General features: G+C 46.4%; 1 protein-coding gene across 1 annotated transcript; it reads left to right on the forward strand.

Moving 5' to 3' along the window:
• Positions 1–11,800: 11,800 nt before the first annotated feature.
• PKP1 (plakophilin 1) lies at positions 11,801–53,715 on the forward strand. The gene is made up of 13 exons (XM_049832417.1): positions 11,801–12,002; positions 19,189–19,289; positions 28,728–29,152; positions 37,760–37,904; positions 39,490–39,697; positions 40,436–40,613; positions 42,749–42,863; positions 44,063–44,218; positions 44,321–44,497; positions 46,535–46,688; positions 47,193–47,379; positions 52,265–52,349; positions 53,644–53,715. Exons 1-13 carry the CDS (start codon positions 11,801–11,803, stop codon positions 53,713–53,715), a joined length of 2,205 nt encoding a protein of 734 aa, XP_049688374.1.
• The last annotated feature ends 18,096 nt before the right edge of the window (positions 53,716–71,811 follow it).

The raw sequence follows: 71,811 nt of genomic DNA on the forward strand, positions 1-71,811 counted from the left end.
CACGTGTTTGGGAGCAAGGAGCTGATAGTTGGCTTTTGAAAACTTGTCCAGCAAGGCAAATCACAGCTTCAGGAGCCTAGGTCCAAAGTGCAGCAAGGCTGCAGGAGAGTGCCTGTGCACATACCTAAACAAGGCTGCACCACCTCTCCTTTCCACCCTTCTAGAAAACTGGCCCAGAAAGGAGCTCATTGTCTTTAATACAATCAAATATGTCTGAAATCTCTGGGCAGCTGGAATTCTGTGCCGGCACACCCCGCAGGGATGCATGCTAACTGCACAGTTACCTCCAGCCACCAGGAAAGCCTGGCTGTGGGTCGGACACGTGGCAGCCTTCGCTCAATCAGGCAGACAGCAATGACCAGCCGCTGCAGCAGCCCTCTTCTGCTGAGCAAGCTATGTGCTGCTGCAGGTGCAGTGCAGAGCCCTGGGCAGCATGCAAGGAGCGTGTGCCGGCGTGGACCACACACCCTGGGAGCACGGCTTGCCTCTTCCAAGCTGGTCATATGGCAGATGCCCAGAGCATCCCTGCCACTGCTTGTCTCTGCTGTGAGATGCCACTGTCCTGGCTGCTGGCCCTCTGTGGTGGAGGGAGTCTCATGGTGCTCGAGGAAGGGCAGGATTTTAATGTTGCAGGGTGGGAAGGAAGCTCAAAAAGTCTCCTGGTCCTTCCCCTGCTCCAGTGCAGGACAGTGCGAATGACCCTTGCTCAAAAGGGGTGTCTGTCTTCTCCTTAAAGACTTCCAGTGCTGTAGGCTCCATGCGTTACTGGGTACAAGGCACTTGCCCCAGATCACTAGCAGCTGCTTTTTTTCCCCTCAAGACCCCTTTTTCAGTCTGCTGGTAGGAAGAGTCCAGCAACTACCCTCCGCATCAACTGCCCCAGCAGCCAGGATAGGTGAGAGTTTGGGTGCAGCCTCCTGTCCCCTGGAGTAATGTCAGCTGTGAAACCCTGGGACAATGCTGAACTTTTAGGACACCTGTGTTTCTTGTGTGGGAAGGACCAGGTACTGAGGAAAGATGCTGTGATGCTGCAGAAGCTGTTTCAACAGCTGTGTTGGGGTTATTGAGCTTTTTGGGTTGCTGGGGGCCTTAGAGAAATCTGGACCACACATGGATCTTCTGCTGGTGTCTCATATGTGTTTGTGTCCCAACATGGAGACACAGTGACCTATCTGCCTAGGTATACGTGTGCTACCAAGGAGGGGGATCCAGGGAGCAGCTCCAGTCCTGACCCAAGTTCCTCCATCATCAGCTCGCTCTTCAGCTTTGTTTTGAGTTATTCCACCCAGCTCTCTCCAGGATAAAGCCTGGGTTTCATGCTATAAAAACCCTACCCCACCACTGCCCTCCAATTATTTCTGACATTTGAGCCAGACAGAAAAAAACCCCTCTGAGAATAATAATTACGTTGTAGGCCACCACGTGCTCCAAAGAGCATGATCTGTAGGTGCAGCCTGCTCTGAAGAGGGACGTCCCAAAGCAGGGTGGCTAGGAGCCTGTCTCTGGGGATTAGTCTCTATCCCTCTTGAATTAGCTGTGATGACACCACCAATGTTGCTAAGCAGGGAAGACCTTCAGGGCATCCATGGGGTGGGTGGGAATCCACACATACTTCTGTGTCCTAGCCATTGGGACAGGACTTTTTGTACTGCCCAAAGCCGAAAAAGTGTCCTAGTTGCAAATTTGTCCTCTTCTCCTTCCCACAGCCAGTTTAAATGCTTTGAATGCCATGTGCTGTGCCAAGGACAAGTAGTTTCCCTTCCCAAGGAGGTCCCCCTCCTTCAAAAGCTCCTGCTCTGCTGCTGCAAGGTGCTCTTTCCTCTCCCATTCAGTTACCCATAAGGGCAAAAAATTTCCAGGACATGAAACCTCAAATAGAATATGGAGTAGAGATGTCTAGAAAATTTGTGTTAAAATACATTTCTGCACAGAATGTTCTTAATTTTATTGTATTTTGTCAAATCAACTTAAATCAGAGATTAAAAATTGTTTCGGGCAGCTGCCACTTAATAACTAGTGAAACATCCTTTCTGGTTTTCTAGATCAGACATTTGTACAAAATGTCAGACTGTTTTTATTACAAGAGGAAGACGAGGCACTTTGGTCTACAGAAGCAAGGTAAGATATTTTTTTTCAGTCATTCCTAAGCAGTAGAGCAGTCCTTAACGATTTAATTTTAATGAAATTATATATGTATTTCAACCTCAGCAGTTACTGTGTCTTTAAAGAAAAGAGAAATTGCTTTCTGGTTTGACAGAAGTAGTGAACCTACTCTGCAACCACAGCATCTTCTCACTGCAAATCATTAGCCTTGAGTTTTGCAGAAATGGCAAACAAACTTGGTAGACCCAGTGTTAGCCACGGTTTAGCTGCCAGACTGCTCATTCCTACCTTTTCAAAGGGATGCTTGCAGTCCCCCAGATGTTATGAATGACTTTGTAGTTAAAAATGACTATATTTGGCCAGTTTGGTTGCACAGTGACCATCCCTAGTCTGTGCACTGAAACAAGTCCGTGAAGTTGCTGGTCAGCTTGCTTAAAACCCCATTTTTCCCTTGTCAGAGAAGACAGTGGGGCCAGAGCACACCACGTATGGGGAGGCTGAAGGAGGTGGTGCCTTCAGCCAGGAGAAGCAGAGGTTACCCAGCAGCCTTCCTCCACCACGGGAGGAAGGGCCAGGTCCTTCTCCAAGGTGCACTGAGAAAGGACAAGTGACACCATGCAGAAGCTGCAACAGGGACGATTTCAACTGTGCATAAGGAAAAAGCTTTTTCCCACGAGAGACATGCAGCCCTTGAATGGGATATTTTATTGAGGATATTCAAAACAAAACTGGGCAAGGACTGGAGCACCCTAAGCTGCCTTTGCAGTGAGCCCTACTTTGAACATGACGTTAGACTCGGGACCTTTCAAAGTCCCTTCCAACCTAAACCTTTCTATGATTTTCAGGGCAGTGACACACACACACATGCTTATTGCATCCTACAGAAGACTTGAAAAAGGGAGATGACCCTTGACAATGACATATCTCACGCGGGCTTTGGCAGCTTAGAAAATGGTACGAGGAACTGGCGCAAAAACCACAGCCTGCTTTCTCTGCACCAGGGCATGTCATGTGTAGGACATTGCTGCACAGATGACTTGGTTAGTCGTTTCCATTATAAAACAGGGGTGGGTGGGTGCTGTCCTCCAGCAGCATGGCAGGAGGTGAGGGATGCACTCTGGAGGATGAGCCTCCTGTTGTCCTCCTTGATTTTGTCATGGTCAAGACACCAGAATCCAGCTGAGGGCCAAGCACCGTTTCTGCCCCCAACTTCATTTTGGACTTGCCAGCCAGCGTTGCCAAGTCCCTCCATGGTGCCTGGGGCTGCCGGGATGCAGAGCAGGAGCCCAGCCAACTAGCCAGGAGGCGGAATAAATTGCATCCTTAAACCAAGGCTGAGGGGAGGTGCACACCTCCTCTGCCCTGAGCTCTTTGAGCTTGGGCGTCGGAGCCAGGTCAGGCTGTCCCGGTGGAGGGGTAGCTGTGCTTGCTCCCCAGTGCATGGTGCCACAGGGAGAGGGGCTGGGCAGGCAACACCATGCTTCCTGGAGCAGACCAGCTTCCCCCCTGCACATATAGATAGGACTGCAAAAATTTAGCCTGGCACTTCAGCATAATTCCAATGGAGAGGGGATTTTGCAAGGAGCCCTGGCAAAAGGGACTCGGAGGCCATGCAAGGATCAGCACTGAGTGTGCAGGTATGACCTGGATGGTTGGACATCCTCTTGGATGTCAGGGAAGCTCTTTGCCTCATCTCGAGCACTGTTACCTGAAGATGGTTCATGTGCCCAGCCATAAATCAGCTTTGAAAATCTGTTTTTCCCTGTTTAATCTGAAAGTGAACATGTGAATACTTGTCCGTCTTGAAAATCCAACTCAGGATGGACTCTTTCTGGAAAGCAGACACGAGTGAAACAGATAACCCCTGTATGACATGCAGATTAGCCTAAAATATTATCTCTACTCGCCAGTGTTAGATTTCACTATCAAAATAAACAATATCCTTCAGAAATAATGTTAGCAGCATGACTCATGTAAATCTATTGATTGTTTCATAGTAGTTTTTAACAGTGTTTCATAATTTATTTAGAAAAGAGAATGAGCTTCTAGGTATTCTGGTTCATCCTTTATGACTGGGATTATTATTATCATCAAAGTCCCTCCCCACACCTCACAGTGGATGCCAGATAAGTAAATAATGTCCTGAGAGGACTGCCTCTGCCCCATGCTGGATGTCCATGTACCCTCTTCATCCTCCCATGCCACTTTGTCTCCTTGTGCTTGACCCTGGCACCACAGGGCCTCTGGGCCCTTGGGATGGGGTGGGATGGAGGACAAGTCCCCATGGGTCAGCCCTGCTCCACGTGTCTCCCACCTGGTGAGCATCCCCAGCATGGAGCAGAGATGTGCTACCACAGTGCATGGCATCCCAGAGCCTTTCCTGATGGAAGCCTGGTGCCATTCACTTGGTCTTGGGAGTAACTTGGGAGTCTGTGTCCTCTTCTCAATCATCTTCTCTTTTCCTCCTTGGCCAGGGCTCCTTGCAGCAACTGAGGCTCCTCAAAGGACAGCAGGGGGGATGCCACCACCCTGCATGTAGGTGGAGGAAGGTCTCCATCAGCAAGGACCAGGGCATCTCATACCAGGGAGGAATTAGGTGCTGTGCAAGCACCAGAGCCTTCCCAAATGCAAAACAGCAAGAAGGATGGGGAGACAAAGTCCTCTAGCAGCTGCTTTTCCAAAGGAGGGGATGCGAACAGCTTCAATATGACTGATGAAGGACATCGTTACCCACCACAAATCCCAGTGGGCAGCAGTGCCAAGTGGTGCTGGTGTCAGATACTGATGGGATTAATGCTGCAGGACACTGGACCCACCTACACTGGCAGTTGCACACAAACTCTCTTGGAGTTTGGGTAGGCAAGAGGCCAGGCCTGGAGGACCAGTAGTGAGATGGCATCACCACAAACTGATGATCCAAGTGCTCTGGCTGCTCTGATCCTCCCTGTGAGAGGGCAGCCATGTCAATGTCAAGCAGTATGTTTGTGCATAAGCTAGGATGACACTCTGATGGGACTCCCTATCGCAGGGTGTGGGGAGAAATAAAACCCTGTTCCAAAGCCCTGCACTGGAATGATGCTCTGGAGGGAAGGGAAAAGGCTCTGCTGATGCCACGAGCATCTGCACCTCCCTGCAGAGCACATGATGATGGAGCGGTGGTGCTGCCAGATGGGGTGCGGGCATGAGGCCATGCGTAACCCAGTGGAGTGCCTGGTGTTTGCCACGGCATGGTTCACAGGCCACGGGGCGCTCACAGCCCTCCTACGCTCCTGGTCACACCCCATGTTCCCCATCTGTCCCAGGGGACTATGGCATGATCATGTCCCTCTCCCCACTCCCATCACCAGAGGCTGCTTTAACGAGTCAGGTCACACTAGGATGTGTTGCTAAATCATTACATAAGCTGGTCCATGAGGTTTCCTCCCCCACCAGCCATGCGTGGGATTTCACAACGCCATGGAATCAAGGGCATCCTCATGCCATTTACACGCTTACTCCCTTTCTAAATTTTGTCCTGTCACCTCTGTACCTTTCACGGTGGGAACAAGCTTCCCTGCAGCAGTTTCTGAGCTGGTCCAGATTGCCACAGGCACAGGGAGGTGAGGAGTCCAGGTACCGTACCGGTGGAGGTGTTTGTCTACCTACACTTCTCCACCTGGGTCCCAGCTGGGGCAGACTGTTTACATGTCTTTGGTTGCAGTCACCTCCCTGAACTGTGACTTGACTTATGGTGGGCATGGGCTTAAGTCCTCTCCTTGACTTTTTGCACAGTGCATTCATATGCCCCTGGGCCTGGCAGCATCACCTCTGGAGATGGTGCCCCACACCCCTGCCCTCCCTCCAACTGCTCCTGGAAGCAGCAGATGCACCTGGCAGGACCTGACTTGACTCTATTTACAGGACACCACCCAGGTAATGCTCATGCACCCCACAGCACCTCCAAAACACACTTAGGTTGTCTCTAGGGCTTTTCGTGGCAGTGTGAGCTCTTCTCCCCCATGATTGTGGTTATTCCAACCCCAGCCATTCTCAACCACTGCCTCCATTGACAACCAGCTTCCTCTGGACTTGCTGGACATGGGATAGCATGGAGAAGGGGGACCCTTCAACCCTTTAAACATATAGAAACAAAAGAGACACTAGTCAGGTCCTTGGGTGGTCCTCAAGACCTAGAGAAACGGAGCAGGTAGATGAAGCTAGGGAGATGGTGTCTACCACAGAGGCCTGTCAGGTCTTCTGGGCATGGTCAAGCAGGATTGTCTGTCACGTGGCAGCCTGTAGCAGGAACACAACCTTGCTGAAGGGCTGGCACGTCCTCACAGGCAGCCACAAGAGCCCAGCCTCTTGCACACGGCTGGACATGGTGGGCAGCAGCATGACACAGACATGTACACCAAGGTCCCATCTCAAGAGCATTGCCCACTTTCAAGGGAAGCCTCTTGCAGCAACCCCAGGTAATTGCTCCCCGAGAACAGGCTGCAACACCACCAAAGTTAAATGCCATGAGCACAAGGAGTCCCTCCCACATGTTTGCTCCTGCCGATGTAACAACCTGCTACTGAGGTGCAGCAGCACCAGGGAAGTTCTTGGGACAGGGCCAACCCCAGAGAACCTGAGCTGGGATCTTCATGCAGCCTCCTGGGACTCTGTCTGCAAAGGAGTTCATTATCCCAGACTCACTCAAACGCTGTTGCAAGTTTTGCCCTTGGGCTGCTAGGCAAGGACTGGAGCAAGGAGGGGCTTTGCCAGCAGGGTCCCACATGGTAAGACTTGGTGTGAAGCATCTCCCCCACAGTGCATCTCCTTCACAGAGATGGGTGAAGAGACAGCTACAGGCTGAGGTCACCCTGAACTGGACGTTGCCCTGGCAGAGAGTACTGGGTAGATATGGGAGGAGATCAGCAGCTCCTTGACTGATTTTGTAGAGGCTCCTCAAATGAGATGGGGACGCAAGGAGATGAAAACTGGGAGGACTGGCCAACTTGATGGTCTTCTCCTGGAAGGGAAGCAGCGTTCCTTCCTTCTCCATCACCATCCTCCCCTCCCAGGGCACCTCTCTGGTGCCTGCCCTTCCCTGGCAGCTGTGTGGCCTCTCCTGGTGCTTGTTTCCAGAGTGACCTGCTGACCAAGGCATGTCCCTTTTTAGCTGCTGACAAGCCTGCACAGCCCTCTGAACTGTAAGCAGTTCTGAGTTGTAATGTCATTGCTCATCAAAGGTGGGACCTGGGTTGTGACTGTTTGGCAGGGGATGTCTGAGTGTAGGGAAGGGCAGAGGGGACAACCCGTTTCCTCAGCCTTGATAGTGCTGACTCTGGACCTGCTGTCATGCACCTGCAGGTTCCTGCACAGGGCTTTAAGGGTGGTCTCCAGCCCACAGACTTCCTGCCCTGCTTTGTGTCCCCTTGTGTGCATTACACGCGCCATCTGCCACAGACAGGGGCAGCCAAAGCAGGGAACCAGGAACATGAGCCCATGGAGGCCCAGCTGGCAAGGGCAAGGGCTTGGCCTGGTCTTCAGCCTCAACATGGTCAGGAGTGGAGCACAGGACACACAAGGAAAGGCTGGGAGAGCTGGGTTGGTTCAGATTGGAGAAGGGAAAGTTTGGAGGGATCTTACAGCTCTCTGCAGCTCATTAACTGGAGGATGCAGAGAAGATGGAGCCAGATCTTCTGAGGTGCATGAGGAGAGGAAGAAGGGCAACTGGAACAAGCTGGAACATGGGAAATTCCTCTTAGATACCTGGAAAGAAAATTCACCATGAGGGCAGAGAGGCTGTGGGATCTCCATCAAACCTCAACTGGACAAGGTCCGCAGCAGCTGTGTCCTGACCTGATTCAGCAAATCTGGCCCTGGTTTGGGCAGAGGGTCAGTCCCTTCCCATCTAAGTTACTCCATGTTTCTGTTAGGGCACACCTTAATGATGCATTAACATTGTTCCCAGGTACTTTATCTACATTATGCAAGGCTTTCATCTTGCTGCATGTAGCCTTGCAGCGGCTCTACGTGAGCCATCCTTCCTTTTCATGAAGAAATCAGGAATTTCCTTACTTTCCTCACCTAGGCTCCCATCCACAACGGGGGATCTCTGGGGCTTGGTGAAGTCTACCTGCTTTGCCAAAGGCCAGCCCATGATCTGCCCAGCGCTGTTGCCTTCTCATCCTCCCACAGCACCACCCCAAAAACATCTCAATGCCACACATTTGCGAGGAGTGGAGGGAAGGTTTTGCTCAAGAACAACCTGTCCACATGTCTCAGCAGGCTTCTGCGTGGCTTTCCTCAACTTGGCAGCTCCATGCTTACTTTCAGCTGGATCCTGATTACCCTGTTGGGTCTGAGGTCTCCCTCTGGCCTGTTCCTGTAGTGCTTTCTGGTCCCACAGAAGAAAGAGAGCCTTTCATGAGAGGCAGAGCAAAACTAAGGCTTTGCAAATCTTAAAAGCAGGCTTCCTCCTGGAGAAAACTTACCAGGCTCTGGGAACTTTTAGCTGTGCTGGGACGAGGCTGAGTCACTGCTCAGAAAATGGCATTATCCTGGGAAATACAAGAAATTCCCAGCACTCCTACCTCTGACACTCCTGTTGACCACCTGCCCTGAAGAAGTAGTAACCCAAGGTGATAAAAAAACAACCACAGCAGGACTCCCTGTCACCAATTTTGGGGACCAACTATTTTTCCCCGGCAGATTTTGCAGCGATCCGTAGACACTTTCAGCTCAGGAGCGCCTGACAAGTTTGAACAGCAAACCCTGCACCACTCTGGGAGCAGTATTGGGCCAGCGAGCCCTTTGATTGCAATCAGTGAGTTGGCAGGAATCCCAGGAACTCATACAAAAATGCTTTGAAGAGGCCAGATGCACAAGGCGTGTCCCTGTGTGGGGTGTGGAGTGGTGATTCACAGCATCGCCATGCGATGCTTGCTGTGCGCACATGCAGCCGTTGGACCACAGTGAAGGCCCTCGTCTCCCTCAAATCACCGGTTGCCTATTTATTTTCATTTTTTTTTTAAGCTTCCAATCTTTTGCTGATTGTACCCCAAATTCGGCAGTGGTTTTGTTTCCCTTTCAGCCTTTCCCCGCTGCTGCCTGTGAGCTCCAGACAGAAAGGCAGACAGGGAATTTGCTTGAGGCGCTGGTAGGTGCAACCTCTGCTGCTGCGCCGGTGCTGTGCCGGGCTTGCTGGGGATGACACTCACCATGCCCTGCTAAGTAAGCATCCCGAGCCCATGATTCAGAGCAGAAACAGCAGTTTGCATAGAGGTGCAATAAACTCCTTTATTTAAGTACCTTCTGCTCTTTTAGAGCTGGATTTGGAGCCTGTTGCAAAAAAACCGGGAGATTCCCTCCCTTGGGCTAGACCATGCAAACTCGCCTGAAGAAACTGTTGTTTCTTGAAAGCCTCTGTAAGCTCCCTGTCCCCAGCTCCGCAGCCCAGCTCAGCATTTTGGGCGAGTTATGAAACAGGGCAGATGCCAGAGTGTAACATTTGTATTATCCGCCAGCAAATGACGGGATGTGATAAACACTTGGCTCTCCCGTGCGGGGACAGGGTGAGGGCTGTTCCTTGCCGTGGGGCAAATGACATTACAGGTTTGCAAGAGCTGGGCACTTTGTTGTGCAGAAGCCATCTGACGCTGACAGCCTGTCATTGATTTGCGAAAACATCATTTGGCATCGATAACAAGCTTTCAGAAGAAACAAGTAGGACAGAGCAAAACAACACCCAGGTATTGCTTTGCTGTTCACTACCCGGACTAGAAGTCCCCACTCTGTGAATGCACAGGAGCAACAGAAAATCCTCCTCCATCTCACTGGGCATCATCCACCTGGTCTTGGACAGCACTCATCCCTCATCCTGGCTGGCCTTTCTTGGGCATGGTTTAAATGTCCAGTCTGGTTGAGTGGTGGAGCAGAGTGAAGCCACTGCATCCCCTGGGTGAGGTGTCAGGAAGTGGGGGGAGGGGGGACCAAAGGTAATTACCCTCTAGTTGCTCTAGTCCTGTGCCTCCTTGACAAAGCTTGGGTTTCTGCTGTTGGGTTTCACTGGCGGAGAATCCTGGAGCACCAGAAGAGGAAGGTGCACAACATTCATCTTCCCCAGCAGCATGCTCTGTGCTTTCTGATACTGCTCTTATTCCTACGAAATACAAAATATGGCACCTGCATGCTCACAAGCCACCGTGGAAACATGAAACCTGATGAATGGGAATGAAATAAAGTGCTTTCCTGCTGCTTTCAAGGAGGTACCGAGCATCTGTGAGCTGAAAGCACCAGGCCTGTGGGCAGCCAGACCCTGGGCACATATGATTCCCGCCAGAGAGAAACCCCACAAGTCCTCTCCACTACAGCACCCTTCATCTAGCAGTGTGGAGGAGCTTGCTCCTCCTGGCCCTTCTCCGGGCTGTGTGCTGACACAAGCACCCAGGACCTAGTCCTGGGGGTCTCAGGAAGCCTCTGCCCTGGGCACCCTCCTCTTGGCCTCCCACCTGATGGGTTTGTGCCTCTTCTCCTGTATCAGCCTCTTGTGGCTTGGCAGCTTTGTCAGTGCTTGCTGTGACCTGAAACTGGTCACACCAGCACCAAGGTGTTCCGTTCTCTGCAAACGAGTTGCTGCAGTGTGGCTTGGCAGAGAGAAAATTCTTTGCTCAAATGCATAACCTGGCATGTCATTTCTTGTACAGCCATTTTATCTTCTATTCTGCTTTCTAAAAGTCCTATTTTTCTCCATGTTACCCCAAGTTACTTGCAAAGATTGCCCCAACTCTTTGCCTGGTGGCTGCCCTGATTTCTCCATAGGGTTGTCCCTGCAAAAAGTGGGACCCCCTTTGGGAAGTGTTCTCACCCCTATGGACACACCAGCACCCTGCAGTCAGCAGGACCCTCCATGACCCCTACTTTAGGTGCTCTGCAGGCGCCCTGCAGTCCTGGGCTCAGCAGGGTGGTTCTGCAACTTGTGCAGGCAGAGGAAGTTTTTGCAAATGGGGATCTGGACACATTGACCCAGGAGCATCTCAGCAGGATGGAGGCTGGACACCCAAGTAGGAATGGGCACTGTGGGCAGTGTTGCTCCTCTGACCTATGGTGTATGCAATACTAGCAGGGGTGTCCCCAGGCTCTTGGAACTGAGACACAATTTTGATCCAGTTTTGACTAAGGGGAATAATAAAATACAAGATGAGCAGGCTGTGTGTGAGATCCTCCAGCCTCCAGCTGCTGAAGAGCACCGTTTCCTACCCAGACCACAAAGCCTCAGCCATGAGCCCTTCACAGTGAAGGGGACAGTGATGTCCATCCCCAACCTTCACGCCTCAAGCTTTGCTCACTCCCCATTAGTACCCACACACCCCCTCGACCCACCCGTTTCTCCACAGGCTGGGGGAGGCAGGTTTGGGGTGAGGGCAGCAGGGAGCCACGTGCCCTGCAGCGGCGGCGCGGGGGCTGCGAGCGAGCCGCGGCGGGGAGCGCGTGGGTGTGTGCAGGCAGGGCTGTATATCCAGTCTGGCAGAGGGTGTGCCTGCTCACACGCCGGGGAGCTGAGCCAGGAGCAGGAGCCCTGAGACACCCTCGGCTGGGGGACGTATGGCAAGGAGGGGTTCGGGAGATTAACCCCAGCACGAGACACGTTTGCTGTCGCCTTGTGTTGTGTGCAGTCAGGTGAAGTGCAGCCCCCTCTCCCCCGCAGCCCCACGGTCTGCTTGCAGCCATGATTCTCTTTCCACTGAAAACAGCGTTGGCGCATGAGTGTTTCCAAGACCAGGCCAGCTCCACTCTGGCTCTGCCCTCGGACCACAAGCTGAAAACTAAGGGCACAGGAAAACAGCGGGTCCAAGAGCAAGTGATGATGACGGTGAAGCGGCAGAAGCAAAAGTCGTCTGTGTCGTCGAGCGTGGGCCACTCCAACCGAGGTAAAATCCCACCATGCTCTGGACAGCAAGGGGGTCCCCGCTGGGGACAGAGCAGATGCTATGGGGTGCTTTTGTGGGGTTTTGTTTATGGGGGACAGACCAGTTCGCATCTTTCACGGGTTACCCCGGGCAGGGGACGCTGAGGTCTCTTGCACTGGATGGAAGAGTTAGGACAAGACGTGGAGCTGGATGCATCGACCCCCTCCCTGGAGCTGATCTCCTGGGAGTGCTGTACTGCTCCACATCCCTAAGGCACTTGGACATTGCAGTGTGGTGCTATTAACCATTTGTTCCCTGGCTCTAAAGCTGGGGTAGCTGCCTAACCTTTGCAAATCCTTCCTCTGTGAGTGCCCCTATGGTTGGAATCCTCCAGACCCATGCCCTCCTGTGGATGGCCAAAGCTAATACCATTGCTCTTCCACCGTGCCATGGGGCTGGGAGCTGGCCACAAGCTGAGGCTCGGCTGTCTCCTGAGCATTGTGGAAGGTGGAGAGCAGGCAGCTCTGCCTACACAGGACACAAATCTGAGCTCGGGATTCACCTCTAAAGCTCCCAACACGTCTCCCATTTGCAGACTGAGAAGTGTGGGAGCCTCCAGGACACCCCGTTGTGAGAGGTAGGAAGGAGATGAGTTAGGAGGAGAGATGTCCTTTTCTCACCACAGTGGCTTGCATTGGTTCAGTGGCGATGCTTTGCAGCCCCCTCCATTTTGCAGATGGGTAGAAAGGGGTGTAGGGGTCCAGGCAGCCGGTCCACCTCCATGCACTGAGTCTGTGCTACAGAAAGCAAGCAGTCAGCTGAGTCCTGGAGCCAGGTTTCCTACTGGAATATCTTCCTCTTTGGGTCAAGGCTTGGCATATGGTTTTCTTCACCGTCCTTGCATCTGGAGAAGGCTGATTTGAAGGTAAAACCCAGCTTTCCCCAGCTGGGAACTGCAAACGCAGAGGGCTGCGACAGCCACAGTGCAAAACCTCCTGGCTCTCAGAGGTGTTTTTACCAGCAGCTGCAGTGAGCTCACTGGCCTGGCTGAGTTCACCGGGAAGAGGAAAGCCCGAGGCTTTTGGGGAGAAGGGGGTGCCAGGGCTGGGACTGAACCGTTCAGCCACGTCCAGAGTGAGCAGCATTTAGAGGGGTGTTTGCTGGAAAGCTGATGAGCTGGGCCAGTCTCTGCCACCTCTTTCAGGGACTATGGCTTGCCTGGCAGCTTTTCCAAGTTGGATCATGAGGCTGAATCCAGCACTGGTGAGGTGTCATGGTCCAGACACACGTTTTGGGATGGTTTACCAAGAGAATGCAGGTGGCACTAGGCTGCTGGGTGGAAAGTGGAGGTGGTGCTCCTGTAGGCGCCATCCTGGCTGTATGCGTTGCAGCTGCTGCGATGGAGGGAATAGAGCAGCTTCACGGTGGATGCCATGTGTACAGTGACCCGTGATGGGCACCGCCAGGAACAAATCTCTGCTTTCTCTTTTTTTGTGTGTTTGTGGACATAGAGTCCAAGGGGTGGGTGGGGGATGGGGCAAGGAGAGATTTCTTCTGCCACCAAAATGGAAGATGCAAATCTCCTACCTCAGGAGGGTTTATTGCTTAAGGTGCCAGACCTGACAAAATAAAATACAAACCAGGATGACACAAGAGGCTCTGGATGGGGACTGGGACACTGCCAGCCTCCCTTTCCAATGGATGGGTATTTCAAGGGGAAGCAGGCAGAGAGATATCTCCCACTGCTTCCCATAGGCAGGAAAAAAGGGAGGCAGAGAGGGATTATTCCACTTCGAGAGAAGCCCAGGTGAAACCTCTGGGAAAGGAAAAAAAAAAAAAACCAAATTCCCAAGCTGCCTGTCTCTGCTCGACAGGCTGAAGCTAAACCCCTCCTCCAGACACTTTTGGAAATGTCTAGGAATGGGAATTGCGTGGAAATGTGCAGCTCTGGTTTCTGTGTCCCAGGGAAGCTGAGTCACGTCCAGCTCCCAGGAGCTGCCTCCAAACACAGGGCTGAGGCCGTCCCGTTCCCACTGCGGGGAGGTTGGCCAGCACAAAGGTCCTGATGGCTGATTCACCCTGGCAGCTGCTCTCTCAGTGCATTTCTGGACAGAATCCCAGAACGGCAAGAAGTTGCCATTTGTTCTTGGGGTTTTCTCCTGGGCTGAAGCCTGAGAGGGTCAGGCAAAAATTTCAAATATTGATTTTCACTGATGTAGGTCCAAAGGTTAGCTAAGCAGACCTAATGAGAAGCATTAATGTTTCCTACAAACAGACTGCATGGGTCTATGAGGGGTGGATGTCTGCCTGTTCAAATGCTCCTCCAACATCAGCTACCTGCATCCCCCCATGATTTCTCAGAGATGCTTCTCAAAGGCAGCACAAGCTGCGAAATTCACATAGCCCCTTGATAAATTTTCGAGTGCTTTGTTCCTTCTGCACCCAGACAGTTTCCTGCGTGCTTCTGGTTAGGTGTTGGTCCGGGTCCAGCCATCTGTTGTTGCATTTTCATCTGTGGTTTGAGCAGGAGCTGAAGCGCGGTGCAGAGCTTCCCCCAGCTTCAGCAACACACACGCCTGTGTATGTAGGATGGAGAGCATCCACATGGACCCCTCTTGCATGTAGCAGGGATGAGCGTTGTTGTATCCCATAACTGGAGTTTCTTTAGAGGGTCAACAGATGTTCCCTCAATGTCCTGCTAATTGATGAATACATAAAATTATTTGGTTATTTTGTGTCCAGCAGATCAAGGCATTGTGGCCACTCTCTGAAGATCTGGTGTCATCCAATATGTGCACAAGCCACAGCAGGGCAAGATGATCCATCTGGGCTCACACTGCTGTGCATTAGCGTAGGGCAGTGAGCGGAAACCAGTTGCTAGCAGCATAATACTGCACCCACAGTAGTGCATTTTCTCAGCACAGAAGCTATGGGTATTTCCAAGGACGGCTGCAGAGTTTTGGGTCTGTGGAGTCTGCCCTCCTTGGGTTTTGGGTCTGTGGGGTCTGCCCTAGGGCATATCTGCCCTTCTCACCATGGGACTAGCTAACTGGATGGCTCCCTCTGAATTTGCGAGTAATGCATATTTCCAGGGAAAATGAATTTCAGTGGCATAGCAGGAGAAAAGGCCAAACTGAACCAGCTCCTCGTAGCCAACAGTGCTAGTCTGCAAAGTCCTCTGGCTAAAGAAAAGGTTTGCCAGACAGTCATCACTGGCTGGCAGGCTATAGCAGGAAGCAAAGATCTGAGGAAACCCAATTGAGGAGTGTCATATTCAACTGCCTGTGATTTAGAGGTTTGCTATGCTGGCTGTGGCTGAGAAGGCAGAAATCCCACCTAGCTCTAATGGGGTTCATTACTCTGATGTGAAGGAAAGAGGAGATTTTGGAGATAGTAAGTCTTTTGAAGACTTCTGTAACCTTCCCCCAGCATGAGATGATTCAGTGAAAGCCATCCACTCTTCCACAAACCTTAGATTATTGGTATAGAAAAAAATGCCAAAACTCTTTAGCTCACAGAACAGAAGGCAGAAATGAAGTTTGTTCATTCCTGCAAGAATCTCAACTTCTGGGATTTCACTAACACTTCTCTCCTAGGAGGCATCCAGGCTTTGCTTTGTGCCTCCCACAGGCCCTCTTCTCTTACTACATTTTTCCTATGTTTAATCATCCTTCTTGTTTTAAAGCCATGCATAGTTTATTATTTAACTTGTCTAGCCTGCACTACCAGTGACTGGTTCTTGTCTTGCCTTTCCCTTCCACAGATTAATATTTATTAACACACATCCATTTCCACAATGGTCCCTGTTAGCTTTATGTGTCTGGCTGAAGTCTTTCACTGTCGTGCTTGAAAAATGGCACTTTTAACACAATTATTCTCCTTGCCATCAGTCTCTTAGCTTCAAGGGGTGTAAAGTTGCCTTTGAACAATGTAACTCATTAAGCACAGGTGTATTGGGTTAGATGGAAATCTTAGTTTGCTCTGCAATGATTGATAACAGCTGATATAGAGTGGAGAATGCAAGGTGAGCATGTAGTGGGTCTCCCAGCGATTAAGTGCAAGATCTTGCCATTCTTACCTGTTGTAGTTAGTTTTTACCCTCATGAACTGTCTACTGAAGTTAAATGAGATTTTAGATTGACCAGGTTTTGAAGGAAATGACTTGGGGGAATGACAATTTGGGAGTGGGAGAGAGGGGTCCCTATGACAGCCCAGTCAGCACCTGAGAGCCCTCAGGGGTATTTTCTGCCCACAGCCACCGTTGCTGGGAGGCTGTGCTTCATCTTAGTGATTCTCATCCATGTCTTTTCTGTCTCTATGCCATCTGTTATCTACTACTAATACAGTAGCTCTTTGTTTGTCCAAGTGCAAGTGGGCACTTCAGAGACCTAAACAGCTGCTTGAATGACAACAAATGGGACCCAGGCTTATGGACATAGCTATAAAAAAGCACCAGGGAGGCGTCTTCCCCAAAGAGCATTTCCACCCCCTGCCAAAATGTTTTTTTTCAGGAGGTAGTCTGTTTTTATCCCAGATTGTCAGGATCTGTGACCAGCTTGTATGGTCTTTACCCTTGAGGTGGATGAAAAGAGGAATGTCCTTCCTCTCCCTGAGGGCTGGTGATACACCTCCAAGCTGGCTCTCAAGATGAACCAGGCAGAGAAGCGTCTAAACTTGCAGGACTAAACAAAGTTGATGCTTGCTTTAGCCACCTCCATCAGAAAATCCCCAGGTTTTCCTGGCCTTCAGACTGAGCTCTCCAAGCAATAAATCACAGTTGTGTGGTGGCAGGAGAAGCACCTTCTCCAACCAGCAAGGCAGCTTCAAAATGCCTTGAACATTTGAGGTAATATATAATTATATATTTATAAGCGCTTATATACACGTTCTTGGAGGTGAAGGCAACTCTTCAATGACTGAAGAACATAAAGTTGCATAAACTGCCTGGTCTTTTGAATTTGGCCATGTAACGGTGAATTTATACAAGAAAATTAGAGATGTGACTAAACTGGCTTATTTTTGGTGTCTCCTTGCTCAACCCTGAAGTCTTTAGTGCAGTGCATGGCAAGAATGGATCCTGAAAGGAAAAGCATGGTCCCAGGGAGGACTGGTCAGATTAACCTGTGAGTCATGTCCAGAAACCCTTTTTTCCAACTACTCACTTGGTATCAGAAAATGCTCCCAGGTGTTCCTGTCTGCAGTTACATGATGTTTGCCCAGAACAAGAGGTTGATTGTAAGAAGGAATTCCCAAGAAACTGTTACCATGGGATTGTTTTATCTTTGTGCTCAGAGCTGTTGTTATTAGCTAACTCTGTCCCTTGGTGAATGACCTGGTCCAAACTTATCATTTCAAGCCCTGCCTTGCTTCTGCTGAAGCCCAACACTAATGTCCTGATCTGGAGTTTCAGGCCAGGGTGGAGAGGGAGGGAAGCACACGGTGAAGGGCACAGCTGAATTGTATCTCCCATTGCATGTTGATGGCCATTTCCTTGCCTTATCAGAAAGTTCTGTGCAACTTAATATATATGACGCAAACAGGGCTGGAGACATATTAATAGGGAACAATGGCCACCAAGGCTCTAGACTGGAAAATGAGATCCTGTGGTTTTCTGCAGAAGTGCATGTCTGTGAAACTATTTTGCTGTTGCTTATTCTGCATTCAGTGATGTTCTTCAGATGCTGCCATCCATGCAGTCTTGCTCCTCTCTTGTTGACAATAGAAAGCAAATCTTATTATTTATACCACATCTATGGGAATCATCTTCCTGAGAAAATGCAAGAATTTTTAGCCACAAACCAAATCACCATAACAGGTTCTGGATGCCTCAGGCAAGGCAATAAACTAGATTTATTCCAAGGATCAGTGGCTGTAGAAGAGCTGAGTGGCTTCAGGGCCTTTGTGGTTGAGCTTATCCAGTTTATCTAAGAGATGAGTCTTATCAAACAATCAGAGAGATTAGGATATTTCTGACATTACCCACCAGTTTAGGTGCATAACTTAAAACAGGTAAGTCCAGATTTTGTAGTTCGTTAGACATTCAGAGCTTCCCCTGTAAGTTAATTGGAGTGTAGAGTTTGCACTTCCTCATAACGGGACTTGGGATGCCACAATTATTGAGCACTTTTGAAAATGAAACTTAAATGACCTTAAACTTTTTTGGACTGTCTGAAGGGAGTTAAGGGAATTCCAGCATGGAAAGAGAATTACTCATTTTGTTTTTTCTTGTAGTGATGAATGTAGAATTGAGTAAAATACTTTTAGGAGGGATCCAAAGATTGCACTGCCAAGGGCTACTGGTGAGGGACAGCTGGAAGAGCTTTTAATAGGGCTGATATAGGTAAACACAAACACTCTGAATAAAGCCCTGAGAAATAGAAATGGCTGATGGGTTCCTCCCGGTCCAAGATATTTGCATCTTTACAAAATGTATCTGAGACCTAGTCTCACATATCTCCCCAGAGTCCCCAAAATAATGATAGACCTTAATCCATTTTCAGCAAAAGAAAGTACAAATATACAGAGTGATCTTTTAGAGACTGGAAATCAAAATTTAAGGCAGTACAATTAGGTTTTTTTAGTGTTTGACTATTTCAGATCCCCGGTTGTTAAAAAGACTTGACCATCATTTATCCATCATGTTTGTTATTTACTATTTATTGAATTTAGCAAGCCTTCCTCAGGCTGCTTGTGTTGATGTAATTGTTAGAATTCAGATCAGGAATGCCAGACTGACAAAAGGGTCGGGGTTGGGTTTTGCTGTCAGAGAAGAGGCAAATTTTGTTTACCTCCAAGTCAGAATAAAAGAATTATGTTCCAGGTTCAGACCTTCCAGGATGTGTAGCACAAAATATCATCCAGTTCCCCTCATATAGCAAATACCTAAGACATTGGCCCGGTGTCTGACCCTGCCTGCTCTTGTCCCCTGCAGATTTTATGGCACTTGGTCTTTTGTGCTGAAAACCTTAGGCTGTTGCTTGTGGTCTGAGGGCTGGAGTTTCCAAGAGCTCTTCTGCAATGAACATGTTCTATGAGTTGCCTGCAATGGGAAGGGCTCAACTTACTGCTTGTCTTTCCTATGTTGCTGTTAATGTTTCTAACTGTTATTCTTTGGTAACTAAACTCACTAGAAAAAAGAGCGCTATGCTCTGAAAGGGTGCCTGCTGGGACCACTTTCTCCTGCTGACCATGCTTTTTCCATTTACAGGGTCCATGTATGATGGTTTAGCTGATGGTTATGGCTATGGAACATCCCGGGGCAGCTATTATGCCAAAACCCAAACGGGAAACAGCAGCTGGGGATATCCGGTAAGATACTCTTTTATCTGGGAACCGTGGCGTACTCTTGAGGTAACCTGTGCAGAAAGCACCCTCTACCCGGAGCAGTCATGTAGCAAGGTCATAGCACTTCAGAAGCTTGCCCAAGAGAGATTATGCATGGCTATGGCTATCTTAGAAAGTAATTCAATGCAATGGAAAAGGATGATTGAGGACCCTATATCTATGTTGTATGTGGTTGGGGATTTTAGCGTGGACAAAATTTAGTTTGGTTTGGTGGATTAATATCCACACAGCACAAGAGATTTGAAGCTGTCTGTAGGATCAGTCATGGGTTCAGACTCTTACAAGTCAGTTCAAGTCTGGAGCACGTCCATTGCTAACCTGGAACAGTTTCCATTTTTGTTTCCATGTACAAAACTTCTCTGTGAACAACATTAATGTGGTTGAGTGGTGATAATCAGAGGATTTGTATTATAACTGTGTTGCTATTCCCAATCTCAGCGCTAGCGCAGACCCTTTTCAGAGATTCTCTGAGTTTGGAAAAGAGGTGGTCCACTTCTCCCATAGTGGTTATTAGAGAAAATATTACAGATTGCCAGAAAAAGGACAGGTGAGATGATAGTACTTGTCTTTGTACTTTGAGTTTATACATCCCACAGAGGTCCTGGTCTTGTCCTTGGTGGCAGACTCTTGGTACACTGCATCGTCTACTGGGACAACTTGTGCTCATGTTGCCCCTCCACCTCAGACCTGTATTCTGTTCTTCCTTGGTTTTCATGAGCTATAAAGTAGAAAGGAGTAATTCACAGATCTGGGATTTGAATATGGGGAAAAGAAAGGGCTCATTTAAACAACTCTGGGACTGTAAAACAGCTCCCTGTCAACCATCAAAGGGTTGAACCAGGAAAGGTGCTTATGTTGGCTTCAAGCACACAGACAGAAAGTTGAAGATTTTCCTGGTGGTTGCCAGATCCTCTGCCTGTTCGTAACATCAGCATTCCTCAGTTTCAGGAAGATTTATCTGTTGACTTTCTTAAGGGCCTTGGTGTAGCACACTTGCTTCAAGGCAGAGGTGTCACTTGCTAGGTTTGCATCATGGGATTTGCTGCCTACTGCATGTTCAGTTGGAAGGACTGGGACCACTGGCATGTATTTGAAATTTTTATTTACAGACTGTCTGTTGACTTGTTTCAATGTCCTTTGCTGAGCTGGTTAAATCCCAGCCAGTGGTGTTTCTGCCTGGTCTGAGACCAAAAGGGTGACTATGATGGATCAGAGCAGAGGTCCATCCAGCTAAGTGTCCTGTCTCCATCATTAAGGCAGTGATGGGCCCCTGCAGAAGGGTCTAAGCATAGTAAGCAGTCAGTGATGCATCCCAGTGTGTTTTTGTTGCCACCAGAAATTTGCAGCTGAGGGACCTCCTGAGCCAGAGATGGAATCTCTGAGCTTCATAAGTCAAATGATTGTGAAGTTTTGTTCCGATGATATATTGTTGTTTGTCTGTCATGATTCCTAAATGGAGTTTGTCATGTTTTGTCTAAGCAAAACTGCTCTGTTCCAGCCATTCCAGTAGTTTCTATCTGATTTTTGTGTTAAAGAGAGAGGAAGCTAAGCCCCAGCTCTGCAGTTGCCCCTCCAGCTCATGCTTATGTTGGCAAGGTGGTACTGCTGAGTAGTTAGCAATGACAATGGCTGCTGGGGATTTCAGTCTAGTAATGGTGGTCTTCTGGTTCACCATGGACTTATGCAGCTAATGGCTTTTCTCTGAAGGGCTCTTTTGCATTAACTGATGCGGGAAGGTCTTTCTCCAAACCTAAGTGTCTTACAAGCCTTTAATTCTAGAAATTTTTGACCTGGGCTATGTAAAAGGGACTGGGACTTGTGAAGGATTCACAGTAAAGTTTGTCTAACCTAACTGTCTATCATCTGAAAATCAGCCATTTAGTCTTAACAAGTCATCTAGACTCCTCCCATAGCCAACAAAGAGAGAGGTATGAGGAGGTGATTCATCTCCTCTATCTTAGAGATCTGTCAGGTCAGGATGAATCAGCCCCTCTGGATGCCTATCTCCTTCCACTGGTAGCTGGATCAGAGCAGTCACCTAACAGGTAGGTGACTGCAGTTAGGGGCGATGAGTCCCAAGTGCCATTGGCACATTGGAACGTATAACCTCAAGCCTAAATCTGCTTAACAAGCTTAACAGATATCATATTCCCCAACCACACCAAGGAACTTTCTCCATTTTACTTCTTCCAGAAAAGTATTAAAGGTTTACACACAACCAGCCTCCAGCTTGGGTTAGCTTTAACTTTTGTCTACAGACCTGTTTGAAGTTTGTGCAGGTTCTAGACATTCTAAAAAAATGTTTCTTATTTGTAATTCCTGGGCTGTAAGACATGAAAACAAATATAAAGCAAATCCTTTTTTTAAGGCAAAAATTGCTGGACTTCTTTCCAGCTGGAGCTGGTGCTGTGAAAGTTTCTGAGAAGTTACAAAGTCCCTTGAGATACACAGGCAAATTCAGGTATTTCAGGGAAATGACCACATATAGTGTTCAGGAAAATGAATTAACTCTTAATACTTCTGGAGTTAAAAAGGTGTAACAGGCAATCCATGTCCATGTTGCTTCTCCACAGCACCTGCAACTTAGGCACTGCTTTTAGATTGCCTTAGCTGGTGACTCTAAACCACAGGAGGTATCCTGTCTCACCCACAGCTCTTAAAAACTATTATTCCTGACTTCTTCCTTCTGTCTTGTTTTGTGTCTTCTTGGAAATCTCAAGCTTTTTGGTTCTGAGTTTTCTTCCCAACTTTATGATACTGATGTTCAAATATTAGAGCAAAAGAAATGATAGATCTGAAGGAAGAGCTCTCTTTGGCTCAGTCAACACTTCTGACTAAAACCTTTGATTTACCCATTACTAAAAACTATTTTCTGTTTATTCCTCTTGTGGAGTGCCTTGTTTGTAGCATCATGGTAACTAGCGTTGCAATGAGTACCTACTCATTATCAGTGTAGGTTACACTGAAATCAGTGGGAGCACTCCAGAAACAGCCACTGTGAGGGCAGCAGGTTTGCACTTGGCTGCAGCGTTTCCTTGGCTCATGTGTCAGGGGTTGGCTCAGCCTTCAGGGATGAAGTCCCCAGTCCCATTTGCACAGTGGCCACGGTGGGATGCAGTGATGGGTGCATTAATGACTGCAAACTTCTCTGTGTTAGGTGATCTTCACTCCAAGTGCTGTTGAGCCCAGAAGACCCTTAGAGACATTTGTCATGCTACTGACAATATGTAAGTTATGAGTGGCTACCAGTTCCCAAAGCAATCTGACTGGCAGACCTGGCTATGCCCTGTCCTGATGTAAGGCCTGAATAGTGCCTGAGGTCCCTCAGAAGGTACAGTGGTGGCCACAATTTACACAGACAAACCTGAGGGAGGTTTAAGTAAGCTCAACCAGACACCTAGAGCAGTGCAGTCACGGCAGGAGAAGTCTCAGCATGAGCTGCACCCTTGAGTCTGACACCTCAATACCACCTCAAAAATGGGATCTGTTCAGCACTGGGCTCAAAGCCACTGTCACAGTCCAGTGGCCCGTAGGTTGCAGGGAGTGTGCTGCTCACCCCAACTGCAGGCACAGCTTTGGAGATGCACAGCCAAATCCTGAACACCAAGGGAAGTCAGTATGTGGAGCCAGGATGCATGCCATCAGCAAAGACCCTCTGAGGCTTAATTCCCACCTGCAGCAATGCTGCTCTTGCCTGGGTCTGCTGGGTTGGCAGGTCCATCCCTGCTAGAGAGTCGAGGGGGTTCCCAGGCCCCATGTCTGTTTTGGCACTGTCAAGATGATGCGTTATCAAGACAAGGTGGAGAAGCACGCCCAACCTCCCTGTGCTGCTGCTTCCACGAGAAGGAAATACACGAGCATGATGTGGGTGTAAGATGCAGCAATTTCCCCCCCAGCACTGCCCTGAGTGAGGGGCAAACAAGCCCCTGGTGCATTGGGTAGGGAAGGAGACGCATCTCAGACATTAGGGTGCTCTGCCTCCAGCAGGGTGATCAGATCATCACCCCCCCCAGAGCTGGCCTCAGCCTGGGGCTTTTAGTGAGTAACGTTTCTGAGAGCAGCCCTGCCCCCAGACCAAAGAAGATTTGGCGTGTCTGCTGCTGCTTTGATTAAAGAAGTTAACTGAGTTGGATCCTGGCACATAACAGCTGGGGACCAGTGGCTACCAGGCCATTAGCGCTCACCACTGCTTTCCTCAGGCACCACTGCTGGGGTCTCGGGCTCTGTGCTGCACTGGCTCACCCAGCTTGGTTGCTCTGGCAATTATGTCCGTTATGGCACTAAGGAAAATCATGCACTTTAGTGATCCCTCTGCACTAGAGACTGTATGTAGATTCTTAAACAAATGTTCTCTGTGGGAGAAACTTGCAGAGCTTTCTCTCCCAAATGCATTATCTGCATGAAAGGCGTTCGCCACGAGATGGGAACACTCCCTGCTATCCCTGGCTGGCTTTGCCTCTGTGGACAAAAATCTCTCGTTGCCAGTGGAGCTTTGTTCCATAAGGATTTCAGGACAAAATGTGTCATTTGCTGTGATGACACATTCAAGTTTAAAAAAACCTCTAAAAATAGAGTGGTTTGGGCAATCTTATCAAAGAAAACAAAGATTTATAGCTGTTGCACATCATTGCTCAGTCAGACCCTCGTCTCCCTGTGAGGTTTTGCAAGAGGCTTTATGCTTTGGAGTAGCAAGTTGGACATTACCTTCCCTGGCTAGAATGAACTGAACCATCAAGACCTAAATCTCAGCTGCATGACAAACCAGATGAAAAAGCATACCAAAAGGCAGCAACCAGGCAAGGTGGGAAATAGCATTTCAGAAATAGATAAATAATATATTTGCTGGTTTTGCAATTTTTCTCCCTACAATGGAGTGTGTAGCAGGCAGCAGCTAAAGCATTTCGCAAGTAACATCAAGAGTTTTCCCCACCCATCACTTAGGGTGGGACGCTGTCATGTTGCATTGCCTGTGCTTTGCCCTCCAGCCTGGGAGAAACCTGCTCCTGACGTGTTTATACGGAGTCCTTTACTTCTCTCTGTCTGCTGCTCTAGAAACAAACAAATTGCAAGGGAAAAATTAGAGCCAGGTAATGAACTGATCGCGTCCTTAGATGCAGAAGTCAGAAACACCCAGTTATCTGGGAGGGCCTCTGACATGGAAAGGCAGTGCTGAGATGGGAGTGAGATTCCCAGAGCTGGTGTGCCTTGCTCTGTGCTTCTGCTTCTCTGGAAAGCAGGAGGAGGAGACGAACTTTTCCTGCTAAACAAAAGGGTTTATGGAAGAAAAAGACAGAAAAGGACTCATGGTCAATGATTGGGATAATGCCATTTTGACTTTAGCACCATTTTTATTCCAGTTGAAATAAGAGATTAAAAATCATTATTTACCTGTCTTGTGCGACTGTTGGATATTCCAACTGATGTTCCTAAAACGCTCCCACAGTGCAGGCTGAGAACTGGTGATCCACAAATCCTCATTAATTTGAGGCAGGTCTTTGCTGTGCCGGTGAAGGAAAGCCCTTACTGTCTGATAAGAGCACCTGCATGCTATCAGTCAGTGCTCATCTTTGCAGCCTTTCCTCCCCGTACCTCCCTTCCTTGTTTTAATATGAATGAACGGCTCCCAAGGCTTGGCCTCAAACCTACAGGCTCATTTCACAGCAGGGAGAAGTTCAGGCTAAAATTCAGGATGTCAGCATTGCCTGGCTGCGCATGAACATCGTCCTGCATGAGGATGGGGTGCAGGGGACTGCTAGTGCATGATGGTGTCTGGCTGAAAGGAGAGACATACCAAGCTGCCCCAACTTCTCAGGTGTCATGGGGAGAAGTCTTGGTGACAGCCTGTGCTCTTCTAAAATGGTTTCCAGATCTTGCAGTGCAGAGGGAATCACTGTCTCCACCCCGCTTTGAGGGACTTCATTGTCTTTTCCAGCATATCTCCGCACTCCTAAAGGAAAGAGGTGTGGCCCTGGCCCACCTCCCCCATGCAAACACCCACAAGCAGTGGGCAGATACAATTCAGGGTGTTAGGAAATCTGGGTGGTTTATGAGGTTTGAAGGCAAGAGATTGATTATTTCCTTTCACTAATGCTGTTCTGCATAGGGAGAGCTCACTCTATACACATAATGGCATCAGCAAAAGTTACGAGATTGTTGTCAGGTGGCTCTTTAAACCACAGACTATGTAATAGCATCACCTTCACCTTCAGAGATGTCATCTCTTCTCCAGACGGCAGAGTGCCTCACTTCTACCTTGTTGTGCATCCTATCTCACTGATCACTACATGCAGCGAAGAGATAACAACATGGGGAACTCCATTCCCTTGGCCACGTTTGCTCCAGTATTAGAAGTGAAGGTCTCTGACTTAGCTTGATGAACATCTGAAATGGGGACATAGGTTTTAGTCTGAGAAAGCTGCTCTTAAGGCACAGACATGGCACTTTGCTGAGATCAAGAAGCGATCAGGTCAGCTATGTCTGTGCAAGGATTCATAGAGACTATTTGGCAAGCAGGTCTGAAATCCACTGAAGCTGGCAGGAGACTTCTCATCGATTTGGAGGCTTTGGATCAGGCTCCTGCTGCAAAGAGGAATTCTAAGATACCAATTAGGTCCGTGCCACTTGAAAGAGATTAAAATGGGCTCAGCCAAGCATCTGGTAGAATCAGCAATAAAAGTCATGCACTGACTTTGGTAATGAGCTTCACATCACACGGGAACTATTTTCCCATGAGTTTGCAAAAGGCTTCCCCACCCTGCCAGGACCTGCACTGACTTGCTGCTCCAGGCTCCCTGTGTTGCAGAAAGGTGTCTTTCCAAACAGGCAGTCGCTTTGCTTCACCCGTCTCAGGGCTGGCAAGAAAGAAGACAATGCTATATGCCACTATAAAACACAGCAGGAAATACAGAATTGATAGTTCTATATCTATAAACACAGACATAATCACAACTTCCCTCGCCCGTTCTGCTGGCAGAGAGCCCATGTGCATATACTGGAGAGCAAACAATAGCTTTAGATAAATAATAAGTTAGCTCTTCCATGGTTAGCTGAATTGGTTTCAGCAAATGCCCAGCGGCTCCACGGCTCTGCCAAGCTTCTGACAGCGCTACAAAATAATCCCATCTTATACTGACTCATAAAGAAAAACAACAGGGCTCAGATCTAACAAGCTGCTGCTCTGTCCTCCAGCCAGACACTGCCAGCAGCAAGCCCTGGGACTGGGTTCCCTACTCCACTGAGCAGCAAAGTCCACCCTGCACCTTCCTGCCACAGCCCTGTCCCATCCTTCACTGTCCTGAGGGTTTCTGAATCCAGGAAAATGAAGAAAAATTGAGGATGATATCATCTGTAGAAGATTATACTCATCCCCAGTGGGGTAGATCATGATTTCATGAAAGGTCATTTTGCCTTTGCTGCATGCATGCTGCATCCAAAGCAAAACCAGGACGGAGAGAACTTCCGGGCATGGCCACCCTGGAAATTTCAGTGGGCTTGCCCCACTGGCAGGGAAGCCCCTGAGACTTATTGCACTTACCCATGTGCCTTGTCCTTGCTTTTCTTATGGCATGCAAATTTTTCTTCCAAATCCCTGGGAGCCCTGCAGTATGCACCAAACCAGTTACCTGCCATGCTGCAGTACTAACAGGTTTTTTCTGTATCCTCTGGAGTAAATGCAAAGAGAATTTGCTCCCCTTTTCTCCCCTTCCAGCAATTCACCTGTTTAAATGCAAACCTGCAGAATGAAGTATGAAAACTACTTCAGACTGGTGCTCAAATGACAGAGCAATCTAGGTATTGGCATAGCTGGACTAAAGCTTTTCTTCTTATCCAGATGGCATGCCTGCTAGGTAACCCCTTTTAAAAGTTTTCAGCCGTTACATGTGCAACTCTCTGGGATGCGGCAGAGAGGATTCACTACATTCCTGAAGATCAGTTTGTTAATGGAAGTATTTGGCTTAATTAATTAACATAATGACAATTCTGCAGAGTCTTGGAGACGGGAATGATGCTGAGCGTGTTCAGGGCTGGGATGAAGTTGGAGCAGAGCAGCGGGACTCAGGGTGAGCCTGCAGAGGATACCAATTTCTTTGTCACGTGGTGTTTCTAGGTTAGGATTTTTTTTCAGTGACATGAACTATTGCACCAGGCACAGACTTTTCACACCTTGTGCCTTGGACCTCCATGGAAATAATAAGGTTGACTTTTCTCTCCCAGCCCAAGAGATCTTTTGGTGGCTTTTGCAGAAAGAGGCATCCAAAGTACCACTGCTTCAAGTTAGGTGACAAAAAAAACCTTGCCCAACAAGAGATCACAGATGAGCTTGCCCAAGATAAACCGAAGGGGGATGAGGCAGGCAGTTTTATTCTTTAGTTCTTTTTGTGCCTGTTTGCTGTATGTCTTGGAGATCTGCTTGCCAGCATGCTGAGTGGGAAGCAGTGGAAAAACTCAATATCATGGGGCAAACAGCACTAAAAGAGCTTTATTTATTTTCCTTTCTGGAGTATACACCTTAGTGACTTGTCTTGCACTTGGATACAACTCTGCAGACTTCCAGGTGCCAGCATTGACATCCAGAAGGTTTAATATTGCAAAAGAATATTGGATTCAATCCTGGTGTACTTGGGGCAAATCTGGAGGACTTTTGGTAAAATGGTGAAGACATTTTGAACTGACAGCAGGCCAGCTAAAGCCATTTTTTCGTTTGATGAATTGCAGTTGGTTTTTTACTGTCTTTTATTCTTTTTTTTTCTTCCTGGCTTAGTCATCTCAATTCCTATTGCATATCCCTCAATGTTCTCAAAACATCCCATTTTATGAGCTGATACTACACACCTCGTAACTCATAAGAAGATCTTCATTGTCTCCACTTGTTTCTTGGCACAATGAGATTCAAGAATCCCTTCTTACTCATTTTTCGCTCTCTTTACTCCCTTCCTAAGGAACTTATAGATAGAAGTGCAACAAAATAGCATAAGAAATTAAATAGCAAAAGAAATTAAAAATAAATGCAGGCAGTGCTAGAAGGTCAGAATGGGGCATCATTCTCTGTGATGGCAAGAGATGTGATGTGAACTCCTCTAATTACAGGTTGGGTTAGACCCCATGTATTGGAAATAAGGCATTTTCTCTAATGCCAGCATCATATTTGAGCTTTCAGTTCTGCTTTCAGGTTCCTGGATGCCATATCCTGATCACTAAGTGTCCCCAGGTTTCAAGGGAGGCTTTGGTACCTTTGTAAGGGCTGCAGGTGGGCTAACCTCCCATAAATCCAGGGCCACAAAAATGCCTAAGAGGTATAGGAATTTGGTAGCTGTGACATCTGCACAGGAGTAGGCTTGGCAATGTCGATCTTCAGCTCAACTCTTTCCTAATTTTTTTGTGTCCTGTTTTCTCATTGACCAGCTGTACAATGGGACCCTGAAGCGGGACGTGGAGAACAGGCGCTACAGCTCCTACAGCCAGATGGAGGGCTGGGGCAGCAAGCACTACAGTAAGGCTGTCTGCAGCCCCACCAGGGCCGGCAGCGACTACTGCTTTGTGCAGAACATCAAGAGCAGCCGGAGCGAGCCCGACCTCTACTGCGAACCACCCCGGGGCACGCTGAGGAAGAGTCAGGTGGGGGGCCGGGCAGAGCACAAGGCAACCTTGAACCGCCAGAGCATCTACAGCAGCTGTAGCACCCAGCAAGGAACTACCAGGACAAGTAAAAAAATGCCGGCACGAGCCCTCTCCTGTCCCTCAAGCAACAAGCCTGATGTGGTCTATGCCCAGCCCATGATGAGCTGCAAGCAAGATGTGGTTTATGGACAGGCTCAGTCCAGCTCCAAGTAAGTCTGCTGCAATGGGCTGAGTCTGAGTAAATGTAGACATCTTCTGTGGAGGTCTGCCATCAGAGCTAGTCACCTGAGCTGTTTTATACCACTGGAGATCTGCTCACCAGTACACACTGTGCTTAATCGCATCCTGCAGTAGAGCCTAAAGTGGGTCAGATGAGTCACACTCTTAAAGGGCTTATTTCTTTTCATGAGCTATGGAGGGAAACCAATATGACTGGCTCAGTGTATATATCTCTGCTGTAGCTGTGTGACGTTGGGCAAGATGATCTCCCAGTCTCTGTGGTGGTATTAACCGACAGCTCCTTTGCAAGAGGGAGGTGAAGGAGGTGGGGAGGTGAAGAGGTCTTGAGGGTCTGACTCAGAACAGAGCTGAGAATCTGCTGAGTGGTCATATTTACCCCTCTGTCTTTCTACCCAGCCCGTGCTTCATTCACCCAAAGGTCTGATTCGGGTTCCAGAAAAAAAATGGAGTCAGAAATGGAAATAAATAGCCTAATTGGAATAATTTACCTAGCCAGAAAAGAGGAGGGAATGGAAGCTGTTCAATTCTTTCCTATCTAGGGCATCCAGTCCCACTGGGGTTAGGAATTATGCAAGGGTGGAGAATGGTCCTTCATGTGTCAGCATCAGGTCCCTTCTTGTAAATGTTGCCTACAACAATAGGGCATGTAAAACATACCAGTAAGCTCAGACACTCCCAAGCTGCTATATCTGTGCAATGCAGCAGAGCTCTCACTAAAAAAAACTAGTGGAGTTTTGATGGCATTACAGTGATGTTGATTAAAAGCTGCCCTGATGCTGATGGCTATGCTGCCTCTGGCTCTGAAGCACCAACCACAGCCTTGGAAGAGATTTGGTCTGCACAAACTATAGTCTTGGAAGACTATGGTTTGCAAGTTTTGAACTCCAAAACATTGCAGTTCAAGGTTGCAGTGTTTTACTGGGCTGGAGGGTCTGCATCTTCCACAAGCATTCCCAGGGGCTACTGCACTACTGTTGCTGCATCACTGTCATATACAGCCAGCCCTGCACCAACACAGAAGTTGTCACAACTCCCAGACAGATGTGGCAGCTTGTCACACAAATCCTAGGAGCTCCTGAGCTCATTCCTGGTGGTCCCTGGTCCAAAAGAGAATTTGCACACTGCAGCATAAGCTTGAGACTAATTAACAGGGCTCATAGCCTTTGTCATAACTCACACCAAAGGCCTGAGATTGTTGAGCCGTTGACCCAAGATGTGATGTAGATATTAAGAAATGCTCCCCCACCCCCAGTCAGCCGTGTGAGCCAAATCATGCCCTTTTTCACATCTGAATGTTGATTTCCATATTTCTCTGCTCAGCCTCCCTCATTTTGTATTGAGTAGGAGAAGTATGTCCCAGAGTGTGTATGCCAAGAAATGTCACTCACCTGTTAGCATGCTGTCATGAAAACTTAACATCCCATGTGCCAGTTATTTCACGTTTAACACATGCAAAATTAGCCCTGGCCAACCTGGAGCACCAGTGACATTGGCTTGCTACTTTCAGAAGCTTAGTAATTCCTCTGGAATAGGAAACAGAGAAGTTACATAAACTGCAAGTAACTTGTTCTAGGGAATTTCTGACTAAAGAGCATAAAAGTGTAGTGGGAGGGATGGCAGAATGATTAAATATGGGACTACAGCCAGCTTCTGCCTAGGGAAAATACTGCTTTTGAGAAGTTAGTCCCAGGCAGGCAGGCTCTCTCCAAAGCAAGACCTGCTCTGCACTGAACTGCGCTCACAGTTATAGACTTGGTCATTTCTTTGGAAAGGTCACTTGAAGAATAATGGCATTTTCTGAAGAGAAGGAGAACTGCTGTTGTGAGAGGAATACTTTCCAGCACTGGATGCCCTTTGGTTAGGGAGTGGTTCCATTTATACACTTCTCCTGGCTTGGGGCATAGCTCATCTGGCAGAACTGGTTCTGATGTGGAAACGTCGGGCTTCAAGTCGTAGGCTCAGCTGGGGCTGTGTCCCCTGAGTAAATCTGATTTGGCTGGCTGCTTCGCATGAAACTGACTGCAAAACTAGATTAGTTTGGTGGGCAGTTTGTACAAGCGCTTCTGCTCTTGACTCAAAGGAGATGAGGTTGTCAGCAGTTGTCCTTAAAGTTTTGGAAACATACTAAGGAGTTGTTGTCTTTGAAAAAATTACTTATTTGGAAGGCCTTTAGCCCTTATAAAGTGTCTGGCAGGTCACTGTTAGCCTTGGTCTGTAGTGTGCTTTTGTTGGGAAGAGGCTTTCAGAGATGGGTTAGGACCATATCTGGGCTCTCTTTGCTGCGTAGGACTGTTTCTGGTTGGAGGATTCCACACTTGGAGAGCTTGATCTTCATTTGAGTAGCCTGATCTTTGAGCAGGGAGAGGTTTGCTTGTAGGCATCCCATTATTAACCTCTGCATGCAGGAAGAGGACTTAGCTGGGTAATAGCTGCTGGTAGTTCCCTGTTTGGGGCTCTGCTCTTCCTCTTTTAGTAGTTCTTCAGGTAGAGTTTTTGCCTTTATAACAAGGATAATTTTGTGTTCAGTTTTCATGCTGTAAATCTCCTGTGTGGGTGGCTATCTTGTCTGCAGGTTAGCAAACTGTCTCTATGAGCAAGGGAAGGGCTAAATAGTTTCCAGGCTTTCAGAGGTGATCCAGTGGGGTGATTTCCATTGCTGTGAGAGTGATTACAGTGGGACCTATGATCCCCGAGTCTGTCTGTGATACAAAATTGCTCTGTAATTCAGTGACTGAGGACAGTGTCAGTATTGGTCCAAAAGTGGTGCTTCTCAGGTGTCCTGTGCTACAGGTCTGATCTCCTTGGATGGTGTAAGATGAAAAAGGGGTTGTTGGATGTTCTCAGGTAGTGAGAGTATCAAAATGCAAGAACTGTCAAACTGTCTGTACTGAACAGTTCTTCTGCATTTGGTCACAAAGTTATTTAATTTCTGGAATTATTCTTGTTTGTGTGATTGTTTCCATTTATTGAGCTGTCTTTGGCTGTGTAAGACTTAGAAGAGCTGTCTCTTTAATAACTATCTGTCAGAAGAGTACTTCCTCTTACAGAAGCAACTCTAGTTGATGAAAGCACCTTTCCTCCAGTTAGCTGATGAGTAGTTTAACACCTAAATGGTTTTTTTGGAAAAAACATTCTATGATTCTATGAAAAACTAAACTGTGATGTAGGGTTTTACTCACCCCATAGCATTCGTTCTGGTAATGAAATCTGAGGTTTTCACTGTTTGTTCAGATCAGGAGGTGAAACAGTACTGACTTGCTTTGAGAAACCTCCTCCTGAACTATATTGTCTTCCACCACCCCTGTCGTTATGATCCTGCCTCATTGGATGTCCCTTCCAGACATACTTCTCTATAACCACTCAGGAGCTTAAGCCTTTGTAAACATTATGTCATATCTGGAACAACATTTCCAAGCTCGCTATATCTCTCCTGGGCTCAGAATTTCATGGGTTATTCTGGTGGCTCCTGCCCAAAAGCAGTTCTCAATGAGCAGCACTCACATTTTGCCACAATACAGCTCTCTGGAGTGAGTCCTTCTACCTGATAGAGCTGGAGGGAGTCTTTTGGGTGTCCAAGAGTCCCTATTCTCCCTGGAATCCTTCTCCTTTTTGGGCTTTCATGACATCCTGCAGATCTGCAGCCTTTCATCCTGGAAACTGGCAGCAATAGTGGTTTCAGCAGCTGGTGAAGACTATGCATATTTGCCTGCTTGTAACCATTTCCTCTGATGGGTGGTACTTGGAACATGCTCCAAGTGATGGTGTGCCATCTTAGGCTAGCCAGCTTTCAGCTAAATAACATGTGCCAATTCAGCCCAGTCAGGAAAAAAGTTTCTACATCCTCCTTGGTCATCAGGCAGTGATAACGAGAAGAGGTAATAAAGGATGTGATGTTTAATGCATCCTAGAAAACTTTGAGTCTTTTTCCCCCACAGCTGAAACTTGAGGTACAAGAAAACTGTGGCTACCACTGGCTGACACTGTATTAGTGCTGCTTGCAGACGTATTGCATGTAGTGCCTCAGATACCACATGCACATGGGACTGACAGCCCAGGGCCAGACTAGATTCGTGATACGTGGTGGTTGTGGCTCTACAATAGTCTGTGCAGTAGTCAGCTGGTTAAGTACATATCACTTCTTTAGGAGATGCCTGCATCTGAGCTGGATGCTCCTATTGCCCTTGCACAGATGCAGTCAGTGGCCAATGGGGCCAAAATCTGAGGTAGGTCAGTGAGTTACCTCCTAACAAAGTCAGTGCCTCCTGGTTGACTTCAGGGAAAACCCCGGTGTCTGAGCTGGAGACATTACTGAGAGGCCAGGTTAATCTCACCCCTTGTGAAGATTTAGGGTGTTCTCATTTGTGAAGATGAAGAGGTGAGCTGGGGTGTCTGCAGACATTCCCCAGCTTGAGGGTTGCTGATATGGATCAGGAGCCATTAATGGACACCTACAGTATGTGTTGTCTTCCATAATACCACATGCACCTTTGGCATCATTTTAAGATGTGGATGCATTTCCCTTTGGTGTTCTCTGTATATAGGAGAAAGAGACTAAAACACCTTATTAGAGATCATGTGAAAGCAAGTGTCTCTCAAGGCACCTGGAAATACATAATATCTTAGTGCTACTCTGTTAAAGGCCTTGAATACCCTGGCTGGCAGCTATGGAGAAGGCAGTAAAGGCGGGGGCAACCCTGTGGATTTTCCATATGGTCATATTCCTCTATGGTGATGCTGACTTGGCCCCAGCCGAGCTGCAGCAGCCTCTGTGAACTGTGGCTAAATTTCAGGGGTAGTAAATGTGTGTCTCATAACCATTCCTTCCCAGGCAGGAGCTCAGTCTCTCTGGAAATAGTATAAACAGTGAAAACACACAAAAGTTATTGAAAGAGTCAGAAGAGGTACTGAGAGTGTTTTCCTCTCTTTTTGGGATAAATAAAGGTGATCAGTATCAAAACATAAATTCTCCAGAGCTATGCCATGCAATGAAAGCAGAACCAAGTATGATGATAAGCACCTTCATTTTGCTTTGTTCTTATTTGGGGTAAACTGCCTCTAAAAATTACTATTTCACATTGCTGGCTTCTTGTGACCTGAACTTGTCTGCACTGTGCATTTGCACCCAAAGCAATTGCTGTGGATCTGTGTGTGATGCTGTCCTGGCAGGGTTCATATCATTGCACGTGGTGAGGATGTCCTCCTCCCCAGTTCATTGTCAATCTGTGCCCATCTTCCCTGGTACCTAGCCACCAAGCAAAGCCCAAGGGGAAGCTCCAGCTGAGCTTTCAGTGGCATCAAAACCTTGGTGCCATGTCCCAGAGGTGGACATGGCTGCTTGGTGTGGAGCATGGCTATTGGGTTTGCTCCAGCGTGGCCTGACTGGAAGGCTTGGATGTGCTAGACACTCTGGTTTGCATGTCTTCACTGATTTTTTTAATGAACAATGGAATTTGTTAGAGTTTTCTGACTTCCTCCTCTCCTGGGACTTGTAGCCCTAACAACTAGGATGGAGATTTAGATCTGATTAACACAAACCAATCTGCTAAGAGAAAGTGAACGAAAGGCATGAGCATCAAATGAGGGAATTTGCCTTTCTGTGATACTGATCCTCTTATTTGTTTCCCTTCCACACCTGAATCTGATCATCTAATTTGTCTCCTGTTGAATCATTTCTAATTGAGGTCTCTCCCCATTCTGATTGTCTCTTTCTTGTGGAAGAAGAACAACCTTTGGAGCTCTTCCTACCAGGCACATTGGCCCAGGTTGGAGATGGCCGCAGTCCAAGAATTTGTTTTGGAGCAGGCTGTTGTTCTCCTGGTGTAGATCTGGTTAGGAATATCCCTGACTGGCTGATGAACAATCTCCCATTAGCATGGGCTTTGCCACAGTGATTACATTTTCAGCTAGGAGAAATTGCTGCTTCTTCTCGGGTGGCATAACAGCCCATGCTCACCCTTTGTGAATTTCTCCTGTTGGTGAGCTAGGAGGGGAAATGGAACCTTCCCCGTCTTTTTCCACACAGAACTGGATCTGGATACCTAGTTTTTCCCTGCTGAAGGAGGGTTTGGCCCTCTTATGGAGTGGATGTGTAGAAAATTGCCTCCTTGAGTCGCTGGGCCAAGTGGACATCCTTCTTATAAAAAGTGCACCTGTTTTAGGGGTTTTCTCAATTTGGTAAATTAAAAAGAAAAAAAAAAATCACCATGATTACATATGCTGCATGGCAATGACCTAGTATTTTTATTAATATGCCACCCTCCCCACACTGCCAGCCCAGGTCTGAACTCTTAAAGGAGAAGTCCCTCTGGTGCTACTCATGCTGGATCCATTGGTGTCCCAGCTCTTTTGTGTGTCTCAGGAGCATGAAAAAGACTAAGAAAATCACAGCATCTTGGATCCAAACCAAAAATTTCTGAGGTTCCATACTTTCTAGTTTAAACTTTGTCTTTCCAGTTTTGTGTTTCCTTGTTGCAAGCATAATGGAAGTTTCTTGGAGCCAAGTTTTGATAGAGGTTCAAACTGATGAAAAATCGTATGATAAAGTGATGTTTTATTGTTAGTATAGAAAAACAAAGTGGAATGAGTTTTATCTAACCTTAGACATTGAACACTTAAGGTCTAATCCAAGACTGTTGTCTACCATTCCTGTATACCAACAGAGGCAGAAGCATCTCCAGAGGGCAGGTCTTCCTGTCTTAGGAAAAATGTCTAAGACACAAAAGCAAGCTGTTCTTTGGAAGCACCTATTTCTCTCCATTGACTACATAGATGCTTAAATGAGTAATTTAAACTCAGTGCAACTTTATACCAGTGAGGGTAGGGGACACAAAACAGTCTTTCATGCTGTCTTCCAGTGTCACAACATAATTGTTGGGTTTTGATATTTTGTATTAAATTTGCAATAGAATTGTGGATATTATTCACTGGTCCGTGCTGTGTGGAGGTCAACCTTTGGCTGGTTAAGGACAAAATATTTTATCTTACTGTAAGCTGCTGGCAGTGGTGACCACACTTCAGTGTCCTTTCTAGACCTTTATTCATAACATTTCTTTGGCACAATCAAAATGAGTCTGCATATCTCATGCCTAAGAAGAAGCCTCTCCCTTGTAGTAATATTTAATACTTCAAATGTAATAGGTTCATTTAAAGACCTTATTAAAAAACACTGTTTTGTTAGTCTGTTGGATTGTCTGAAGATGATGAGGCCCTCTACATAGTCACTCACTAGTATGACATGGAGCAAGAGCCTGTATACAGATTAATGTGGTTCAAACAGGAACTCATCTCCCCGATCTCCAGGTAAAACTCCCCATCAGTCACAACTGGATTCTGAACAGGGAATAACATCAGTCAGGCACAATGATGACCTAGCTGTCCTAGCAAAGCCCCCACGCTTTTTGATTTCATCCACTATTAACAAAACCTTTCCCATTTACAAAGCCTTTCCCATTTGTATCCCGTCACTGCTGAAATAGTAATAACCAAACATGAGTTTGGGTTTTGATTCTTCTGAGTCCTGAACTTTATGTGGTCATTTACTCTGATGCAAATTAATGTGGACCCTGCTGCCATGAGCAGAGAGCCTGCTGCAGCCAGCTGCAGGCCTAAGATGCAAGGATGCTAGGAAGAGATAGTAATTATTAGACTAACTGATACAATTGGAAGGACAGACAAGCTTTGCAGTTCAGAGCCCGTTCATCGGTCTGAAAGTTTGTACCCTTTTCTAATTTTATGTGGTTGAAACGTCACAGACGATGCTAAGTAAGCACAAGCCAAAGAGAGCAGGACCTTCATATTTCTAAACAAGTGGACAAATCTTCAGGTGTTTGTGTTTTCCCCAAGGTTTCAGTACTGCTTCAAGCCAGAGGGATTCATACCCCTCTTCTGGAGTCTGTCAGCACATTCTTTACCTATAACAGGGGATGATGACAGTGACCAACTTTTATGAAGAGCTTGGAGACTACCAATGTAAACATACACTGGAAGCAGGATGTCTCAGTGCTATTATTAGTATTTCATAAACTCAATTTTTGTCCATTCCATCACTCCAGACTTGCCTGTCACCTTTTCATAAGGGATCTGCTCTAGCCTCCGAAGACCATCAACTGCCCTCACATTTTTGCTTCCACCACATCTCACATCAAAGGATCACATGCTGTGGGAAAAACATCTGCCTAATTTAGATTGTCCTAATAACCTGACAGATGGTTTCACTCTTGTCCACTAATTCTTTTATTTGAGGAAAAATGAATACTGGTTCTCTGTTCATTAAACCTTCCACTTCAGGCATGATTAGACATCTAGCACCTCAACTGAGATTTTATATTCTGTCTCCTTTGTTTCTGGATAGACGGGATCCATAATTTATTAGCCTTAGTGTCCTCCACTGTATATTTTCCACTTTTAGCATCTCTTTTTTTGAGACAGGGAAATGCACTAGGGGTGCACCATGTAGTTTATGTGGCAATGTGATAATATTTTACATTTTGTAATTGATTCCTTCCTAATAATTCCCAGTACTGACGTAGCCCTTTTGGCCAAGCACTCAACCAATGCTGTATTTCTTTTTAACACAGAATATGTGGTGATGAGATAGATGGCGGTACAATGACCATCCAGAAAGCCATACAGCTTCTGTGCTCCTCTGATGACAAATACCAGGCCATGGGTGCTTACTACCTCCAGCACACCTGCTTCCAGGATGAGTCTGCCAAGCAAGAGGTGAGCAAACTCCTTCAGAGCTCTGCTGTCACACTGGATGTGATGCCACATGAGATGGCCGAAACTGGATTTCCTCAGTACCAAGGATCCATAGCTCCTCTTGATTTTCATGATGGAGCATTATACCTCGTTAGTTATACTCAGGAATTAATTAAGTAGATTTTTCAACTATTAGTGGCCACTTTCTCTTAACAGTGATATGGAAGCAACCATCCAGATGCAGTGTCTTCTTCTGGATGCAAATGTACCTGGTTCTACATGAATTTTTTGCTATCTCAGACCTGCAGTGTCAGAGCCACACAAAATTGCCCTAAATCCCACTGTGGTGTTCACTGTGCATTGCTCAATGACATTTCAGCCATTTCAGCCATCTAAGCCAATGGGTTAATTAGTGCTCATGTACAAAAATATTTGATCAAACAGAAGACTTTCTTATAGTGCAGCTTATTTTTCTTATGCTCTTACTCTCTGATTACTAAATTTATGCCACTGTGCAGCAAAGGAGACAGTCTCAAGGATGGATCTGCTGTCAAAAAGGTTTATCCCCACCCTGGCACGTTTGCATGCCATGCAAACATGGGTTTATCAAAATGCCATCCCTATAGAGGTGGTTTTCCATTTCCTGGCACAATAGTGGAGCTGGACATGCTGGCACAGTGTGGGGATGTACCTCTGTGCCCTTGCTGTGGCTGAACTGAGTGCAGGTACCCCAGCCCACATTACAGTCACGAATTGTGGGGTGGCCACACCCTTTGTTACCGTTGAAAACACTCTGAGCGCTGGCCTGTCCCATTGCTTCCCAGAAAGATGTGTCAGAGCAGGTATGTGAGTCATCTGAGCACACGCTTGTTTTCTTTCCTCTCTAAAAGGTGCTCATTCATTTTCTATTGTCAGCAAATCTCCAGCTGATGGGTTGGTTTGTGCCAGGATGGGCTCCATGTGGGGTTGTGTCCCTGGGAGACCCGGTACAGAGGACATCCTGAGTGGGAACCCTCATCATTTTGGAGACCTCAGCTGGAGCTGTCTTCAAACCTCCCTGGCATGTGTGTGGTGTCCTGCAGGTCAGGGTTCACACCCTTTCTGGTGCTGCCCCTGTTGAGTGCTGGAATACGGCCCAGTACTGCTCCTGGCTGACCTCGAGGGTGTTTACACTGTACTGTGACTATCCCTCTAAGCTCAGCCTGTGATTTCAGGATGCAGATAAATTACCATATCATGTCATTATATTGCTACAAGTGTCCTCTAAAGATAGGCAGAGCAACATTTTCACCTGATGCAAACTAATGGAGGTAGGTGAAAGTTTGTGGGAGCAAGCACATTTACATCAGCAAAGGATTCGGTCCATGGCCATTACTCATAGACATCCACATCTAGAGTTTAAGCTCCAACCTCAAGGCCAGCACCTTCATGCTCATGACCTATGGCCTGAACCAGACATGGCATCTGCAAGCTCTAGCCATCCTTTACTGCCTGGTCTGAGTATGTGTCATCTTGACTCCTTGCACTGCCATGACAGTTCTCGTTGTCCCTGTCCCAGCAATGCTCTGCACACCGTCCTGATGGCAGGATATCTTTCCTGATACAGGTCTATCGGCTGGGGGGAATCGCCAAACTCGTCGAGCTGCTCCGCAGCACAAACCAGAATGTACAGCGAGCAGCAGCTGGAGCCCTCCGAAATTTGGTCTTCAAGAATCCAACCAACAAGATAGAAACCCGGCGGCAGAATGGGATAAGGGAGTGCGTGAGCCTCCTACGGAGGACAGGCAACACTGAAATTCAGAAACAACTGACAGGTACACAGCAGATTGCTCAGCCCTCAGCAAGGATCATGCTCCTCCCTGCCTGTGGTCTGTGTTGCTCCAGCACACAAAGGCCCAGTAGCCATGGTGCTGCCATACCACAAAACGGGTATATTATGCTCCTGTCATACCAAATGGCAACCTAAAACAGAAGGCAGAGGAGGTCTTGGCCCTTTGATGTCCCATAAGGGTTCTTCACATCATAAGTGCCCACTGGGGAAGCGCCTGCCCCAGGTTTCCCCCCACAGCTGTGGTCACCCTGTCATTCCCATGCCTTTCCTTATCCCTGGCCCCCGTGCTGTTCCCAGGGAAGGCCAAGGGAGCTGGCAATCCCAATATGGTTGAGCAGGTTATCTCACTGGTGTCTTGCCTTTTCTTGACGAATTGACGTGAGTTTGTTAGTACAGGTCACCCTCAGCTGTGACTGAGGTCTTGTGAGCAAGCCTTTACGAGATGCCTTCCCCCTGCAACCTAATAGCAATAAACACCAATTTTGGGAGGAGGGAGGATGCTTAGATGCCCACCTCCACATGATGCCATGCTCCTCGTGCCCATCCTGCCTGTCTCCCATAGGGATGGACAGAGACTAGGGTTTAGGGCAGCCTCCTCACCGTTAGTTCGAAGAGGGATGGAGTGAAGAAGGACTTTGGGGCTGGAATTCACTCTGACCTAAAGAAAGTTTCTAATGCATGGTGACCCTCTGCTTGAGCTTGTCTCCCACCTCCTTCCTAGGACTGCTCTGGAACCTCTCCTCCACCGATGAATTAAAAGAAGAGTTGATACAGGAGGCCCTCCCTGTCTTGACAGACTGTGTTATCATCCCTTTCTCTGGCTGGTCTGATGGCAGCTGCAATAGGACAAGAGAAATTATTGACCCAGAAGTATTCTTCAATGCTACAGGGTGTTTGAGGTGAGTCATCAAGCAGGGATTTACTGTAGCTTGTATCTGTTGACAAAAGCTGAATCTGTCTAAATCCTCTTACAATAAGCTAAAGACACGCTTACTGCAATTGTATTAACAAAAAATTCTCCTTGAGAAAGTTTTCCTGACTAAGGGAAGGTGCAGAAAAAATTACATGTAAAATATTTTTCTTGGTAGCTTTTTTCTTTTTTTAAAAAAAAATAAGTTTGTTCTTGCTAAGTCTCTGCTCAAAAAATCTAAGTTGCTTTGTCACAGGAGAGCTGCAATACTGAAACCTGACAGTGTTCAGCTCAGACCAGGAAACTTGACACTTTTCAACCTTAGATTTTTGAGGCTTCCAAAGAAAATTTTGGTTGCTAGAAAACAAACTGGGTTTAGGTGACAAAAAGACAGAATCTTCTACATGGGGAAAACAAGCATTTTCCCACTGGTTTTAATACCTGTTTTAGTACAGAGCAGTCCCATTGCCCTGGACTTTTCCTGGATCATTCTATCAGATGGGTCAGCTACAAAACAGGAGGTGCAGATTGAGCCCAGAGTAGTTTATTTTTTTCACAGGAAAGCCGAAGACCTTTTGTAGAGGATATTCGCCCTGACTTGCTGTTTCTCCTACCACCCTCCTCCACTTGGATGCAAGCTCCTTGTCTCACTGGGAACAAGTGGGGGGAAAAAAATACCCTGTATAATTAGGTACTTTCATCAACTGAAGCTCTCCCTGAGGGAGCGCAGCGCCAACCACACCCTTACCAGACATGCAGCTAGTAGGAGCTGTATCTGCTTATGAAACGAAATGGGTGAATACAGTAGGGGCCTTTTGAGACATGATACTATCATCTTCTGTGGCTGGGAACCGTGTCTGAAAGATAGCGCGTGCTGCTCCCTTCCCTGTCTTGGAAGACAGCTTCCCCATGCACTTGCACATTGGGATGTGTAGTGTATGTTGCATATGAGGTGCTCCATTTTTAAGACCATCTCAATGCACAAATGCCACAAAATACCCCATTAAAATGAAGGAAAGGGTAGGATGATAGTTTGTGAAAGGAGGTCTCCGCGGAGTTTAACTCAAGGCAGGCTCTGTCTCCTGAGACTTATCACAGTCTGTGACAGTAATATCCAACAACCCCAGTGAAGACTGCCAGATGCAGGTCAGCAAGGGAGCTCAAACGGCTGGGGGGAGCAGGACTGGGGAGCAAGCCAAGTAAGGAAAGCAGGGCGGCTGGGTCTAGAGCCCCTGCTCTGAGGGGTGAGCCTGGATTGCTCTGACTCACTGCCCTGCCACATCATAATGCAGAGATGAGAACAGCCTTGGGTTTGCCCTGGGCTCGAGCCATTGCTGCTCAAGCATTTCTGGATTGCAGATGAATTCATGTTAATGAGGAGGCTGCAAATCACAGTGAACATCAAATCCAGTTCTGGAACGCCTGGAGTGAATATCTCACAACGACTGCCAACCTCTCTTTGTTTTTCATTTGCAAGCTACAAGGCAATAAAACAGGGAAGAAAAAAAAACACAACAAAACAACAAAACCCATTTCCTGTTACTGGAAAAACTCCCCTGTCCTGGCAGCAATCAGTGCTCAGGAATACATTACAACATTACAAACTGGTCAGTCCCTCTGGTCAGAGCGATTGCTGCTCTTCAGCATCTCTGCCTCCATTTCCCATGCAAATGTTGCTGTTGACCCTGGATAGCTCCATGCTTACAACCATATGCAGCCTCCTGATTTTCACAATAATCCCAGATGGTCTTTATTCAGTCTACTCTTTGGAAACACCTCCAAGGAGGCAATGAGTCTGTGTAATGTCACATGCATAGCCTCTAAGGCAAAGTATTGCTGATAGTTACTTTCACTAAGAGGATGTCTTCTATGCAGACCTCCTTAACAGGACATTTTCCTAGATGAAATCAATCCTAAAGAGCAACAAGAGAGCTATGCACCAGTGCAGTCCTACAAAAGGCCTCCGAAATGAGAGCAGTACACCAGCCTTGATGAATCTACAAAAATATCCTTAAATTCAATGACAGCTGTAGCCAGAGTAGAGCCCATAGAGACTAGTAAGTGAACCCAACTAATACTCTCTCCTCCTTCTCTCCTGACATGCTCTGCAATGGCTTTCTTCAGAAACTTGAGTTCTGCAGACATGGGGCGACAGACCATGAGGAATTACCCTGGCTTGATTGATTCAGTCATGACTTACGCCCAGAACTGCGTGGCTTCTAACCGACCTGATGATAAGGTACCAGATGCTCACCCCGAGCTGTTTGCTAAAGTTCAGCCACATAGTTAATAATTGCAACTTTGGGAATATCTCCAAATCCTTTTCAAACAAACACAGGAGGGGACTGGACTCTTTGTGGCTGCTCTTTTCCTTCCAGATCCCATGTGATCTGTTGTAGGATTGCAAGTTCTCTGTGCTCTGGGCCTGAAGTAGAGGTGGGTTTTACGATTTCCCTTTACCAAACACAGAGACACAGCAAAATATTTTGGCTCCTGAGCCCCCAATATGCTTTCCTCTCTTCCCCTCCCACCTTGGGATTCTTCTAGCATCTTAACATCCATCTCTTGCTCTTCCCACCAGCACATCTCTCCATCCAGCAGGACTCAAGTATATAGACCCCAGATTGGCATCACATTCAGCAGGAAGCCAGGAGCTGCCAGTCCCCTAACTGTGACTCTGATTGCTATGTGTAAACAGCACTTACCTGGACGAAATAGTGTTTATAGCTACATTTTTGGGAGTTCAACACCTGTGATACTAGCCAGACACCCTAAAGTCCTCAATGCCCAGCAAAGTACCAAAATTTTTTCAAATGAGCTCAGGATTGAGCAAATCCTCTTTTGGGGACAGCTTTTGCAAGAAGATCAGTTTCAGCAGCACATACTGAACACAGCTCTTTAGAAATGTAACCACATGTTTTGGTGTTGGTTACAGGTATCTAGTGAAAATTCTCCCTTGCTCTATGTTGGGCACTCTGACCTCCAGGTAAAGGAGGCTTAAAAGACTGTTCTTCGTAAAAATTGTCCCCTCATCTGTACCTGTGACTTGGATAAAGTCATTGGAGGTGGACTATGACAAGAGGAAGACCTTCAAGAGTTGGCATTTCATAGTGGGCAGTTTGCTATAACCACCCTCTGCACTCTTTCCCTGTTTATCAACTTGTCTGTGACAGTGGGAGCTAACAAGGCTCACTGAGTCAGCTCACTGAGATCCACAATATAGCATTTGGCCTACATGGCCTTCATTCATGTCTAGTCTACCTCCTTCTACCTTCCCGTCTATTGCTACCTTGAGCAGGGTCAGGAGCTTATGTTGTATAACTGCTAAAAAGCTAATTATGGCATAGTATATATGCTCTCCATAGCTATAGCAACGTGCTGCTCCATATTTTTCTGCCTAATGTGATGCTTGCATTTTTATTCTGGGGGTGATTTCAGTCTGTGGAGAATTGCATCTGCATCCTGCACAACCTTTCCTACCGCCTGGATGCTGAAGTTCCCAACAAATACACCCAACTGAACCACATGGCCAGGAGCGTTTATATGGACAAAACTCTCACAGGCTGTTTCAACAGCAGAAGTGGTAAAATGGAGGTAAGATGTGCCACAGAGGCTTGGAAATGTGATATTCAGCCCCAGGCAGGGGCTGCAAGTGAAAAGCAGGATCTGAGCTTCCAGTTTCTTACCTCTTTGTAGAATGATGAGTACGGTGTCCCCCTTCCCGAGGAGGATTTTAAACCTAAAGGACCCAGCTGGCTCTACCACTCTGATGCCATCCGCACCTATCTGTCCCTGATGGATCAGAGCAAGAAGGATGCCACCCTGGAAGCTTGTGCTGGAGCTCTGCAGAACCTTACTGCGAGCCGAGGGCTGGTAAGCACTCCTCTCTCTTCTGCATACACACAGCCAAACGTGTTAGCACTTTACAGTAATCAGAAAGGAAAATGTCCTCCTTAAACTTCAGGGCACTATTGCAAGTCTTTCCACAGTGGATGCTCCAGCTGGGGTATTTATTAATGCCAAAAATAGGGTCTCATGGGGGGCTATAATCAGTATCCCAAGGGTCTATCCCAGATCCCTACACTGGGTTTCCAGGTTTCCCCAGTCTGATGGTCATACTACCAGCATCTACTGGTATTGGCACCCGCCACCCAGGACACCAGTGAGGATGTGCCCAGATGTGCACATGTCGACAGATGTCATTAAAGGAGAGAGAAAGGATGTGCATGCACCACTACCTGTGTGTGTTTTTTTAAGTGGGAGGTGGCTCTAATAACAGGGTGGATTGTGCTGTGGATTGTGGCTTGTCCTCACATCAGAGCTGCTTGTAAAATAGCTCTGACAGATGTCCTAACCCATAGGTATGGCAGTGTGGAGGTGACAGGGGCTGCATGACACTGTGGGTATTGCAGGAGCTAGGGCACGGTGAGAGACACGTCACGACAGCAGCTCTGCTGTGCCCAGTTTCGCTACTGTGGGCATGTCCTTGCAGGCTGCGTTCACGTGGACAAACCTCAACTTGTCTGTTTGTGTCGAACTTCATCAATTCCAATTTAAATAAGATGGCTAGGGAGATAAAGAGATAATTATTTCATACGTAGGAGAGGTGTGTCACGTGTGCAAAGCGTTCCACCCAGAAACACGGAGTGACTCATGAAAGGAGCCTTCGCTGCTAGGACAGCATTAACCTGCCAGCTCTGATCTGCTGGGAGCTTTTCTTATGAGTCTGTCAATGTGAAATACTTTGGAAACTTTTTTTTGGCTGTTTAACTAAGCAGTGCCACTAACAGCAAGGTGGAGAGAGACTGTCACAGTATGGGTGATCAGAGAAATGGGGCTGGAGCTACGGGCTCCATGGAAATAAAAAGCCTTTCAGCAATCAACATCATTACACAAGAATGTCTTTCGGGAAGGGGGGAAGAAAACAAGCAAAAACCAGCTCTGACAGTGTTGAAGTAACTTATTTCAGCCTTCTGGTTGGATGTGCAGACGTGGCTTCTCCTTTCAAGGGTCTTATTCCATCTCAGAGCTGGAGTTGTGGTGGGTTGCTGGGTTTGCTGTCACTTGAAGGAAAGGGAAGCAGGGGACAAGCTTACAAAGCTTACTGTAATCTTTTAGCTTATAGAGGATGGCTCCAAATCTCTTCTCAGACTCCACTTTACACATCCCAGTCCTGTTGGTGTGAATCTGTAACATGGCACATGTGCCTCCTGGAGCATAGGAGGGAAATTGGATCTCATCCCACTGGAAGAGGGTTGTCTTCCAGCCCATTCCCTCCATTCCCATGTCACTGTTGATGGACACTGATGGCGACAATCTCCAGCAGCCTTTCTGGTGGGGCAGTAGTTGAGAAGTTCAGTTTAAACTCTATCAATAAGAGGGCAATTTATTAAGGGTATGTGCTTCAATGTCCATGAGCACTCATCTGTATTGGCTACATCCTGAGATCTTCTAGATTTACATAAGCAAACATGAGATCAGGATCCAAGAAGAGTAATTTTGGTCTTCAGATTGTTTTTTAAAGGTATCTATTAGCTGTTCCTATTCCACCACAGCCTATTACTTGTAGCATGGCAGAGAGCTGCAAGGGTGTTGAGATGGGCAAGGGAAACGTGGACATGGGGGTGAAACTTCAGCTTTTGGGAATATCAGTTGGGTAAGCATCTGTCCCCACTCAGGCTCCAGAAAGAGGACAGAAGTACCAGTTGTATCACAGAAGATGAGAGGCTGACTTTGCAAATGTCTGTGAAGAGGGGAAAATGACAAAGTAAGTGGGACTATGGTAGCAGAAGAAGATATTATACAGATGCTTATTTTATAGTGTAGTCATGTTTGTCTGGCCCCGTACATCATTCCAGTTGTATCCTCCTGGCTATAGAAGTCATGAGACATCTCTGTTCTGTCCCCTAGATGTCCAATGCAATGAGTCAATTGATTGGTTTGAAGGAAAAAGGTTTGCCTCGCATAGCACGGCTCCTCCAGTCCAACAGCTCTGAAGTTGTCCGGTCTGGGGCTTCTTTGTTGAGCAACATGTCCCGGCATCCTGTTCTCCACAAAACCATGGGTAAGTAATTTCCACCACAGTGGATTCCAGAACAATGTATAGTTTCTAACTCTCTAATATCTGCCCATCTTGCTTTGTAAACCCCATAATAGGACTCCAAAATTGGTGCAAAGCAGTGTCATTTCTTGTGGTCAAAAGGACAATTACAGGTGATATCTGCAGGCTTAATTAACAAAATGTGTCCTATCTCAAAGTCTCTACAAGCATGTGGTATGCTTTATAGACAATGACAAATCTGCAGGATCATAAGGATGATAGTGGTTTGGGAACTGAGTTCGACTTGACTTCCCGTGACCAACATCATTGCCCTTCCAGAGGCCTGCAGCACTTATTTTGTCTCTGAAAATCAAGTGATTACTATTATGCCACTACTGTCCAATGTTATTAGTGTGTCCTTCCAGAGATAACACTGCATTCTTGCATTGAATAGTGCTAACACAAATAGTATCATTCACTTGTGCTAGGTTTTATTTAAATGTTGATTGGAACATTCCACCTCTTTAGCTCACCAGGTGCTCCCAGATGTATCACGTCTCCTGTCATTCCAGTCTGGAAATACCAACAGCTATGGCGAGATCATGACATCAGCTTGTTACACTCTAAGGAACCTCATCATGTCCAACCCACACATGGGAAAGTCTTACTTGACAAGCAACATGCTAAATAATGTAGTAAGCCTGTGCCGAAATGGGTGAGTTTGGGGCAGAAGGCACGGAGAGGGTCATGCGTATACATTTTTGAGCCCATATACCCTGTGCAAAGCCAGATTAACCCCAGAGCCTTCTCCACACCCTTCAGAGCCATAGTAAAACATTATTCTTTTCCTGTGCTTGTAAATTGAGAGCCAAAAAAATTCAAGCATGTTGGTAGATAGAAATCCTCAGCGCTGGTTTCTTGGAAACAGGCATGAGCCATCCAGGGTGGTGTTTGTAAAGGGGCCTCAGGAAATTTGGTGGTTGAATTTTAAGAAAACCTAAAAAGAACTGAAGCACCAACATCTTAAACCCTTTTAAAAATCCCAGCCCTCAAAACAGGAGATATTAGTATGCAGCCTGACTGCCTAGCACCTGGGCTTCCCACTCACAGCTTCCTGCAAACCTTATCATGAAGGGGAGGTCTGAGATTCAAGCACTGCTGACACATTGAGGTTGTGCTTAGGTTTAACGTTCAGATTTGTTCATCTTTCTGTTGAAACATCCACCTCAAGTGGCAAAGATGCAGCTGTGATGATACATAAATATATATATGTACCTCCCCTAGTCTACTCACAGATATTTTAGAACAACTGAACAATCTCACTGTATTTTACCGCTTTCTCTTTTAGGACTTGGTTTGAGTTTTGGTGGTAGTAATTCTGTCTTGCTTGTTATCCATATTCCCTACAGCCCTGTGCAAAAGCTTGTCAACCTTTGCCCACCTATATGTTCATTTCTGGCCAAACTGGTGTTAAATTTACATGATCTTTGACCATGTATTCTCCATCGTAGACTTTCATCTTTCCTATCATGTCCTTGTTTTAAAATACCTTATACAAGTAACCTATTGTTTTCTGTTGTGAAAAGACATTTGCATGCCTTTTCCATCATCCTTTGATAAATCACTTACAATCCATCACTTGTTTCATGGCAGCAGAGGGACTCAGTCATTAGAAGTGGCTTCCTTGTTTAGGTTGAATCTCAGCCAATGAACATCCATCAGTTTGCTGCTTTTATATGCTTCCACTTCTACAACAAGCCCAATTAACATGAAACCCATCCCTCTTCTAAGTCTTCATTGTTTTGAATAGTATTTACTTCTGCCTATAGTCCCTCTTTGGATCCCTCAGACCAGTTGTCAGCTAATTTACTACTTCAGCAAAGTGTTGCACAACTGGGGTTGTGTGTACCTTAATTGTCTTGACTGCTTTGTGTGATGAGCTTTATTTGCAATGACTCACTAAACTGTGAGGAGTTACTAAACTCTGGGGATGTGTTCAGTGTGTTCCTTCTGTCTGTATCACAAATTCCTTCTGAGAAACTCCCCAGTTCTTACCATGTCCAAAACCTGAATTGTTCCTTTTCCTCCATTAATCATTTCTGTCCCCAAAGGTTTTTATGCTCTCAATTTTTTAGAAAAAATGACAATTTCCACCCAGGACTAATCTTAACTTATTCGAGCCATATCATTTCAGGCTGTTCCCATGGAGCACATGTGAAAGAGACCTCCGCTCTAGTGAATGAGACACTTGCTAGTTCACAGGTTATCTACCTTTTCCCACTTTCCTGTGTAGCCTGTGAAGATAAACAAGAAATTTTAGGGTGGGATTTGTCCAGTCCTACATCAGAAAGAGCCTCACCCACTTGCTGATAGTAATAACTAGATCCAACATCTCTACTGGGGGCTGTTACCTAGGTTGGATGCAGACCCCATGCTCCCCACACTGATGCTGAATGTCGTGAGTCCCATGCTATCAAGCTCCTCCGTCCCAGCACCACAGCCAGCAGAAATAGATAACAGACGAGGTCTTGGTGGTGACCAAATCACCATGGAGAACACCATGCCATGTTGCACCTTGTTAGTATTTTACAGAGTTTTCTCTGTTAATCTGCCTCAGTTTCCCTGTGAACATGCCTCCTTCACCTCCAGCACTGGTGTTGGTTTGGTTGGTGTGTCTGCATAGTGCCTCCCTGGCACATGTTTCTTCTGCCACCCAACAAATCTTTACCTATATTTCTGAACTGGTCTCTCATTGCATTTGAAGCTGTAAATCATTTGTTTAACATGCTCAAACAATTTTATATTCATATTTTAGTAAGAGCTTCCAGGTTATAGACAAGTAAGTTATGGAAGTTTTCCTTTCCCGTGTTCTTCTCAAATGCCAGCCAGTACTCCTTAAAGCTGAGGTCTCTTTTTCTTGATGTTTCTTGTAGCTGTATTCTGAGTGAAAGGTATAAATGGTTCAGCAGTTTATCTGATAGCTGTGGTTTCTTCTCCTTCCTGGAGCATCCCAATTAAATAATTGTCTCCATCTCCTGCATATTACCTCATCTATGACATGGGCATCATAGTGGTGATGGTGTTCGTTCACTCTTTGTTATGTTTAATCCAAGTTGCCAAAATGTTGAATATTACCTTGTCTTTTTGTTGGTGTTTCTGAAAAATCAAGCTACTCTTACTGATTTATTGTGATGTCTGATGACCTTTTCATCTTTGCTCTCCAACTGTCTGAAAAATATTCTTCTGCTCATTTTCAAGTGACAGTATTTCACTAATAAAATTATCATTTTTCCCAATAATTCTACTGGCTGCACTAAAAGCTTTTCTCCAAAATCTCTTTCTGTACTTTAGAGCATTAGATTTGCAGTTCATCTCACAATCCCTTTATCACTGATTTGTTTCAGTTTCTCTTCGTTCATTCACTTTTCACACCTTTTCTATTGTACAATTTAATTCTGCAGTCTAATTCTACCATAACATTTTACCAAAATTCATCTTTCATGCAACTCAGGTCTTTCATTGATTCTTTTCTATGGAAGAGAGTTCTTCTCATCCACACATATCCAATTTCCCATTTCTTCTAAAGATTGCACCCTGATATCAATTTTATAAATTTAAGACATCCCGAAGAAATCATTCTTCCAGGAAATCCTTGGCGTGTCCTGTGACATACATAAGGTTCTTGATATTTTTGTCCTTTGAGGAAACATTATCTTCCCCCATTGTTGGATATGCATGGACAAAATCTTTGTCTTTTTTGCTGCCCTCATGCCTTCCTGCCCCACCACCTCCTTCTGATCAGGTTCTTGTTTGTGTTTCGCTGAGGCAATAGTTCTTTGGATGACTGCTGCCACTGCCACCAGTGGACACCTTCCTTGCTGTCTTTCAACAAATTTTTACAAGTAATTCTATTTGTAAAAAACAGGCTGTCCTTAAAATCAAATTCGATTTTCAGGCAACTTGTTTTTAAGAAAGTTTTTCCCCAAATCATCTGTCCTTGACATTCTGCTCCATGTTAAACACTGCTATAGTCACACTATTCCCAGCACTTTTGTTTAGGATATGCTGCTTTACATAATGAAACTGTTATTACAGCTCCATCACTTCATGTTTAATCTTTTTATACCTAAATAGTAGCAGTAGTTGCTCTATGAAACAGAATCAGTATCAATCCTTCAAATTAAGAGTGGAGAAATTCTTTTGTCTGAATTTGTAGATGGCTCAGATACCAGATGCTGGTAACTTTGGTTTGAAAAGAAAAAATCTTTTGAGGTGTGCTCTGAAGACATAATGGCAAAAAGTATGTATTTGGCATCATTAGAAGCAAATTATAAAAAAAAAAAAAAAAAAAAGACAATTATTCTAGCTTAGAAAGAGAAACAACATGAAACAACATATCCTTGAAAGAGTGTTCAGGACATGTACTGACCATCTAATCACAGATACATTTGGCTTTATTGTTTTTAATGGCTTTTCAGCTACGAACAACATTTCAGCCACAAAATTTTTTTAAACATCATCATTCTGATGACAGGGCATAGGATGGTTATAACCAGAGAAGTGATTTTGCAATAAAACCTAGTTCTTCCGTCCCAAAACTTTGCTCGAGAATTTCTGATTGTCTGCAGCTCCCCCACTCCTTCACACAATACCAACGTGTATAAGCTGCACAATCCCTTTGGAATTTATGACCATGTTAAACTTGCTCATTTCTTTGGTAACAACTGCTCTTTATGTTAGAGAAATACCCCTAAATTTACTGAATGCAGTTACATTCCTGTCCTTTCGCACTCAGAGTACAGTGCTTGCAGGTCCCAGATTCTTGATGACCACTGTCAGTCCCATTTCTCATAGCCTGATGAGGACTGTTTTGAGGGCACAATGTTTTGTGAAGCTGTATCATACAGGGAGGGTCCTGAGTCTGATCTCATACCTCTCCATCACCCTGGCCAAGACAGGCTGGGGCTGTTGCACTGAACCCAGGTCAGGAGTCTCCCACAGACAGGACAAGGTCCAGGAGATCAGGAGCAGTGATAAGAACCAGCAAGGAGGTTTGTATCTAGGTTGTTGTATGAAATGTTCCAAAATTATAAAAGGTACTGCTATGACTCATGGTTTCGGAGCTGTTACGTGAGCAAGTATCTATTAACTTGTGCTGAGTAAGGACTTATGGTTGCAGATGTTATTACAAATGCTCCCATCTCCTTCATCCTCACCAGGCAGCACAGAGCCCTTTCCTCTGCTGCTCTCCTGAGAGATTCGCCCACACTGTCCCTACAGACTCCAGGCAAGGATTGGCACCATTTCCCTTGTCTTTCACTCTCCCAAATTTCACACTCCAGAAACACTCCTTCAGCTCAGTTTAATGCTCATTTTTCCACTCAAATCCTCCCCTCTTTTTCATTTGTCCTGTTCTGGTCCCAGAGGTTGTTGTCACATAACATTGCTGAGAGGGCAAGGAAGGTTTTATTGACAGTCCTCCATCAAGTCTAGCCAGCTTCCCAGATGGAGATGGGCTTATTTAAAGGCTGTCGGTAATGCATGTGGGTTGGTGCTCTGTGGCCTGCCATAATTCACCAGGGTTGCTTTCATCTTCCCAGCTCCTGTCCAAAAGCAGCCGAAGCTGCTCGCCTCCTCCTGACAGATCTTTGGTCGAACAGGGAGCTCCAGAGTGTGCTCAAGCAGGTAAGGAAAATGCTTCTGCTTTTCGGCTGACAAGAACAACCCTGGTCTTGACTCACTCGCTGAAGACGGTGAGTCTGCAAAGGCTGTGATTCAGCAGCGAGTACGGGCAGCGGCTGGGAGGAGCCCGGGGCACTGGGAGGACCACGATGCTCTCAGCACACGGGCACCCGCCTAAGATCCAAGCAAGAGGCAGCAAGTCACAACCGCAGCTGTCGGGACTGACTTTAGGGACCAAGTGAACAGCAGCGTGTCTGTGTCAGGCAGCTTGCACCCTGAGGAGGACGCTAGCTTAGGTGGGCTCTTCCATGATGGTCCCAGAGTCAACGCTGTCCTGTGTGCATGGCATTGCTCTGTGCTGAGAACAGACCTGGACGTTTTGCACTAGCTTTGGAGATTCCCTTCGACTGCAGTCCATCGTGTAGGATCCAGCATGTCCCAACAGGTCCCTGGCAAGGTTCCTTCTCTCTTTCCCCCCATTTTCTTCTGTGTCCATAATCCTACCCTGTGGTTACATCACCCCTACAGTCAGGGTAATCTTTTAAACCAAGAAGAGGAGTATTTAGGATTTGTTTTCTCCCTGCAACAGAAACTGTGAAAGTGCAGAGCCAGACGGGGCACCGAGCCAGCTTCCAGCTCCCAGTGGCTTTCTTTGAACAAGCTGGGTTTTTCCAACTCAACAACAGCAGCACCTGCAGAGAGTAAAGGGCCAAATTAAAGAGAAGAAGTAACATCCACAAAGGGGAGTACCCGGGGGTCAGGAAGGTAGAGAGTACCTAAATACCGTTCTTATATTAACGGTTAGGGACTTTCTCCATAGGAGCTTATGTAGCTTTGCGCCAGGCTCTGCTCAGGAGCCTGTGCCAACTCATTTTGATGTGACTGAGTCACTCCTGTGTTCACACAGATGTTCATTGCATAGGTACACATCAGACGAGAAGGATGGGAGTCTGCAAGGATATATGCATCATGCATATATCTTTGTTGTTTTTTCTAGGATGAGGAATAAGATGAAATATTATTCAGTGAAGGATTAAGTAAAGGTTTCCTCCAGTGAAGCTGGAGAAGTCCAGTTCTTGGTGGATGGAAAACAATGCAAAGAAGTCCATCAATAAGGGTGACGTACTGAAGGCACACAGAGGAAGGACAGAGGAGGTTGTCTGAGAGTGAAGCACACTTTTTAAGTGGAGGATAGCTGTTGAAGTGGGGCAGGAGGCTCTCTCTCCCAGCAATAGATAGCTATCAGTTTTGAAATTGATATGCACTCACTGCACTTCATACACATCTGCTTTTTCAGCAAGGATTTGATAAGAACATGATGGGATCTTTAGCTGGAACAACATTCAGGACCCTCTCCTCCAGATTTTAGGAGCCTCTCCACACGCATCCAGGCTGCAGGTGAGAATGGGGCCCTCATGCATGGGGAAGGGGTGGTTTTGGGGGCAAACGAGTGGTGTGTGAACCCTATGAGCTCTTTGCTGTTTTTAATCTCCCCTGAAGTGGGTTTGTGAGATTTTAATCCCAAATCTTATCAGCCCAAACTGCAAGGTGTTTGTTTCGATGAAAGGTCATAAGTGCAGATGTTGCCCACACTACGCAGCTGTGTATTTTAGACATGCTCAGCACAGATGCCATAGGACAAACCTGCTGGACTTAACTATGCCTCATGTGTCTTCCGTACTTACTTTGCCAAGCAATAACTGATTAATTGCATTTTGCCAAATCCTCTCAGGTGGGGCTTTTCACAGGAATCTCTTTGCCAGTACTTTCATTCCTGAATTTTGAATAATGTTATCCAGATAGTGTCAGTAACATGCAATTAATTCCAGCACATGCTATGGCATTAACCATCACCCCTAGGGACTTTTTGAGCACTTAATAATCTGTCTGTAAGCCTCACATCAAAATTTGGAACTACATGCTGTCATCTGAAAAATCCCAGTAGAGAAACCAGGTTAGAGAAATCGTGGGCAGACTATTCAGGGCATCATTATGGTTTTTTCTTCAGTGCGAAATGAGTATTGAGTCTGTAAGGTACTTTTGATTCATAATTCCCACTGAAGGGAAAAGCTTTAAGCACTTTTCAAATATCTGATGTCTCTATGATGGGGATTGAGATTATCCAAAATGAATTATTTGTTCTCTTCCCCAACACGCTCTTTGCAATCAAACTAAGCACAGTCCTCAGGTAAGAGGAAATGGTGCAAAAGACCATTGCTTTCCTCTGCCCAGGTGCGGTTTTCACTTCTTGCTCTGTTGGGGTGTTTCCACTGAGACTCAGAGGAGCATGGAAGTCTAGGGTGAAAAGCTATGGGGAGTACAGAAACTGGGTACAGGACAAGAAAAGATTTAAAATTGGGTTTGAATGTAATGAAAAGATTTCTTGAATGCTCTAATTACCTGGGCTTTTGGTTTTTGTTTGTTTTTCTCCATTTCAGAATTTGGAATTGGTTCATGTCCAGGAAGACAACCCTTTCACATTTACTTAGGATGTTAAAGATGTAGAGTGTTTCTGAGTTTAACTCAACTGTAAAGCAAACTAAACATATGGATTTCATGTGGATGATACTGATATTTTTAAGCATTGTCTTCTTTTTAGGGGGAGAAGGGACTTCTATTGAGGTTATACTTTCTTGATGTCAATAATTATTTTTTTTTTTTGCAAAGAGTGTGTCTGTGTAACTATGTACGTGTCGCTGTGTATGTGTGCATGCAGGCAACATACATGTGCACACATGGTGAGTAGGATCTCCCTCCAGGCTTAGTCCCCTGTCTTCCACCGAAAGTCGGTGTGAGTTGTGCAGTTTAACCCCCTTGCAGAGTTTTGTCCAATTCCACCTGATCCATGCACCAAATACTGCCACACTAAAAACATGTCACAACCTATTTTTACCCACAAGTATAAAAATGGCCAATTTTAGGTCCCCCATTGCATATGGCCATTATAAACAGATACACACAACAATACTCTTCTTTACAAAGGCTGGTTATTCCTAACATTTATAAACACAAGCTTCTTTTCTGCTTATGAATTTTTCTCCAATGAGCTCTTCTAGTTATTAGTATTTTCTTTCCTGTCATGTGAACTCTTTATCTCAAGAAGCAAATTGACGTCTGCAAACTCTCTCCCGGGTCTCAGTAACCCTTCTCAGAAGCTGTATGTGAGGGGACAATTGCAACACATCTGCAGAGCATGAATATTACTGGGTCCCGAACCATTCTGAGCACCAGAACAACTCAATCTCATGACTGTACCTGGACAAATGTGGCATTTGAGAAGCTGAGCTGGAGACAGGCAAAGTGTTTTTCCCCTGGGATCACTGACCGCCACACAGGACTGAAAAAAGTGAGGGATGTGGCCTTTTTAATCACATATTGGTTTTACTGATCAATGTAAAGAAATAGTATTAACATGCAAAGGAATGTAAGCACTTGTGTGAAGTCAGGTTTGGAAATATTTTATTTCTTGTGACCTTTACGTGAATCACCCTGTGATGCTAAGGCTGTGATAGAGGACTGCTGAGCTCATTTCAGGGCAATCCACTTCTTATGACATGAACCATGTGATGAAAGAGGCTGATCCTCTCTCCAGAAGAAAAATATCCTCTACCTGTCCCCAGAGGGGCTGCAGCTCAGATCCACAGGGAAAGGACCAGCTGAGGATGCTGGCTGTCCCACACACATGGTTATTGCTTCGTCAAACAGTGCAGGGGCACAGGATCCTGTTTTGCAAATATCAGGGGTGCAGGAGGTGCTTGGGAAGGATGAATTATGAGCCTGGAAAGGGAAAAACACTCTCATTTTTTGCAAGTGTCAGACTCCTAAATTGGTGGAAATTAGCATGTCCCCATTCACTTCACTGAAATGGGGTGATTTGTGCCTGCTAAACAACCGTCCATGAAGTCCAGATTTGCTCTGACACAGCTCTAGAGCTAAGAAATGCGGTCTGCTTGTTCGTCCCCCATTTAGACCATAGGGAGCGCGTGTCCACAGAGAGAGATCATTTTCCAGCTGGTTCTTCTCTTGGACTACAAAGGGTGGCTTAATCTTGTGCACTTTAATGAGCAGCAACTATTTGCTTGCCTTCACCCACGTTGAGTCCAGAGCTTTCTGTGCCGAACTCCCAGCCAAATGAGAGAGAAACAAAGCACCTTTGAAGTGGAGAGCTAGAACCAGGTGAATCCGGTAGGACAGTTTCAGGAGCATTTAAACAGCAGCAAAGGAGCCCCAGCCTGTGGGCATGCCCTTGCCATACCTGCCAATTCTTCCCTAGCAGGATGTATATTCTCAGATGCACAGTTCAAAATGTTTTCAGCAGGACCCAAGACTACGGATGTCCAAAATGGTTGCAGCATCCACAGGCAGGACTGTTACAGTTTTGGTGTAAAAGTATGTTGTGTGCAATTTTGCATTCGGATTTGTTCCTGTAATTACATGTTCGACAGAAGTCCTGGGAGCTAATGTTTTTCTCCTTAAAATTAATTGGGGAAACCTAACTACAAAATGTAATGATGGAATATTGAGGAAATTCATTCTAATTGACTGTTATTTAGGCTTTATTTTAAAACACTTCTGCTGCTTTCACTGGTAATGCAGTTTGCTGAATGGCTGTATGAGGCACAAAGAGCTGTAGCTATATGATCATCATCTCACAATTAAATTTACAAGTACTGGAGATTTTGTTATTAAGTGTTAGACTCAATGAGACAGAGATATCATTCACACAAATTTTATGAAGTACAGCAAAGTTGTTTTTTTGCAAAGCTAATAAAGAGATAGAAATAAAATCTGTCTCCATCCTCAGAGATTTTCAAAACATGACTGGGCACAGCCCTGAGCAATCTCAACTAGCTTTGACATTATCCCTGCTTTGAGCTGGGCAGACAAAAGAGGTTCCTTCCAATCTAATTTTTTTTATGATGCTGTACGTTACTGCTTTCATACCTCAAAAACCAGCTAACTCAAGAAATCAGCAGGCTGTGTGAATTGTAACCGCTCTGCCATCCCAGGGCTATTTTGCAGCTATTTCTTCCCAGGAAATTCTCTGATGCTCAACTCTATTTTCCTCTCAGTCTCTCTTTTTAAAATCTGGACTACAGACTCCACCCAAGTCACTGAAGTGATACTGATGCCCAGTTGTGAGAAGAGAAAGGAAAATCAGACTTATCAGGGTAACTGGCGTTGCTCATAACCAGCAGTTTCAGGAACTCAGTGAGGTTTCCTCCATCATAAATGGATGCTGTTTTCATCTCCAACAAACTTTTTTTTTTTTTTTTTCATTCTAGGGAGGTATTGTTTCTTAAAGGCATGTCTTTAACTGTGACATCTTCTTCGATGAGCTGGTTTCCTGTTTCTTGCTTATTTAAGAGCCAAGGTAGGCCATACCCCCAAAGATAGGGATGAGGGCAGGTCTACAGCACGTAGCACATGCCCTGGGTCATAGTGATGGAGAATTACTGAGGAGGGAAGGACCATAACTAGCAGCACTGTTAGCTCTGCTGGCAGCAGAAGTAAGAGCAGTTGGGGCCTGATTTGTGCACAGGACACACAACCATGTAAATAAATACCATACTTGTTTGTCCTGGACTTAGCAGAGCTTTTCTTGGTCTATTTTCTCATAAATGCTTTGTTTGTTTTGTGTATGTACAATCCAACCCACCCCAGCATTTCAGAAGCCTCATGGACGAGTAGAAGGCAGTAGGCAGTTTTATTCCTCTCTGACCCCACACCAGTTTGAGACCAACTTAGCCTACCGGTCCATAGCTATACAGTGTATTCTGTAAGATATAGGTATGTGAGAATAATGTATCAGAGTTTTGTTTTGGCTGTACTGTATGTATTTGCTTCACTGGAAAAGCTGAAATCAATAAAAATTGCTGAAATTTCTTCAAGCTTCCCATTTTTGATGGTTTTATTTTGGTTGTCTTGCCAGTGTTAGGAAAGAATAAAGCATCTGTTTGAAATGTTCATAAAAGCCTGTTACCCTGCAGCAGTGATCAGTCCGGACTACCCTGCCTTATGCCAATATGAGTAACGAAGCTGTAAATCCCGTTTCCTCCACCATTACAGCCTTGGCAAGCCTCAGTGAGTTTTTCTCCCATGAGTTTTTACAGTCACCACTTCAATCCATGAAAAATTTAATTACCAATAGCATCATTTGTGTCACTGCTGTATGGTTTCAAAGCTTGTTGTGGGGAAAAAACCCACACCTTAGTTTCTTCTGAACCTGGCTCATATGAGCTGTGTTTGAAGCTTTCTAGGTCTTACATTTAAAAAGTGTGACGAGTTTCTCTTTGGTCCAGTTTGGGAAGTCCCGGGACACAGACCAGTTCCTCAGACAGACCCATTAGTTTGTCACATGCAGTGACCTTCTCTGAACCTTTCCCAATTAAACTATTTCCTTTCTGAGATGAGGAGACCAGAACAGCATGCAGTATGCAAAAGGTGAGTAAGCCATGGGTTTATGTAAAGACATCACAGCCACCTTTCTGTTCTCTTCTCCTTCCCTAACAATTCCTGACATTCACCTTGTTTTCTGCAGCTCTGTTGCGTGTTGAGCTGTCACTGGGATGGGCTGTACATCATAAAGTTGGTCATAGTCATCTCCAAGCCCATCATTTACATGTGAAAATAAGATTATTTCACCCCATGTGTATCACTTAACATTCCTCTATGCTGACGTTTGTCTGTCATTTATCACCCTTACCTTGTTGGTCTATAGTTCCCCAAAACTTTATAGACAGGCATGACCTTTGGTCCTCAGATATGCAATGATGTTGGTTTCCCTGTATCAGGTATAGGATGTCGCAGAAATCTTCCCCATTTCTCACAGGCATCACAAATTAGAAAAAGAAAATACACAATCTTTCCTGTTTTTTTCGTTTCTGAGTACTCCTTTCACCTTTAATACTTATTGGTCCTCCAGTCTCCATGACAGGCCCTCATATATTTGAAGATGCTCTTACTACTTATGGCTTATTCTTCTGACTTCAGCTAGTTGTTCCCTTTTTGGCATATTTAGTATGGTTTATGTTTAACCTGACAGAGGTTATGAAGGCTTTCCTATTTTTGTCTTCAGCTATTTGAAAGACACCTTCTGATAACCTCCCTCTCCTACTGCTTAACCAGGCCAGCTCCCTTCTGCCCTTCCTCAAGGCTTTCTTAACTAGTGGGATGTACTGGGATTGTGCTTCAATATGATAGCACAGTCCACATTGTCTGTAAAGTTTAATTCTCCCTTTTATTTTCCCTAAGAAGCATCATCCTTTAAGTTCCCCTTTTGGAAGATGAGTACACAGTTGTGGATATTTAGGCTTTTGTTGATCCAGATGTTGATGGTATGGGGCAGCTCTATAAATGTAAGATTTGAGGCCAGACTTTTCATGCTAATCAGGACCAAATTTAAGGCTGCATCTGCTTTGGGGACTTCCCAGCCTGCTCCATGAAATTGCTGTCAACAGCATCTAAGAATTTGGCCTCTGCATCACATCCTGCAGTAACTTAAGCCCAGTCTACACTGGGATAGCTGAAATGCAGGATGCACAAAAGACTTTGTACTTCCAGTACTGGGCAACACTGTAGTGTATAAACACTGGCGGCAGCCTTACGAAAGAAATAAGGAAACAGCATCCTCTTGATCTCCTTCAGAAGACAGTTCTTCAAAGAACAAACCTGGCAAAGGGGAATGTGATCTCAGGTACAAGGTGTGTTTAGTTCATTTACTCAAGGCAAAGCTGAGGAATAATCCTTACCACTGAGAAGTATCGTATGAAAAAAGGATTCACAGCCTATCAGACAGGCTTGCCACAGCCTGTGAATCCATGCGTGGGAAAAGAGACAGATGTCACCCCACGCCACATTACTCAGAGTTCCTTTCCAGGAGCACCCTCTGCTGCTCTGCTGAGATTTTTGAAAAGTGGGCAAACACTAAAGAATTAAGCACAAAGGCAAAGCACCCAACCCCAAATGTCTTAACCAGTTTTGGGTGGAACTTATACAGCAGTTCTTCGAAACTTAAATTGCATTGGCAACCATTGTCATTCCTTACTTAAGCTGGTTCTAGGCCACAGTGCAGCAGGTGTATTTGCAATTGGTTTTGAATGTAGTACCTAAGTAATTGTCTTATAAAAGTCCATTAAGGAGTAGTGCATCCAGAACTCCTTGGAAGGATTAAATGTTGGTATCACATTCATACTGGTGATGTCCATTCTGCAGCTTCTTCAGGCACAAATCACATCTGAAGGCACATCTAAGAAAGGTCATATAAATTATAGGCTAGAAGAGCAAGTTGTCTTTTACAGAGTCTAGCATAGATGCAGAGTGTCTAAAAGTAATGCAGATGAGTCCTACCTCTATTCTTGAGCAGGTTCTCTGGACACTGAAGAAGGGCAGGACATGTCATTGTGGCTCTCAGCACATGCCTCCAATTTGGAAATTAAGAGTTGCTCAGCAACGAAGCCAATACACAACTACGTGCTTGGATCTCCCTCTATACATTTGCAGCATGTAAAATGAATAGCAAGAAACTAGTAGGTCTTTTTATTTTGGGATCTGTATCCTAGGTATGAAGACATAAGAAAAGCCCATTTTTGGACAGGGCAGTCTGTAGACACACACAAAGACCACAGGGCAGTTTGTAAGAAAAAGACAACCAAGGCGCTCCTCGTGTGATTCAGATGCAATGAAAAATGCATCCCCTCTAGAGCCTAGGTCAGAGACCAGAGAATTCTGTGGGGGAAGACAGTCACAGATGCACTGATTTAGCTCAAATGCATTGGTATTGCAGCAGGATTCAGGGGAAGAAAATGGATGCTGCAATATGCAGAGTACCCACAAAGCACTGCTCCTCCAAAATAGAGTGAGGACTAAGCTCATGGAAACCTACAGCTCATGGGATCTCAAATAATGCATGGGACTCCACCAGAAAAGCCTTATCCCACCAGCAAAGTAGCCCCCAGTATAGACTCCCTCTCCCATCCCACAGTGCAACTTTTGAGTCCTTTATCACTGCCCATGATGCTTTCAGAGCAGACCCCACTCTCCATTTTCAGGCCCATGGGATACCTTCCCCACACATCCCAGGCATGCCCAGAAATACTCAACTTCCCCAGGCCACACCCCAGAAGATCACTTCCCAGCCAAGAGCAGTTCCCAATTTCATGGCACAGGGACCACATTGCACTGTGCAGGGCATGCCTCGGAAACACCAAGCCCAAGCCACACACCGCAACAGCACCAACGACCCCACAATACCAACATCTCCTGCTGGGACATACTCGCTCAACAAAGTTCCTCTATCTCAGTTTCCCACACACTGGGTGAGATCACTCCAAGCAGAGGCACTGCTGTGGCATCCCGACCCCACAGTCAGATGCCTTAGGAGTACCATGGTCCCACACGGCACACTGCTGGAGGACACGTGGCTGCCACACCACTGCCATACCAGAAAGCCCTGCCCCATAAAAGCAAGGCATATGCGGAAGAGCTTCAGCATATGCATGGCACCCACAGCCCATAGCCCCCACAGTGCTCGTGCACCCACACCCCAGGGCATCTCCGCCGCAGGAGCCGGGGGCCTGGGTCAGGAGAAAGCACAAGTCCCGTGTGAGTCACAGTGACTCATTCCTTAGCTACCTTCCCTGTAACATGCATGACTTTGTGCTCCTCTATGGTATAACCCTCATTTGTATCTTTCCCACAGTTATGTGTCCTTGCAGATTTAATCTTGCCAAGCACGGAAGTTGTTACCTATCTAAGATTGCACTTGGCCCCTTTCTTGGTGTTTTCTAAGCTTGCCTTTGTCTCAGGAAAGCCTTTTGAGGGATTCCCATGAAGCATCCCAAACACAGGGCCATGTCCTTTTCTCTCATCTAACACCAGGAGGTCTCTCCTTTGTGCTGCTGGGATGCAGGAAAATGTTGCAGCTCTACCTGAGCCTGAGCCTTTATAGCATCTTCTTCTCCATCAGGGTGGGTGGATTAATGACATCTAGAGCAACATTTCCCTGATTAAGAAAACTGTATGCAGTTTGTCAGGATGTGGCATCCACTCCTGGATGCTTACACTGAGCATCTTCCATCCAACTGAGCCCCAGCAATGCTTTTCTAGCTCCAGCTACCATTACAGCCCTCTGCAACTTGATAACCTCATGCAGGAAAGGCTTCGACGAAAGAGTAATTACGTCCCTGCTACCACACTCCTGTGCACTCCTTCTGTGCTGAAGGCAATGCACTTGGTGGCAGAAATTAGATCCTTGGTGCTGCCAGCCTCCTCAGCCCAACAGCTGATGATGAGCAAGAGAGCTTTTCAGCACAAGGAAGAGCATTGCAGGAATCTTCGTAGGGTACGAGGGGATTGCATTGGGATGGTGGAATTGCTGGCAGTAATTTTTAGGTAGCAGATCTGGTCCTGATTAACACTTTGGTCAATATTCCAGGTCTTAGATGAGATCTCGGATGTCCCAAAGCTGAGAGATGACCAGATCTGACCACTGCTGCTGCATCCTGACACAGTCATACCCATGCACAGAGCTTGCAGGATACCTTCCTGATCCTGGTTTCTCCCTTGACCTTCTGCCAGTGGAGCTGTCTGCATTTCTGCAAATGAGAGGCAAAGCAGTTAAAATACCCCCAGCCTGTGCAGCAGTGAATAACCCCCTCATTGCACAGGCGTGCCCGGCTTCCCAAGGCAACACAGTAGGAAAAAAAGCAGGTAGATATTTTCAAACGTGACAAAGGTATTGGAAGTTCCTGGAACTGTAAAACCCAAATACTTTCCCAAAGAACTGGAGTTCCTCCCTCCTTTCCCTGGCACTTCTCTCCACAAAAAGCCTTACAAGTGCACTGCAGGATCTTACCTAACAGAGTTGAGCTCAGGCAATAGCTGTAACTGCTTTTGGGTCCTGAGGCCAAGTTTCAGTCTGACAGATGACCTAGACTGGGTGCTGTACAATGAAGTGTAGCAGAGATTTGCTTTGTGCATCTTATTGCTTTCTTCCTTATGTTTTCTATTCTTTCCCCAGCAAGTCTCTTTATCTCACAGTACAGGTAACTCCGGCTTCAATCAACAAGAATCTCTCCTGGCAGAACAGGAAAAATCAGTCTCACATCAGCAGTGCTGAAAGAAATGCTCAAAAAATGTAAAGGAAAAAAAATGGAGATTATCTGAGTGCCTTTGAGTTCCACCCTGAGCTTTTCTTTAGCATGTTTTACCCGTGATGAAAACTGATTCTTGTTTCCTTTGAGGGGACAAGAAACAGCCAGGAGGGGGAAAGGCGCTGGTTTAGTATCACAGCGGGGCTATTGGCTGTGGGATCACAGCAAGACTCTGGATTTCCCAGGCAGCAGCACATCTCCTAAATGGCTTCCCTCATTTTTGTCTGTGCAATGAGAAACTGGCTGTGCCTTTCCCAAATATTTTTTTTCCGAGGGTAACCCAGAAGCAATGTAGAAATTATTTCCTGCAGGATGTGGAGAAGCAGAGGGTTAAAGAACCAGGAGAAAGGGGAGAAGGAGGAGATGGCTCAGGCGAGTGTTTATGCTATTCAAAGCCATGATTCCTTGGTACACAGAGCAAAATCCACACCCATTGCCTTTCTGCCCCTGGAGCCTGCCTGCCACAAGCTCCTGGGTGAAGAAGCAACACCACTGCAGGGCTCAGCCACCGTGGGAAAGTCAGTGGAGCCACGGCAAGTCCTGCCGCGTGGCGAGACCCAGATGCAGGTGAGTCAGAGCCCCACCTTGCTTTGAACAGGAGGAAGCAGAGCCCGTGGAGAGGCACCCAAAAAAAGGCAGAGCACGAGAGGGTGGTTCGTACCCACGGGGGCCCCCGGCAACTCATCCCTACTCCCAGGCGCTGCAGCCTGCAGTTAAAACAGGGATGAAGCCATGTGCCAAATTAGCCAGAGTAGCAGCCGGTGGGATAACAAGAATGGATGGAGGAGTTTTTCCTCCAGCGATCAAAGCGTACCAGGGAAAGACTGACAGTGACTAGCAGGTCTCCGGCAGGCAAAAAGGGAATGGGATGAGCAGTCACCATTACTCATGGGCAGGTAGCTAACTGCTCAGCTTTGCCCTGGGAAGGGTCAAACAGAGCCCAGTACTGAAAGAGCCAAGGCCACAGTATGTGGGAATATCTTCTCAATGACTCTCCTCTAAGCTGTGTCCTTGCCACCACCCTCCTGCCATGGACCACATCCCTGCAGGGAAAAGTGCCAGCAGGAATGGGCTGGGCAATCCCCATAAACCAAGTCTAGGGCTTTGGTCCACACATCTCCTGGTGTTTGGCAGAGGGATGGGCCATTTTCACCTCCATCTTGAGCTGGGGGGACAGGAGTAAGTGATGGTGGGGGGACATGTGCAATGTCACGCAGCCCTGTGGCTGTGCTAAAGAAAGGGTTGTGAGCATGATCCAGCAGCAGCAGAGCTGCAGGCACCTTCCATAAACTATCCAAAGGGGAACACAGCCTTCCTGGGAGTGGTTCAACGGCAGCACCTCCATGCCCTCCAGTGCAAAGCTGGAGTGCTCACCACAGGAGCACCACTGTGGCACAACCTGAGGCCAAATTCTGAGGAGGAGCCAGGCCAAAATACTTGGTGTCTTCAGGTTTTATTTGGCAAGATGCTGCAGGGGCAATCCCTGTTTGAGAGCACTGAGGCTCTTTCTATCCATGCTTATGGACATGCCCCTGGGCTACTCCTCCTTCCCAGAATGACCAGGAACATGAGGATCCCCTGCCAAAACTGTTGTCACCGCTGTGTCATTCTCCTTTGGGACCACAGAGGAGCTCCATACAAGCAGAGGCACCAACGCTGACACCACGACAGTCTCTAAGGCTCCATCCTGGGTGGGATGTTTACCTCCTCACTTTCTCCTTCAACATCTTAGGCCCAGCTAGCAGTGAGTTTATCTCATTTACAGGTGCATATTTTGGCCTTTGGGTGTCTGTTCTGTGGGCTTTTGAGAGGGTCCCAGACCATGAACATGTGGTCCCTGCTTTGATGCTTAACACCACCCTGCAGCACAGCAGATCAAAAGTCCTGGGGAGTTTGCTGTGCCTCTTCTGTCTCAGAAATCCTGGCACAAAACTCCTTACCTAACCTAAGGTGCTCTGAGATACCCCCAGATATCTGCTGGCTGCTTGAAGGGCTCAGCACCCAGGATGCACATCACTGATCAGGAATCTGCCTCCAGCACAGAGCTCATGCTGTGTCCCTGGGAGAGAGCCCAAAATCTGAGCCTTCATGTCAGAATCCAGACTATTGCTTTCAGCATACTGCAGAGTAACCAGGCTATTGGCTTCAGGCAGACCTTGGCACCAACTAAAACCAGACTGTACATTCAGGGCCTTAAATTTCACTTGCCAGGGAAGGACTGTCCAAAACCAGTGGTGATTTTGCATCGTCCTCTGTTCCAAGGTACAAACCTGAAATGGTTTAACAGGACCATAGGATTTTCAAAAACTATGAGTGAATTCAGATGCTTACATGTTTTTAAAGTCATTTTGGGGGTCTCCAAGTGTAATTTGTTCAGCACAAATTTGCCACCAGTGATAGCAGTTGTGGTGCAGCGAGGGGTACCCTGTGCCAGGCTGCTGACAGTGTGGAAGATCTACTATTGCCTCCCCTCCTCTCTAGCGATGGGCAGCTATCATATGCCCACAACTACCTGCCTTCTCAGTTGCACAGCTTTGCAGGGTTTACAGGACAGCTTGCTTGCATTTTATTTTTTTAAGCTGCCAAACACCATCTCTCCATAAACCGAGCTAAACAACCACATCTAAAAAACTTTCCCTACCACCCTGTCCTTTATTGCTCATTCCCTGTTAGAAGAAATCTCTTAGGATCAATCCACCCTCACCTGGGCAGCTTAAAATTAGACACTGAAGTCTAAGATAGTCGGTCTGGGTTCCCTTCATAGCTAGTGGAGAGGAATAGTCTGCCCAGCATGTGGTTCACCCCATCATCAGACAGAGGTGGAAGGAGGGGCAAATTAATAATTTTCTATTTCCACTGCTGAGTAAAGAAGTACAGATTAAGATAAGTGATGCTCAGACATAGCTAGGTAGCCCGAACCTCACCCTTTATCTTTTGTGAGTGCACATACACAGAAACACCCACTGTAATACTATATTGCAAAGGGACAATCTTCTTTCTAGGATGTCAGACCAGCTTTACCCTGGCAGGACAGGACGGTGAACAACACATTTCTTATGTCTTTCTGACATGAATGTGAAATTAGTGTCAGGCCATCAAGGAGGGTGAAACCAGGCAGAAGCTTTGCAATGCTCCTGCAACCTTGAGCTGTTCCCATGGGGGACCCACCATTAGAGTGTTCCTAATTCCTGTCTTGCCATCACCAATTCTCTGAAAACCCCATCTCCTGGAGTCATTAAGCTATCTAGGATGTTTGCTTTCCTTTATTTCCAAGCAAAAGGTTGCAGAGAAAAGCTTGACCTGCCCAGCACCGCCCATGTGCTGGAGGGTAGTACATCCTTATTGTTAGGATTAAGAGAACTTCACTGTAAATAGCTGGGCCCTATGACTCATGTTCATAGCTTGGTTCATTTTGTTCATCCTTGGATGGAAACCCTTCTAACTGGATTTCCTTTGCAATTTGTGGCTACTTTCACTGTATCCGGTTGGACATAATGCAATGCAAAGAAAGGTTGGGTGGCAAAGAAAGCTTCATCTGATTGTCTAGCCTTGCCTTTTCTGGTGGCGGTCTGACCCAACAGTGAAATGAGGGTTGGAAATTGTATAACGTGCCAGTAGCCTGCAAAGGCAATGAAAAAGAGTCATCTTTATTCCCCAAAGAGGGATATCATGAATTCATCATTTGTGTCCAGCAACACAAGGAAACAAGACTCATCTCATGGACTTTTGCAAAAGTGAGTGCTGGAAGCCTGGCTGCTCTGCAAGGGGAGATGCTATCAGGTGAAACCTGAAGTTAGGAAGCGAGTACCCAGTGAAAGCAGTTATGTGTTTAATTTACGTTTGTGTCGTGGAAGATCTTCTCTCACATGTGCGTATGTGTGTGTGTGTGCAGGCACATGCATGTGCCCGAGGGATGAGGCTCATTGGTCAGCCTGGCCTTTTCCCACAAACTTAGAGCTTGTGGTATTGCTGGAGTATGTTCAGGTCAAGCTGGAGACTCAGGCTGGAGGTCTGCAGAGCGATCAGGGCAGCCAAGTGCAATCTTTCCCTAAGAAACAGATGGATATTTATGCTCAGGCATGGTCTTTAATTCAATAAGAGGCTCAGTTTTGCACGTGAGGCCATTGCAATGGGGCCACGGGGCCAAAAGAGTTCAAGCACCCAATTATGAAGGCACATTTCCTTGCAGCAGGCCACATCATGGCACACACGGCTTTTGAAATGCCTCTGGCAAGATCCTCAAATTGCCAGATGCACAGCTAGTGACCAGCTATGTAGATGGAGCTGTTATATCCACTATACTCCACAGGGCATGTCAGCTGTCTGGCCAGCGTGTCCTTTGCAGACACAAAAATAATACTTTTAATATTACTTCTTTGAACATAACCAGACACACATGAGCTGCTTTGCACAGACAGATGCTAATTCATCTCATTCATAACCTTCTGGGCTATTTAATTTTACTCCTCTCTGTAGAGATTTTGGGTTCTCAGATCTTGAGAACTTGACCCCTAATACACCCACATCAGGGTATAAATTATAAAAAAATCCACTGGCTTCATTCTCCCCTTTCTCATCCAAGTGAAAGCTAGTAAGAAGGAGATTGAAATTATTGGTCCAAATTCCAAATTTTCAAGCATTGTCTCAGGGTAAGGCTAAGTCTTAGCATCACTGCCGATTACCTGTGTAGCGATGCTAAGCCATCCTATTCTGCCTGGCTCATGTTAAGGAGCTTTAGTCTAAAGAGACACTGAGCTTTGGCAAAGAGCTGTACTGAAACAAGGACAGAACTGGGTGTGTGGACAATTCGTTTTTTAGGGCTGTTAAGCATCTTAGGCTGAGCCTGGACTTCATTGCTCTGTCACAAAAAAAAAGATTGCAGATAATGAGCTAATAACACTTCACTTTCCCAGCCTGCTTTGCATCTTCAAAGCGCTCCACAAGAACAAACTAATTAACTGTCCAGAGAAGAAGCTCATGACTAAGAGCTGAGAAACCATGTGAGTCAATCCACTTGCAACAGCTCTTTGCAGATTTCAGTAAAAACTCATTTTGGAGGAAGGTCTGTTTACTGGCCTGACTGGTCACGCCAATCCCCGGCCACATTCCAGGGGTGTGAGCGGTGCAGATGGACCCAGCCCCGGAGAAGCCCCACGGACTTCAAAAGAGCAACACCTTAACAGGAATGCCCCAAAACCAACCATGTGGCTTCCTCCTTTTAATTCGCACACGCACTCGGCGCGAGTTGAAACTGCTGAGCTAACAGTCCCTTTGCAAACCTCCACAAAATGAGGGCACATCCCACTCTGCATGGGAAGACTTTATTTGCAAACAGGCTTTTTCCAAGACCATTAATTCAGAAAGAACACACCGTACCAAGGTCTATTAATGGAGAATTATTTTTCCTTAATGTAACCTTGCGTGCTATGAAGCTGGCCTTGGAGATGTGTCTCCAGCTTGAGGAGCTGTGTTGAAGTCCCAGTTTTTATTCCTTGCTTTGGGCAAATTATTAAGCTTCCGCAAGAATGTGACTTCTCTTGCAGGTCTTTGGCTTTTGGGGAATGTGGGTCCCATTTACTTGAGCAAAATAGAGATGACAACATCCTTTTTTCTATGGGTAAATGAACTCAGAGACCCAGCCCTACGAAAGAATTCAGACATTTCAGGCCAAGAATTTTGTCCTGGAAACTCCTGCCTAGCTGCTTATATTTCCACCAGGAAACATCCCTGGTCTTCCTCTGAGTCAGAACCTCTAAAGGACAGACCAAATTAAACCCAGTTTCCCCAGATCCTCAGCAAATTTCAGCCCACAGGTTGTGAGGGACTGCTGGGGAGGAAATGCAACCTGGGGGCTTGCTAAAGGGTAGGTGCCTTCCCAAGGGAGATACCAAATCCCAGGACACACTTCAGAGATGCCAGCTTCACAATACCTCAGTCCCAGGAATGCTGGAATTTCAACGTACAATCTCCCCGCTGTAGCGTAGGCATCCATCCCACCTAGCGTGCAGGCTGCTGAGGACCCTGTGATGAAACACTTGCTGCCCCTCTGTTTTGTCTAAGGCACTAGAAAGACCGATTCAAAACTGCAATTTCCACTAAAGGATTCAGGTGCCTTAGAGAAACTTTTCTGTAGCTGTAACCCTCACATCTGTGAGGGAGGTCTTATGGGCCAAATGCTTTTCCATAGACCACAGGATCAGATTTCCAAAATATCTGTCTCAGAACACAGAGGTCAAGGTCTGTAAAAAAAAAAAAAAAATCTGTGGAAGAGTTTTGTGCCTATGAGAGCCTGTATCTTCACAAAACATCCAGGGCTGGTATTTATGCTGTACCCCATCTGCATGGAGACACCCACAGCTGGGACTTGTAGCAGGCAGTGATTGCACCCACTTGGTTCCTCGCCTGGTTCATGGGCAAAAGCTCTGGGGGCTTTTGCATCACTTTTCCTTCTTCCTAAAAGAGAATTTCTTCCTTCTGAGTTGTTTATTGGTTTGCGTGCCAGTAGGTAGTCCTGCCCTTAGCCCAAGGGCCTGCAAGGTGCAATTGGGATTTTTCTGCAGCTGCCAAGAAATGCCAACAATTTCTAGAATCCTTTAGCTACTCTTCCTTTACAATGATGATGTTTGGAAGGCTGCAGTTAATCACAGTGCTCAGGAACTTATGGGACTAATTGCCCCATCAAGCAAATAACCAGGAGCTGGTTCCCATCCTGACGCAGTGTGCTCCTTCCAGCCAGGACCCCATCTCCCTGGCTTTGCCCTGCCAGGTCACACAACATTGAATCACCCTCTGGAGATACTTAACTCTGCCCCACTGCCAGGAGAGACCTGGAAACCAGGCCATGAGTACATCTGCTAAGCGTCACTGTGAGCTGGGATCAATTTGGACCTACAGTGCCTGATTTACTCCATGAGGCTGGAGGAGTAGCAAGTTGAGCCCTGGCTGGAGCTGATGGTCTCCAGGGATCCTACGGACACATGTGGAGCCCAGCAATGCTAAGTTCTCCTCCATGGTGTGGCTGCTCCACCACGGAGCCTTTGGTACAGCCAACCCAACTTGACAGCCATGGAGGATATGCTCTGGGCAGCAAGGCAGGTAATGGGGACCTCCATGAGATGCTCAGCCCAAGGGAGGAGACCTGTCCTCTTGACAGGGCCCTTGGGGACCTCTTCCAGCACCCAGAAATGCTTCTTAGTCTTTGCCAAGATGATTCTGCTTGTGATTATTATAAACTGTTTGAAACACTGGCCTGGACAAAACCGCTGAGGTGGAAAACTTCTCAAAGCCAAATATTCCCTTTGCAAAATATGTTGGTCCAAAAATCAGCAGAATTTGAGAATGGCAAAACTTAGCAGAATTTCATATTCTGTCCGTTTCATTTTAAGGTGTGGCATGGCACTCAGTTAATACACTGACAGGTCATAGTATAGCATGCAACGCCACCTGAAAAGTTACAATAATTGCTCTATTTTTACAGCTAATCAACAGCATCTGCTTCACAGTGAAAGATCAAAGTGTTCCCCTGGATCAAAGTGTTCTGTCTGTGTCGTGATATCAAAGTTAGATTTATTGCTCTGTGAAGGCACAACTGTGTTTATTTACAGGTGCAGATAAAAGGTACGAGTGCCTCACAACACTTCCGAAACCAGGAGAGCACCATCAATGGACTAATTTCAATATTGTACTGCGCCACAATCTAACAAATCAGTTGTAGTGTGTAGCACTGGTATTATAAACCAGCATCATATAGAGAGAGTACTGAATGCTGCAGCTCTGCTAGGCTTAAAAAACAGAGCTCAAAGCCATGCTCCTATCAAGTCAAGGAGAGATAGGAACTTGAATCTTCCACCTCACCAGCAACTGCTGTAACCTCTGAGCTGTTAGATAAAGGACGTATTGCATTCCTCTGCTGCTCTTCTTTCCTCCTCTGTGTCTTTTGTTTAAGGCTCAGCCTTAGAGGCAAGCTGAGCAAAAAACCCATCTGCTTTGTGTGGGTGCTGAGCTGCTCAGCAGCATCAGGCTTCATCAGCATGAACACCAGCAGCCACAGCATCCAGGCTGGTAGCAAAGAGCAGGCAGGGATTAGGCAGGCATGATGGCATCTTGAGGTAGGGGTCAGGCACCCCCAGGCACTCCTGGGACTGGCAGTGCACTTAAATAATCTGCAGCAGACCAACTTTTTGCATATTTCTTTCATGCAGGAAGACACACAATGAGAATTGCTGCGTAATGAGGATTTTCCCAGGCACAGGTCATGCCAGGTCTAAAGGCAAAGCCTGAAAGTTCACACTTCAGCATGCATTTCCATCTCT

Source organism: Accipiter gentilis, chromosome 29 (genome assembly GCF_929443795.1).
Source record: "Accipiter gentilis chromosome 29, bAccGen1.1, whole genome shotgun sequence".
Classification (NCBI taxonomy): Eukaryota; Metazoa; Chordata; class Aves; order Accipitriformes; family Accipitridae; genus Astur; species Astur gentilis.

Coding starts and splice junctions, on each gene's coding strand:
- PKP1 (XM_049832417.1), top strand. CDS start 11,801: ATGATTCTCTTTCCACTGAAAACAGCGTTGGCGCATGAGTGTTTCCAA. Junction 37,905..39,489: donor ATGAGTCTGCCAAGCAAGAG/GTGAGCAAACTC, acceptor TTCCTGATACAG/GTCTATCGGCTGGGGGGAAT. Junction 44,498..46,534: donor TTACTGCGAGCCGAGGGCTG/GTAAGCACTCCT, acceptor TCTGTCCCCTAG/ATGTCCAATGCAATGAGTCA.